General features: G+C 35.3%; 4 protein-coding genes across 4 annotated transcripts in view; 2 read left to right on the plus strand and 2 right to left on the minus strand.

Moving 5' to 3' along the window:
• Nucleotides 1-9,036: 9,036 nt before the first annotated feature.
• LOC127794983 (3-oxoacyl-[acyl-carrier-protein] synthase II, chloroplastic) lies at nucleotides 9,037-24,397 on the plus strand. Its single transcript, XM_052326346.1, has 13 exons — nucleotides 9,037-9,820; nucleotides 10,509-10,714; nucleotides 10,792-10,995; nucleotides 11,449-11,559; nucleotides 11,665-11,760; nucleotides 11,871-11,916; nucleotides 12,001-12,080; nucleotides 12,583-12,651; nucleotides 12,737-12,821; nucleotides 16,835-16,989; nucleotides 17,070-17,150; nucleotides 23,188-23,247; nucleotides 23,763-24,397. The coding sequence occupies exons 1-13, from the start codon at nucleotides 9,442-9,444 to the stop codon at nucleotides 23,877-23,879; spliced, it is 1,689 nt and encodes a 562-aa protein (XP_052182306.1). The 5' UTR covers nucleotides 9,037-9,441; the 3' UTR covers nucleotides 23,880-24,397.
• A 346-nt stretch (nucleotides 24,398-24,743) lies between these two features.
• On the minus strand, nucleotides 24,744-39,410 carry LOC127794500 (uncharacterized). The gene is made up of 18 exons (XM_052325653.1): nucleotides 38,812-39,410; nucleotides 37,713-38,232; nucleotides 37,290-37,550; nucleotides 36,826-36,917; nucleotides 35,633-35,842; nucleotides 35,151-35,555; nucleotides 33,661-33,839; nucleotides 32,579-32,672; nucleotides 32,413-32,469; nucleotides 28,811-28,945; nucleotides 28,608-28,679; nucleotides 28,045-28,158; nucleotides 27,800-27,961; nucleotides 27,566-27,694; nucleotides 26,364-26,465; nucleotides 26,196-26,275; nucleotides 25,866-26,012; nucleotides 24,744-25,565 (listed from the first exon to the last, which is right to left on the minus strand). Exons 1-18 carry the CDS (start codon nucleotides 39,304-39,306, stop codon nucleotides 24,953-24,955), a joined length of 3,867 nt encoding a protein of 1,288 aa, XP_052181613.1. The 5' UTR covers nucleotides 39,307-39,410; the 3' UTR covers nucleotides 24,744-24,952.
• A 9,874-nt stretch (nucleotides 39,411-49,284) lies between these two features.
• On the minus strand, nucleotides 49,285-50,151 carry LOC127795654 (uncharacterized). The gene has a single exon (XM_052327461.1). It carries the CDS (start codon nucleotides 50,041-50,043, stop codon nucleotides 49,486-49,488), a length of 558 nt encoding a protein of 185 aa, XP_052183421.1. The 5' UTR covers nucleotides 50,044-50,151; the 3' UTR covers nucleotides 49,285-49,485.
• A 17,887-nt stretch (nucleotides 50,152-68,038) lies between these two features.
• Nucleotides 68,039-72,089, plus strand: part of LOC127795659 (probable flavin-containing monooxygenase 1) — a 4,546-nt gene continuing 495 nt past the window's right edge. The window contains exons 1-5 of the mRNA XM_052327466.1: nucleotides 68,039-68,518; nucleotides 69,103-69,343; nucleotides 71,244-71,422; nucleotides 71,543-71,892; nucleotides 72,079-72,089. The exon at nucleotides 72,079-72,089 is cut by the window's right edge and continues 495 nt beyond it. Of these exons, the coding sequence (XP_052183426.1) occupies nucleotides 68,081-68,518; nucleotides 69,103-69,343; nucleotides 71,244-71,422; nucleotides 71,543-71,892; nucleotides 72,079-72,089 (1,219 nt within the window). The 5' untranslated portion in view covers nucleotides 68,039-68,080. The remainder of the gene's footprint in view (nucleotides 68,519-69,102; nucleotides 69,344-71,243; nucleotides 71,423-71,542; nucleotides 71,893-72,078) is intronic.

The following is a 72,089-nucleotide window of genomic DNA, read 5'->3' on the forward strand; positions in this document are numbered from 1 at the left end:
GAGTTTTTCTCTGATTGACTTAAAACTTAATTTAAAGGATTTGCTAATTAGATTAAATATTATAAAATACAGTGATACAGGAAATTTTGTTCAAGCCGTATTTCAATATGATAATTTTTTGTTTTTTAGCAAACTTATGTAAGAGGGTATGTGGAAAGTTTTGTAAATGAAATACCAATCTTGTCTTGTCTCTTTTGTTTTTCTTTTCTTTGTTTTTTATTTGATATATCCGGTCTTGTCTTTTTCTTAAATTTATGTTATTTTGTGTTTTAGAAAGGTGATGGAAGAAAGAACCAACCACGCTATCTATGGGCATTGGGGCATAATGCATTATTATTTTTCTCTGTCATTGCAATATAACTGAAGGGTAAAATGCATAAGTTAAAAGAACCAACTTTTTAATTTAAAAAAAAAAATGATATTTTTCAAATGCTAACCTAACGGTAATTGTTTTATTTTTAATTTGATAATAAGAATATATACATATATATAAATAGGAGCGAATAAAAAATAATTAAGGCTGTTGAGATGAGTCGTCTTAAATCATCAAATGATGAAAGTCTCATGATAATCTCTTTCTTATTATATATATATATATATATATAATAGGAAGATAGGTACTTGCATTTCATTTAGACAAGCATGTTGCTACTTACAATAAACCATTTTCCCAAAATATGTCTTTTAATCTACCACTGTTTCTTCTTGTCGATTTAGGACATAATGTTTTGTTCAATTAGGATATGTTATTCTTTAGGTTTTTTTTGATTGATTTGTGTCTGAAATGTGTATGCCATTATGTTTGCATTAAAATGGAATTTAATTACTGGTTAGTTTCGGTTGGGTAGAGAAGGGTTTTCAAAATACCTTACCTAAACTCAATAACTGTCTACATCGACTCTTTTTATCATTATTATCCTATTTATAAAATAAAAATTAGCCCGCGTAACAAATTAACAGGCTACATTCTGCAACGACTTGATTGTCTCGTCATGTGTGTCTTTGCACCAAAGAGGCATGGGATGGCATGGACATGGTGGCCTAACACCTTACCTCCCCCATCTTTATTATTATTCTAAAATAGTTCTTCTACATGGGTTCAGTTCCAACATTCATTTAATACTCCATTCACTATGTCTCTCTACTCTACTTCTTTTGACATGCTTTAATTAATCAATTGCCCATAAAAGTCAACAAACTACAAACAACCACCTTTTAATGCGTGCAGTAACAATTCTATCAGTTTCATTCCATCATTAATTATTAAATACTAAAATCACCTTTTTAAGTAGAAGTATTCAGTGACGTTAACTAGTGATTTGAGAGGAAAAAATTAAATATATATATATATATAACCACTCACCCTAATTAGATTCCAAACTTATACAAAATTTTAATTTATCTCTCGAAAATCAATTAACCCATAACCTGAGTGAAATCCAATTTATTTTTAAACTATAGAAGTAAATTAATTTTTATTTTAACCACCTCACAATGATAAATTGTGTTTTAAATAATTGTAATATTATTTAAAAGTACTCGTCTATTGTTTTCATTATTTTTTTAAATCTTTTCAAAACTTTTTAAAGCGAAAACAAACAATCAAATAATGTTATTTTTTATTTTATTTTTTCAAAATAATAAAATTGAAAGCAAAAAGTTGACCAAACAATCTCTAAGAAATTTTATATGAAAAAATAAACAAAAACAAATTACATCATTTTCATATTTTTACTTTTTTTTTTCTCAAATTATCAATTAGGATCACCTTTCTCCAATAAAAGATAAGCTTAGTATTTTTATTTTTAATTAATTTATAATAATAATAATAAAATTACGACAATTACTTTAAGATTAATTGGGACATTTTGAGTATTTTCTTTTTTTTTTTTTGGAACGTATAAATCTAATTTTTTAACCATAACATAACAATAAAGCAAGTTCTCAATAAAAAAATAAAACGTCTCAAATTATAAATGGGGCTTAGTGAATTTTACCCTTAATTAAACTCATATGCAACTTTCTAAGGGAATGGAAGGTGCAGTCTAGCTACGTTTTCATCAATCTCAATCGGTGTGTGAAAAAATAATAATTTATCGTCGATCCCTATAAAATAATATAATAGTTATAATAATAATTTATAAATAAAAAATTAGTCTCATTTATTACAAAATCTCAAACCATAATAGAAAGACGCACCCACCCACCCTTTCTTGTTGTTCCGTGGAGGAATCATCAAGTCCCAACGCTGTTTGGAGGTTGAGAAATGGGGGTAGAAAATGGAGGAGAGTAGTTGAGTTTCCAAGCCTTTAGGTAAGGCAACTGTGGGGGGGGAGAATTAAATTTGTGACTTGTGAGAGAGGCGGGGGGAGTTTGGTTTTGTTTGTTGTTTGTTTGAACTTTGAACGAAGCAGCAAATCCCGGAGCCCTCACCCCCCCCCCCCCCTTCCTTCCTCCTTGTTAGATAGAGTTTGGCTTACCAATTTTGACTTCTCACTGACCATTACTTATATTCTTGTGAAATTTTTGTTTAAAAAACCAAAATTGCTTTTCAAATAATTACTTTAAGGTTGGCTTGTCATTGATGGATGTACGTACCATTGTCTAAAGCAGCACTTCAACTTAGACCCATAAAATAATAGGATTTGAAATATCTGCAAAATGAATATAATATGAAATACAAGTATTCCAAATTTTATCTTTTGTTTAAAGAGAAATAGTTTAGCGTTTAGTTTAATCGGTCACCTAAGAGACCATTTTAGTATTGTTATATGTATTTAATCAATTATTATAAAAAAATATATATTCTTGAAAGTAAGATGACAAGAAATGATATTGACAAACGTGTGTGTGTGTATCATTAATTAATTAATTAATGCTATTTGAAGGAATATTGTAGTGTCTAAACCAAAATCATTTCATCTTATGTGTTTGCTTTGCTTCCCAATATTGGTGATAGAAGCTTCAAGTTAACCTTTGATTTTGCATCTCAACGTAACAATAGTATTATTTGATTGTGGGTAATCAAATTCTTTTTCTAAGTTTAGTCGATTAACAGAAGCATTTATCTCTTAAGGAAAGCCTTTTTTTTTTTTTTTGGCAGCCTTTTCACTGCAAAGAGAGAAACACAGGTGTATAACAATTTGAATATAATCACAGTACAAGTGTACAATGTTACAATACAATTTAAAAATGATGGGGTGGATTAATTAATAAAATTAAAACTTTATTATTATTATTATTATTATTATTATTTTATTTTGAAAGGCAGAGAGTGTGACATGTTGATGCCCAGAACAGTTTTTATGGCACGCTCCGTATCCCTAGTAAAATATTTGCCCTCTTGTCCGGTCATGGCAGCTCCCAAAAGTGACCACTGGTTTATTTAATGGGGCACCAACTCTTAAATGACTATTATACCCTTTTTTGCTCCTCAAACGGATCCAAGTAAGAATCATTAAGTAAGGCTTTTAAAACTTATATATTTAAGATTTTGAGTTTATTAATATTATTATTATTATTTATAACTAAAGTATAGCTTTACTTCTTAGTAATTTTTTTAGAAAATATTAAAAACAGAAAAATCTTAAAATATTATATTTTACCTCCCCCATGCACTTAATTACTCTTCCATCTATGTTATTTATTAAAACTTTTTTCAAATGTTATTAATCTCGAATCCTATTTGGAGGGTAGGGACCGATCAACCCATCAAGTATTAGTAGGCTAAAACTCACACCCATTAGGGGTGTCAACGGTTCGGATTGGTTTGATTATATAAAAATTCAATAACTGAACCATTTTTAACGGTTCGAAAAAAATAAAAATCATAACTGAACCATTATATATATAAAACCAAACCATGACTAATCTGTCGCATCGGACTGGTTTCGGTTCTATCTAATTAACATTTAGTTTCTAAATATTTTCGCAAAATATGAAATTACAAATAAATTTGTTAATTAAAATAAACCCATAACTTTATTAATGCTTCAAATCTTAAAGTAAAAGTAAAACAAAATAATTCATAAACTACCTCATCAAATGAGATTATATCGACAATTTAGTATAGCAATAGCGCATAAAAGTGTAGAAATAAAAGAGCTCATAAATAACAATAACCAACAACAAAAAAGAAATAAATAAAAGCTAGTAGATTAAAATTATAAGTAATAATATATTTATGCGTATATATATAAAATTTGTAATATATATACAATTATAATATCAGTTCCGATTTGGTTCGAACCATGATTTGAAAAGAAAATTAGTAACCAAATCAAATATATCAGTTCTTAATTTTTTAGAGTCAGAACCTAACCGTTGAACCATAGAACCAATCCAAAAGGCACAGTTTGGTTCGATTCATCAATTTTAGAATATTTTTTAACACCCCTGACACTCACAAAAGGACGTTTATTAGATGCTTGGACCCTTAATTAAGCTACTATATTAGTTTAATGTATCAATTAATTTCATTAGAAAAATGCTCTCATTATAGCAAATGCATTGAGTTACTCTGGTTTACGTGATTTTTGTATCATTAAAATTGTAAGATTAGATATCTAAGGATATTACGAGTTTTATTTCATTATCTAATTAATTATTCTACTCACGAATTTAAAGATGATAAAGTTGACAACTCAATGAGAATCAAACTTGTTTAAAGAAAAAATCTGATAATATCACAAAGTTTAATAAACCCCATTAATTAAACTTTTAAAAAGCAATGTAATAAATATTTCATGATCTAAGTGGGATCATACATACCTAAAGAATACATTTAAACGTATGGAACTGGAATTAAAACTACCATAATTCATTAATATTTAATGTCTGTCAATAGACTATTTTGGGTAATGGTGCCCTTAATTTATTTGCCGCTAGAAGACCCTCATATATATATATATATATTAATTAAATTGAATGTCCACTATGAATGGATGAGTAGGATTTTGTACTTCTAGTCCTGACTCCGGAGCTATTGCAATATCAATAGCGCGACTTTTAAATTTCAACTAGTTTTATTTTCTGGTTCAAAATAATTAAAAAAAATTAAACTATCTCATAAAAAAATTATCCCTTTTATTAAATTAATTAAAAATTGATTGTGAATTCATTCACTCGCGAGTAGGTTCAAAAATTTGCGTGGACATCATATATTTAATTAATTAGTTGTGTACGTGATGATGTTTATTAATTAATCATAAGTTAAATATATTTTTTTATTTATGTATTTTTATATTTTTTCGTATGATCATTCAAACTTTTTATTATTTCAATTATACTTTTAAATTATACATTTTCGAGTCAATTGTACATCTTAGTTAAAGCATGTAACACACGTGCGTTGAGATACCCAAATTACCCTCTTGTGTGTGTGCAAACGACCACTATCTCTGCCACAACTTCTTTCTTATGTGGCCAGCGATGAGATAAGGGAGGTGGTCGACAACAAATACAAATGATGGAGAAGAAAACGTGATAGATATGGTGGTTCGCAATGAGACTAGGTGGACAATATGGCATAATAAGAACCAGTCGGCGACGAGGCAAAAGCGGTGGTCGACAACAAGTTTAGAGGATGGAGGAGAAGTTGCAAGTCGATGGCCATGGCAAAAGGTTTAGAGGTCATCGTTGGTTGGGAAATATGGTAGGTGAAGAGGCGGATGTATAATACCCCAGGAGCCCAGAGGAGAATAGTATATATCGAGGATAGGTAAGGAATGAAACAACACTAGCTGGATACCTTTTGGGCTGAATGCTGGGAAATAACTCCCAAGTTAAATGTGCTTGACCTGGGGTAATCCAAAGATGGGTGACCCTCCTAGGAAGTTCATGTAAGCCCATTAGGGTAAGTTGTTCCGGTCCTTCCTATCGCTCGATACGGGATGTTACAGGTGGTATCAGAGACGACCATTGGCGAAGACGGTCCGATGAGGGCGGGGAGTGGCACCGAGGCTCGAGGGCTTGTACAAGGAGTAGCTTCTGGCAGGCTTCTAGGATGGCAGCCTCCAAGGGGAGAAGATCTGGGACCATTTGTAAGGTCGTACGACGAGGACGTCATGTGCTCAAGGGGGGAGAATATAATACCCCAGGAGCCTAGAGAAAAATAATATATATCGAGGGTAGGTAAGGAAGGAAACAACACTAGCTGGATACCTTTAGGGCTGAATGTTGGCAAAGAACTCTCAAATTAAGCGTGCTTGACCTGGGGTAATCCAAAGATGGGTGACCCCCTTGGGAAGTTCATGTAAGCCCATTAAGGTTAGTTGTTCCGATCTTTCCTATCACTCAATACGGGATGTTACAGAATAAGTCAGTAGGTGGTGAAAAATGCAGAGGCCGTCATCGATAATGGCGAAAGGTGAAGAGTAAAGGAGTCGATAGTGGCATAAGTTGTAGAGGTCGTCGTTAGTGGTTGCAAAAAGTGAATAGGTGAAAATGTATCTGGTGGTAAAAGGTGAAGAGGCTATCATCGACAATGGTGAAAGACGAAAAAGCTATTGTCAATGATGGCAAAAGGTGAAGAGGCAAATGCGTCGATGGTTCATCTTCCCCGATTGATGGCCTCTAGACCTTTCACCATAGTTAAGTCTTTGTTTCTTCAATTTTTGTCATTGTCGACGCCTTTGCTTTTTTGTCTTTTATCTTTCTCAGTTGATGATGGCCCCTACAAGTTTTGTTATAATTGTCGGCTTGCACCTTTTCCTTTATCCTCTATACTTGTCACCAACTGTTTCTTGTCTTCCCACATTCCCCCCCCCCTCCCCAGCCTCTTTGTTATCTACCATCTTTTTCATATTTTCTCTTCTATCATTTGTTTTGTTGTCGACCACATTTCATACTTCATCGACAGCCATTGAAGGAATAGGCTACGGCTAGGATGGTGGTCATTTGCATATGCGAGAAAGGTAATTTATGCATTTTAGCATGCATGTTAAACGTTCTAATTGATATGTGTAATTGATTTTAAAATATATAGTGTAGAGATATAATTAAAATAATAAAATAAATAAATAATTATAAAAAAAAATCATAAAAATAAAAGGGTGAAAATATCTACTTGGTACATGTGAAAAATAATGATGCGTCCTTTCATTTTGACTTTGGGACTATAGAGTTAATGGACCACTCGCCGTTAATTATTAGGGAAGGTGTGTTAAATTTATTAATTAATTAAATAATATTATTTATCTAAATTAGAGATGAACTTCGATTTAAATGATACTTTTTTATTGTTCTTTTTTATTGAATAATAAAAAAGTATAAGTTCAGTATAGGTGGCACTCAATAAAAATGTGCCACCTACACTGGAGATTCAGCTCCATCTCTATCTCCAATTTAGATAAATAATAATATTTTATTAATTATCTATCTTTTATTAAATAATAATTAATTTTATTTGGCTTTTAGTTGCTTTTCTTTTAAAGGTATTTTGAACGTGAAAAAAAATCGATCAGAGTAGTATTAATTTTACAAAAGCCAGCAATTATTTTAAGGTGCAAAAATGTCGTTGCCTTTAAGAGGATTTTGTCTTTCTAAACTTCTATGAAGTTAGTAGATAATCACTAGAATTAGTCCATAATCAAATAGTATAAAAACAATTGTTAAATAATAAAATGTTGTAATAATAAGTAGGGCATATATATATAGGATAAAAGTCGCAGTGTCAGTGATGTATAAAAAATTAATATTTAATATTAATATTAATAAAAATAAAGATTGTAAGTGGAAAACAAACATTTATTTAACAATATAACAGCACACTTGTTATAAGTATTTCTCGCATCATTCTTCCTAGGTCAGGCTCAATTCAATGGGCCGGCCCAATCACCCCAAACCTAGAAGGTCCAGACGGTCTCGTCAAAGAAAGTCCATACACCATCAAAATTCGAAACTCATAAAACAAGCATCTTGCGAACTCCCGATAAAGCCCCTAGCGAGCTCTCAGCAATTGACTAACGAGCTCCCAATAAAATCCTCAGTTCGCTAGATCATCCAGATCACTGGTCTAAAACTTCCAACTCGTATAAGTGGCAAAGCTGCTGAGAAGTCAGAGGTAGAGTCTATTTACTTTATCTGCAATAACCAATACTCCTCGTAATGAGAATCTCACTCTCGATTTTGTGTAGATGATAAGAGTTGTTTGTCCCCTGTTATGTGATCTTTATATTTTTATATGTTATCCGAATTGTAAAGGCCCCTCAATATAAGTAGGAGTCAGAGATATTATGAGGGGTACAAGGAGAATAATCAGACACCGCCATTCTGAGAGAATAATCAGAGTGCGATCGTGGAGTAGGTATCGTTTTGACCGAACCATGTGAAAATTGCTTGTATTGACTCATATCTGGAACCTTTATTTTTTTTTCTCTTGACATTTTTGAACTCACTCACCGCGATCCAAAATAAATCACGATCGACTGAAATTGAAGATCAACACTATATAAGAAATGAAGGATCGCTCTTATTAACTAATGATTATAATTTTAAATTGATTGTTTAAGTTTGAACTAAAACATGTAGGAAGAGATTCAGAAGTAGTTTGTCAGGATATATATATATATATATATATAGAATAAGATAGTAAGTAGCGTTATGTCAATTACATTTATATTTATAGAAATAAAATGTACTATTATATTTATAGAAATAATAATGTACTTAAATGTTTGCACAAAGATAAGCAAGCGAGCAAGCAATACCAATCGCAAAGGGAGGGAGGTGTGCCATAAACCCTAAGGACCTACCATTAAATTGATGGATTACACATCGGCCACCATCAGTCACATCAGTAATAAGTATTATGGACCTTCCGAGTTTAATAAGTCCGTCCTCCTTTCAAATGTGGTTAAGAAAAAGGATATAGGTGAGGGGGCAATAGAGTCATTTTATAAGAGGAGTGCCCCATCCGGTGGGGTGGCGTAAATCTCACCCGCTATTAACACTGACAGACATACACACATATATATATTTGTATAATTTTTCTGGTCGTAGATTCTCGTCATATTCATTCCTTCTCTATATTGCACACATCACACAATATAATAATAGAGAGAGAGAGAGAGAGAGAGAGAGAGAGAGTCTTAAGAGTCCGAAGAGAAGAAGATTGCTTGCGCTTGCGCTTGCGCACCCCAGAAGTAGAAGAAGAAGCCTGGCGTGTGGAGCCAACCATTTTCTTCGAGTTGAAGAAGAAGAAGAAGAAGAGATCCACAGACAAAGATGCGGCAGTATCGTCTCTAGCCTTCACTCTCCTTCACAATCAGATTTACTTCAACCAAAATCAAATGCAATTTCCCCGCACCAATGCCTCCTCCTCTCTGATTCCCTCGTTGCTATTCAATTCTTGATTCTTCTTCCCTCTCTCTCCTCCAAATCCCTATCGCTTTTCTCCTTCTACTAGGTTCCACTTCGCTTCTTCGTGATTTTTCCGTTTCCATGGCGGCTTCTTCCGCGGTGTGTACCTGGTTTTGGGCCGCTTGCATGTCCCTCGCCTGCGACAAGGACTCCTCGCTGCTTCTCCATTCTTCTTCTCCTTCCCGGCGATTCACCGGCAGATTGTCTCGCAAACGGAGGGTTTCGTCCAAATGCGGCGCCCAACACTCGAAAGGCCTAATCTCGTCCTTATGTGGATCAGTGAGCACTCAATTTCAGGGCCTCATGAGTTCTTCCTACCTCGCGGCTTTCGAGCCCTGCGATGAGTATTACAACTCGAAAGGTCTTCTTTATTCCTCCGACCTGAATGGCTTGTTCGGATCGAGAAATGTCCCGGCGATCACTCGGAGGCGCCGCCGCATGAATCCCGCCGCCCATTCGGGTAATCGTCTTCTTCTCATATGTCTATGGAGGCTTGCGTTTTTCACTGTTATGGTTGTTAATTTTGACTTGGAAGGGCGAGTGTATGCAATTACTTGGTCTTCTTTTTGTTATGTTTGGCTGTTACTAACCATGCATTTAGCATGGATTACTCTTTTGCTCTTTATTTGTTTATATGTTTGAGTTTGCACCTGGTTTGCGCTAGTTTGTTTCATTTTCTCTTCTTGCAAAATGGAATTTGCTTCAATTCAAGCACAAGTATTTGGTCATTGGCGATATATCCATGATTTTGGAAGCTTAGCTCTGGTGGAATGGGGATGATACTGGCCTAACTATAATTTGAGAGGGGGAAAGACATTTAAATAATATTTAATTTATTTCTCATTTCAATTTCAAGTAATTGATTTTCTGGCTGATGATAGTTTTCTCATTTGAGTATTGAACTTGCATCCCCATGGACTCTCACGCAGTTGATCCTGATGTCCATTATCTGTTTTCATGCATTGCGAGGTTAAGAGATTATTTGTCACCAACTTGTTTGAAATGCTTCATTGTGTGATATTTGAATACGTATGTGAAATGTCTTAAGAATTACTAAGCTACTCTGACGCTAATGGCATAGCTAGCCATACACATATTATTGTTGATTGAAAAACAAACACAATTCAACTTATGCATTTACATTTTAGGGGAAACAATGGCTGTAGCTGTGCAACCTTCTAAGGAAGTTAGAACAGAAAAAAAGCCTCCTGTTAAGCAAAGGAGAGTAGTTGTGACAGGGATGGGAGTGGAGACTCCAGTTGGTCGTGATCCAGATGCCTTCTATCAGAATCTGCTTGAAGGTGTCAGTGGCATAGGTGAGATAGAAGCTTTTGACTGTGCCCATTATCCAACGGTATGTCTTCTCAATGATTTTTGTTCTATTTGGAATAGGCCTTTGGATAGATTTTGATAGCAAATTTCTGGGTTCAGAGAATTGCTGGGGAGATCAAGTCTTTCTCAACAGATGGATGGGTTGCACCAAAACTTTCAAAAAGGATGGACAAATTCATGCTTTACATGCTAACAGCTGGCAAGAAAGCATTGGAAGATGGTGGAATTACAGAAGATGTAATGAATGAATTAGATAAAGCCAGATGTGGGGTTTTGATTGGCTCAGCCATGGGGGGAATGAAGGTAAAAGTTTACTTTCCTTCCTGTGAGAAAGACATAATGGTATGAAAATAGAGAGTGGAGGAAAAAGTGATTCAAATGAGTCATTACTGACTGTTCTTTGAAGTTGTACAACAAGTTTAGCTTGGAAATTTGTTATCCTCTGTTACATGTGCTGCTCATGTGGTTTGCATGTGTCGTTTACACTTTAAACGGAGGATAGTGTTTTCCTTGTTTTCATTTTTACATGAAAAAGGGTAACGATGGTGTACCTCTGTGCCATTAACTTTTATAGACCACCCATGTATTATATCCTTGAAGCTAGGAGAATCTTCTGCAAAGGATGCATTTCAGGCTCCGGACTCACCTGATTGAGAGCCACATTATCGGCACATGGGCCAGGGAAGCAGATAATGTGGCATTGTTTTGTTGCTATACCATTGATTGCTTCTTCTGGGTTTCTTTTGTGTTGAGCAGGTTTTCAATGATGCTATCGAAGCATTAAGGATCTCTTACAGGAAGATGAATCCTTTTTGTGTACCATTTGCAACTACAAATATGGGGTCTGCCATGCTTGCTATGGATCTGGTATGCTTAAATGCGTTACTGCAAAGTTAAACTCACATGATTGATAATTTTATTATTTATATTTGAGCAAGCCTTTATGGTTGGTCTGGTGTTACCAAATTGCAGGGTTGGATGGGCCCAAACTATTCAATCTCAACTGCATGTGCCACAAGCAATTTCTGCATACTGAATGCGGCAAACCATATCATCAGAGGAGAAGCGGTAACTTTATTATATTCCTTGATCGAGTTGAAGGATCTTAGGATTCTCTAATTCCGTGTTCAGGAAATTGAGTGTTGCTCTAATTTTGGGCCTTTAATGAATCCACACAGGACATGATGCTCTGTGGTGGCTCAGATGCTGCAATAATACCTATTGGTACTCCTCCCCTTCATCTGTTAGTTTCCTTTTTCTGTTGCTAGCCTGACGTTACCATTTTGTCTATCATAACTGTGGATGCAGGATTGGGGGGTTTTGTGGCATGCAGAGCACTTTCTCAGAATAACAGTGATCCAACAAAAGCTTCACGCCCATGGGATATTGTAATGCCCAATCTACCCTTTGGCTTTTATCTGTCTTTGGTTCGATCACTGCTTAGTCTTCAGGAACAATTTCCAAGATCTCCTATTTGAAATATGAATCTGAAAAGTGATTAAAACCATAGAGGTTGCTGAGTCTTTTCATCTATATTTTTTTCTTATTTTGGTTATATATTTTTCTGATTGTTTTTTGCTATTAACATGTAAATATCATAGTTAGCTTGGAAAGAATGATTAATTGTTCTTGTTGTATGGAATGATTTTGTAAATCGTATAAAATTGGTATTCTATTTGCCAAGGTATATGCTGTATTTATTTGTAATAAGAGAGTTGTGAAGTGAGTTTCTATAATCTAAGAATCTTTTCCATCCACCCAAAAGTTGTCTCTTCATTTGTTTGACTTGTCTTTGAAAGTCATTCTTGAAGGTTCGATCCTGGTCTTTTCTTTCATTAAATTGCATTATGAGTAATGGTTAACTTAGCAGTTGCTATTGTCATTGAATAGAATCGTGATGGATTTGTGATGGGAGAAGGAGCTGGAGTCCTGCTTTTGGAAGAACTGGAGCATGCTAAGGTACAGTTATAATTTATATGATATCATCTATTAACGCTATAGAATAATAGCTTTTTTTACAATGCTGATTTCTTTTCTCTTGCAGAAAAGAGGTGCCACTATCCATGCAGAATTTCTAGGTGGAAGCTTCACTTGTGATGCATACCACATGACAGAGCCCCACCCTGAAGGTAATGTGCCAAAATTATGTAGAGTAATGATACCATAAACATCCAATTGGATTTGATCTCAGAATCTTTTAAGTGTGGTATTCACGGATATTAAGATGTCTGTATTCTTTTTGCTGGGCCAATACATCTGTAATTTACTTCCGCTTGTTTTGTTGTTTGTACTTTGTAGCTATTACAATTTTTCCTTTGCCTTGTATCTTTGTTTCCCCTCCCCTTTTTGTGGGAGAAAGAGATATATATAGATACGCTGTAACAACTTGTAAACACACTAGAGGATTTGATTATTGTATGAACATTTTATTGTTCACACGCTGAGGCACGTGCAAGTGAATACATGGATGTAGGTTCTTAAATCATACTGGTGTTTAAAGTCTAGACAACTGCAATTAGCCCCAGGGAGACTGGAGAAACCTTATTATTTTGAAACATAATGGTACAGACGTAAAAGTGGATTATGGGTGTCTGGGAAATGCGACCATGTCTTAGTTTGATTAGGTATTTAACAAGCTTAAAATGCCTGTTAGGATGTCAAATCTTTTCCTAGGTATATTGAAGCGAAAGAACTATTAAAGGCTGAGCTAAGCTGCACCCTTATCCAATATGGGGTTTTGATGCACCATTTAAACTGAGAACCAAGACAAACCTGACCATGATGGTTTGGTTCTTTCAGTTGTCAATTTGCTACTGGTTTTCAACCTTAAAGAACTGACCAAATTGGTTGTGTCCTATACAGTGTTAGTCCAGCAAAATTGGTTCTTTCCTGGTCAGGGTTAATATAACTGGTTGGACAGGTTTGTTTAACCTAGAACCCAAACTTAGCATGAGAGTTTTACAAAACAAATCTACACCAAATTGAACTGGAGAAACTGCCTGGTTTTTTCTTGACCATTGATTGACCCAGAAGGTCCATATCAAATTGACTGATTTTGTGAAATAACTGAATGACCACATTATCATAGAAGATAAATCAGGTTTGGGAGCAGTGGCTTTTTGGTCCTTTTTTGCATAAAATTAGATGCTAGAATAAAATCTGCTTTGAGAAAGGTTATTCCCCGTATTACATGCTCCTCTCAAGGAAGGAAAGGGGTAATTAGTGAAATTTGAGGAGCTCCAATGAGCATGAGTAGACCCCAAAGGGTGGATCTGGGAATATTTGAGAATTCCTGAGAGTTTGAGGAACTTGAAGATGTAAAGTTTGGCGCCTGAATGAGGAAATTAATAAATGCCATGTGGCAAGGGCATTTGTGGCATTTTGGAAAATGAGCTGGAATCCAAGTGAAATATGAAGAACTAAGTGGGGTTTATGTGAGATTTATGGGAACTTTATGAAATAAGTTTGAAGTGGGGTAAATGTGTAATTACTCAAAAAGTTGATGTGTGTGTGTGTGGGGGGGGGGGGGGGGGGGGGACATTCTTGGCCATTATTTTGAGGAGAAGGAAGTGGTTGCTAACTAACTCGATTGGTTAGTCCACAAGTATTGTTGAGTTCAGCAGATCAATCATTAGCATCCACTCACTTGGGGAATGCTATATTGTGTATATAAGTTTAAGTTCGTATGATCTAGCCAGAGGCTAGTTGTTTGTAATTTAAGTTTAAGTTTGTAAATTATTCACAAAGGGCCTGAGGCCTAACGGTATGTTTTAGCTTGTGTGCTTGTCAGTAATGTAATTGGTATGGTTAATCAGCAGGTTCAAATTTTATGATGTGCATGCATAGGGTGGAATCTCAGAAACGTTTACAGGTGTAGAACAAGAAAAAACTCACCTTTGCCTAAGTGATGCAAGTGAAGGGAGTACTCCCCAGGGATGATTTTTATATTTCTGCTACATTCTTTCCTTTGCCTGTTGTGTAGGAGAACCAAATCACCAACTTCACCCGATTACCCCTATTCTTTAGTTCTCAATCGGGTGTTCTTCCCAGGTGAATGAACTATTGCTCCCTGTGGTACCCTGGGACTGCGTGGGGTGCTGCAGTAGTGTAGTGGGAATGCCACCCAGAAAGGATTTATTTTCTTAGGGGACACCACATGGCTATATTTACTATTGATTATTAATTGGGAAGGAGAAGACATTTTATAACTGACTGGTGCTTCTTATGCAAGGATGGAGGCAGCTTGGCCGATCATCTCCTTTGAGAATTCTCATCTCCTTTTACATTACCCGATGGACTGCCAGTTGCACGAACTAATTCTTGCATCTTCTGTAGCATATTTGGGAAAACAAGCCTAAGTTCTGACTTATTTGCTTGCTTGGCCAAGGAGTTTCTCCAGATGAAGGTTGAAATTGCTTCCTAACATTACTCCTTTATGAATAATGCAGTGCCTTTGGATAGAAAAAGAAAAGAGCTTTTGAATGTTTAGAATTCTATACTTCTTTAAGGGAACACTTGCATTTTCCCTATTTTTGTGGTTGACAGAGGATTCCCTTTTAGGTATTCTTTCCTTTTCCGCTTTTGTAGATTAGATCTTTTATACTAGGTTCACCCCTTTTTGGCAGTACTATATCATATATACCCTTATGAAAAAAAGAGCTCAAAGATAAATGTAATCAAATTTTGGGGGCTAGCTTTTCCTTTTTCTTTTCCAGTTAGCTTGTGGGTGCCAATCCACCTATGCTGTCCTTTTGTTCTCTCTTCCTTAAAATTATGATGCGTGCTTGTTAATAGAGATATTACTATATTAGTGAAAGTAAAATAAGATAAATTCTAAAATGAGACTATGAGAGGTGGTAGAGAAAGCTTTAAAATTAAGCGGATTTGTAAAAGCAGGAATAAAATTAAATGAAGGAATGTTAACTTAAATAAAATTTGATGCAGATGGAAAAATGAAAGGAAAAAGAGAAGATATATAGACCAGATATAAAAAATTCAATAACATTGCCACTCCAGGTTTTTGAGTACACGGGGAAGGGAGTGAGTTGTATTGCTTCAAACTTCAAGGAGGTAATAAATTAATTTAAACATGTAAGAGGATTTCATCAAGAGGTGGTGTAATGTTTTGCCATCAACGTTAAATTGTTACTTGTGAAATTAAGGAGAATTCTTTAAGAAGTCTGTCAGACTGGCTATATACCATGACACAGGATGTGGATGTATAAACAACTTTTCATGGCATGAGGATGACTAAAATGTGAGTCTTGTTGTAGATGTGTGGTAAAATAAGAAAGGATTGTATAGGAATGGATAAATGAGTGAGATGATACAAATAGTCAGTAGTAGTAAAGATATATGGAAGAAGATTGTTTGAACTTGTTCAATGGGACCAATTACTGAACTTTAGGGAAGTAACATTATCCCCATTGAGGATATGCAACGAAAAGAGGCTGAGTCCTAGAGATGGTAAAATATTTGTTGCTTATGGTAAAGAGATTTTCCCTTTTCAGATTCTAGGAATGTACACACGCACAGGTATTATTTATTATTTTGAGATGAGTGCTATTCTAATGGCCCTGGTAGGTTGCCATTGACTTGTAGTGGTTCTAGTAGAAGAGACTACTTCCAGGAATAGTAAAACCTATAATGTTGTATATGGTAACTTGCTGTAATGTGGTTTAAATAGTTTTGCCGGTTTTATGAGTTTGAACCTTCTCTTCTTGCTTCTTCTCTCTATGGAATATGTTCCAAATGCATCATAAACGAGCACTTTGAAGCTACTTACATTTGTCTTGCATGATGAAAAATTAAACAGTATTCTATGCGCAGGCCCAAGAAGAACTTGGAAGCAAATATCATAGATATTATATAATGTGCCGAATACAAAAATACCCATAATAAGCTCATTAATTCTAGATGAGGTCATTCTTCTCACTTAAATTTTTCTATAGTCAAATCATAATTTCTCAGTGTACAACAAAATGTCCTGGCACTAAATTCTGATACCTCTATCATTGCTCTGCACATAGTTATCAATGTACATGTTTGTTCCCCACAAATTGGTGTATGATGATTATTTAGACTTTAAGGACGACATATCTCTTGTATATGGTGGATAACCCTTGTTGATATCTATAAGCAGGGACTGGTGTTGTTCTATGCATAGAGAAGGCCTTAGCTCAGTCTGGTGTGTCCAGGGAAGATGTAAACTACATAAATGCACATGCTACATCCACACCCGCTGGAGACCTAAAGGAGTACCAAGCCCTAATTCGTTGTTTTGGCCAGAACCCTGAGGTAGCACATACGCATTTTCTCTATGGCATTTTTCATGTCATTATGCTCGGCTTGATTTATTACTTTTTTTTTTTTTCCAGCTTAGAGTAAACTCTACAAAGTCTATGATTGGTCACTTACTAGGTGCGTCGGGAGCCGTTGAAGCTGTTGCAACTGTGCAGGTAAGCAGTTTTAAATTTTTGTGTGTGAGATAAAGGTTTGGCATGTTGTTGTGGTGTGAATTTAATATCCAATTAAAATTCCTGACTTATTAAATTGCTCATGTAAAAAGATCTAATATAAATTGCATATCATGGCTTTCTTTGGCGAAGCAACATTAATATAATGATGTCTTTGTGGCTTACAATGAATAGCATCTCTCTGTTTGTAAAGATTAACTCCTGCTGTTACAAGAATAATAATAAGAGCTTTAAAAAGGCTCTTAGTTTCTTGCACAAATTCGTATATTTCATGCTATTCATTTTAACCATGAGCTATTTATTCTCAATTTTTGGTGAGGTGGATAAAAGATCACATGTACCTAACATATATCTGTTATAAAGGGTTATATTCATTTTGTAGGTTCACTTAATTTCCCCTTGATTTGCTCGTGTTATTGCTGGGTAAAAAAAAAAAAAGAGCACATGCTCCTTGATAGCAATGGTAAGGTTTCTCCTTTGTGATGGGAAGGTCATGGGTTCAAGTTTTGGAAACAGCCTTTTACAAGGGGGAAACAAAAGCAGGGGGAAGGCTGTATACAAATATACCCATGATCCTTGCAAACTGAGGAACCTCGTGCAATGGGGAGGCCCTTTAAGAGCATATGCTCTTGTCATATTGTTGTTGCATTTTCCTTGTCCAAACCTCTTCTTTGAAGGCACTAGTTGTCTAAGGCAAGAAATGTTGTCTAGAACAATGTAAGTGTTTTGGGTTGCTATATTCAGGACAGCTGATGGTTTGTGTAGAAAAGTTAATTAAAAAGAAAACCAAACACAAACAAAACATAATTAAAGCTTTCTCATGATGCATAATCGTGTATTATATGCCAGACAAATATTTATACAAAAAGTATTTGCTTCATGAAATAAGCTGTTGAAGGACCTAAGATCCGGGCTCCATTTGGTATTGCTGTGAATTTCTACTGTTGTGAGAATCACTTTTTATAAAAAGTAGTTAAGTGTTTGACCAAATTATTTAAAAATGCTTTAATGTTATATCTGTTTGGCCACCAAATGAAAAAAGTGCTTTTAATAATCAAATTACCGGAAAGGATATTGACAAAAATGCTTTTATAGTTAATACTGTTTGTATATTAAAATAATTTCAATATTTTTTTAATTTTTATGATTAAACATTATTTTAATTGTTAAAAAAATTATTACATTTTTTTACACTAAAAAATGTTTTATGTTATATGCATATATATATATATATATTTTAAAAAAGTAAAGTAGTGGCAACCAGCGGATGAGGCCGGCTGCTGCTGACCCCCATGGCTGGGGTTTCTTCAGTCCCCAGCCATTGTGGCAAAAGAACCCCCCAGCCATGGGGAGTGAACTGCAGCGGCAACTGCTGCCACTGTATTTTTTTTAAATCTATATAAATATTATATGTATATATGTATACATATAAAATATATTTTTCAGTATATATTTGTATATATAAATTCAATATATATAGGAAGGACAACAGTTGTAAATTTAAATGTTCATTAGGGTTAATTTTGTCCATTAATAATTTAATTTTCTGCATCTGCTTTTGCTGTACAGCAAAAGCTCCAAATGTCTGCTTCTGCTGTACAGTAGAAAAACTGCATTTGCTGTCATTAAAAGAACTTTAAAATTTTGGCCAAACAATACAAAAAATAGACACAAGTGCTTTTTGCATAAGAAAAGCACTTTTTTCCTTCACCACAGCATGGCCAAACATGTCTTGGTATGACAACCTCATTAACATCATACTAATCCTCCTCCTGGTCAAGAAATGCAGCCATACTGTCTAGCACATCTTGATTTTTGAGAGATTGACATGGTGCATATATACTGGTTTCAGAATGATACAGAGGAAGGGAACAAACATGGAGGCTTGTTTTATTGGTCCTTTGTCAGGTGCATTGATGCCTCAGTTACAGTGCAAAGTGTGAAAACATAGCATTAAGAGATTGACTGTTGAAGCTACATTGAGATGCAATATTCTAGATTCAGGATTTCTGCTGGGAAACTTTATGACAAATTTCTGGCAAAATCATGATAGTGATGCAAATTGTGATGGAAAACAATTGGCGGTTTTTAACACTTCAAAACCACCCCCCGTCATCAACTTCTCATGCTATAAGAGTTCGCCATTCCTGTTCCAATCGCAATTATTTATTAAGAATGCAGTAAAGTATTTTAAGGGACTCTGATACTGTCTTCCTCTTGGGGCTGTTCCATAGACAGCATTTGTTTTCACTTTCTGTACAGTCCCTAGTTCTCTTGCCAGCTTGCACACCCCTTTAAGTGCACCTCACTTGGCAATTAATGATAACTTTTGCCATCAGCCCCTCTGTTTATCAAGAAAATGGAGTCTCCTGGTAAGCTGCAAAACACAAATTTAGCTCTGTTGTCAACATCTTCCTGACATATTAAATGCTGAAAGGTTGACTACAAGTGTTGCACTTAAAGGGAAAGGTTAGGTTCTCTTGAACTTTGTCAATGTAACTTAGGTTGAGGCCTATAGCAGAGTATGCAATCCATAATTTAACTCAGATATTTTCATGGTCTTTTGGCTATTGCTAAGACAGTTTATTTTTGTTATATCAAGTAATTCAAATGTTTCTTTGTGTGTACTGGATGGAATGAGCGAAAGATTAGGCAATCAATTAGGACCGTCTTTATTTCTATTTATACAAACAAAATATGTGTAGTTTACAGCCTTACTGTTAGATTAGGTAATGATTGTATAGACTATTAGCACTCTCCCTCTAGTTGGAGTATATTGGTAATAGGTTTGTTACTTGTTATAAATAAATCTCTCCCCTGTAGCATACAAGCCTTCAAATGCTATTCTGATGATTAATAGTCTTTATTACATTTTACAAAACAATTTCTCAAATAAGGTGACTATCAACTTCAAATGGTGGTGTTCTTTTTATAGTAGGAAAGATTGGAAGTAAATTGAAATGTTGTCTGAATATCATGTTTTACATGGATTGTGAATATTGTGCTCCAACGCTTCTAGAATATGTCTTAACTGTATAAGTCATGTGGTATGTAAAGTAGCTCTCTACTTAATCTTTGCATGATGGAGCCTCAACCCTTTACTCTTACTCATTTAGGATACCAAAACTTACCTTCCATAAATGAATACCCTATTAGTAAATCTTCTATCTGATGGAGAACATAATTTGTATTTGTATGTTCCTAATTTAATATATGACCATGATATTGATATAATGGACCATGCTTAAGTGCAACTTTAAGACACTCAGAATTTGTATTATTACATCTCAATGATCCGTAACTAGTGAGTCTAAGAATTAACTGGGGACACTTGTGGCAAAAGACAGATCTACTGTTGTAACTCCCGCGTAATTCAATTGCCCAATCAGGTTTCTATAATGGATGGGATCATTTAATAGGTTACCTTATTTGACACAAGTTGATATTTGTTTATGTTGCAGTATTAACATGCCTTGTGGTAACATCCCTATTTCAGGCAATATATGAAGAATGTGCCTCCATGAAATAGTAAACCAAGATGGAATGTAGCAATTGCAATACTGAAGAAACACTTTTAAGGGTCCTAGATACTTGGCGTGAAATTGAGTATGTAGAAATGAATAATTCTCATTTATGCCCTTAGCGTAGTCACTAGTAATCATAAGATCAACTAAATACACCAGTAAGTATATTTAACATAATGATCAAGACCACATCTTTGGAGACCAAACTCCATAATAATATCACTGAGATTGTTTTAACCCATACATCGTTCTTCAGTTGAAGTAGCAGTCTATATACCCTCAACTGTGAATCCTGAAGGTTGCTCTGTATAAACTTTTTCATCATGATCTCCAATGGAGAACGTGTAATTTTTGTCACATCCAAGCCATAAATTGAATTAGAGCCCTTGGTTACCAAATTAGCATTTGAGACGTTCACTGTACCTTTTGGATGAATACTTATAGTGTAGACCAATCTATAGCCCACCATAGATTTGTCTAGTGGAAGGGATATAAGATCTTATAGTGAATGCTTATAAGATGTTATCTTTGCCCAAATGGAAGACATCTCTTCTTCCATTGCAGTTCTCCATCTAGGATGAGATGAACATTCAGAAATAGAACTAGCAACAAATATGAAAAAAAAAAAAAAAGAAGTAATGAAGGAGTAAGGCCTTAGAGCAAGAAATGATATAACATAAAAGTAGAAATAGGAGCAGAATTATTTAAATATTTGCCTTTTCAAACAGTGATAGGAAGGTCTAAGTCATGGGTAAATGGATCAGAAGACAAGTCATAAGATGTTGGTGCACAAGGGCAATAGAGAATGTTACTGTTTTCCTTCCAATGGCAATAGGAAGAAGTTGTGCGTACATGGATTAGAAGAAAAGACCTGAGATGCCAGTGTACATCAGGAGCTGAGGGCTGGCTTGTCTACTTGATATCTGGTATATGCCTGCATATAAGAATGATATTGGCAATCAGGTGGACACATTAAACATGATACTAGAGACAATCAAATTGGAATAAATAGATAAGGTCGATGTGGCTGGGGATCTGACAAGGGAACAGGATTCTCAAGGTTACTTGGGAACGAGGCTGAGTAAAAAATATGGTACAAGCTCAAAAATTATAATATCTGCATCCTAGTGAGGATAACATAATATTGAAGTCCCAACTTTACGATCACACGTGCTGTCTCCAAACATCTGAATGAACTATTATAGGACTTGATGTTAGTTATTTGATTCATGAACCAAAAGGAACACAATGTTATTTCCCAATTGACATCCTCACAATCTAAACAACTTAAATGACCCAAACTAGGAACTAACAATCTTGCCTTACCTAACAATGACAACTAAGATGACAATGAACATCTGAGTTGTCACAACGGGACATGCTTTAGATGGTCCATCAGCATTCTCCAGCTTCATACCCTCCTCCAATATTCTTCCTCACTTCAAAAGTTGAAAAATGATAGAATTACGAAAGAGCATTACTGCACAATTAAGTGTTTTTGTGAGTTTACTGATCTATATGATATTAAAATGATAGAATTACTAAAGGTAATACAATGCTGAAGATACTTAGATGGAGTTAGGATGAACAATGCCAATTCCACTAATAATAATAGCTGAACTATTGGCTAATGTGCCTGATATGGTCGGAGGCAGCAAAAAAATAATTCAGGCTTGAAAGTAGAACAACTAGGAGAAAAGGCAAAGGATTGCCTTTTTGACCAAGAGATGTAATGGGAAGAGAAGCTCTGCTCTAAGAATCTTAAATAATCTCTCCTGGACATGGTTCCATTCCATCTTCAATTCTGCACCACCAGAAGAATTAGCAATCAAGTCTGAGGACTGAGTACATGGGGGCTTAACAATCAAATTTTAATACTAATAAATGGTGTGTCAGTCCAGACAATGAATATCCCTCTTGGATTGTCACCTAGTACAGCTGCTGCATTTATGTTAATTACCATGAGCTCCAAACAAACAGTTTCCACCACTAAGTTGCTGAGAATGCTAATCATAATATTATGCTGAATAGACTGTTTGGGCATGGTGCCCACCACTTAACTTCTGAGAAAAGACTAATCAAATCTGTTATAATGAGTAGACTGAGTAATAAATGCTGCTGATAAACTATTAACAGTCTTAGTGGAGAAGGAATTCGTAGGCACTACATTTAGAATCACTACCATGCATTCTTTCTTTTGTCATGACCATTCTAACTCTTTGTTTGGAAAGTTGCTCTAGTTCTTATATTGGCATGTTTTCTATAAAGGAATTGTCGAAGCTCTATACTTTTCTGGGTAATTGAAGTGCACATGTTGGTTATTTTAGGTGTCTCTCATTAATTAACAATTGGATATGTACATTGATTGTCTGTTTTATTGGAAATTGAATGTTTATTGTCTTTGCTGGTTTTCATTGTTTATTGCCCACTTGACAACAAACTTAACTAGGTTATCTGTTTTTGGGTTGATATTAAGACTCGTATTCTCCATGTAGGCAATAAGGACAGGGTGGGTGCATCCAAATATCAATCTCGAGACTCCTGATGATGGCGTGGTACATTCTATGTGCCTTCTTTAATATATATGATGTGATGCTTTACGAGGCTTTTTTGTTGTGTTAAAATGGTTGATTTAGGGATAGACATGGTCATCTGAACTGCATAATCCATTGCTACAGCCTTGTTTCAGTGTTTAGTTAGGAACACTAGATTAGGAGCAACTGGAAGAAAAGAGGGCATTCAGGACTGATTGACTGACTGTCTCAGTAATATATTGGGTGGATGGGAGGTGGTTTGAAGAGTAGGCTGCATGTTCAATCCGTGTCAATCTACCAAGTGACTTTGTAGTTAGGTATAAGTGGGAGACCCAACAGTCAATATGTTGAGTTCAATGCTAACTAGTTTGAGGAGCACTGGTAGGTGTTGAAATTAGATATAGCTTTGATTGACTTTTGTAATCCATTTGCAATGGAGCAGCCTGGCTGATATCACTGGTAGATTCAAGTAAACAATTATGTCCGTGCTTACATATCTATGTGATAATTTAACGGTTACTATATTATTAAATCAGGACATAAAAGTGCTGGTTGGTCAAAAGAAAGAAAGACTGGACGTGAAGGTTGCATTGTCCAATTCATTTGGATTTGGCGGCCACAACTCATCAATCTTGTTTGCTCCATACAAGTAGACAGACATAGTGGGCTTCTTCAACCTGGCTTCATCCGGTGCAGTGGGCACGCAGGCATTTTAACTGTTCAAGTTATCCATTGGGTGTTGGAGCACATGAAAATTGAGCATGGGCATCGTCACTGTAACTAGTGCTCAGCCCTATTTCTTTTTACTTGCTTCATGATACAAGGCTAACTAGTGTTGATAATGAATTTGGATCTCTTGAAAGAAAGAATCAGAAGAGGAAAATGAATGTATGTATGTCAGCTTAGCAAATGTATGACAGTAGTGAAAAAAATTTCCGTGCGTACTTTGGAAAGATTTCACAGGATACGTGCCCTTACTGAATTTTGTATTGGTTGGCCTCCTTACCTTATCACATAATCAGCAGGTAGCAATGGGCCACGCCCAAGCCATGTATTTGCATTCTCTTATAGGGAGGAGATTTAGAAGCTACGTTTGGAGCATCTTCTGTACGTTTGTTTTTCTCTAATCTATCTATATACAAGGACTGCATAGTTGCTGGATTCTGAAGTATTTGCTCTACCCAATCATCTGAATGGGTTTGGTTTGGGTTTGGATATTGAAAGCTAAAATTAACCATTCTACTTGCACGGTTTTGTTTTGTATTTTTTGGCCATTTTGTATTGCTTTGTAATTCCATCATTATATATAATATAATTTTTGTTAGCAATTTTATTTTTACAAACAAAAATTATTACTTTTGTGAAGAATCCGAATTGTCTGTTTGACTGAATGTGCAAATGGTCAGTTTTGCCCTTTGTGAAGATGGGTTAATCTCAGGTAACCTAATATCAGTTGTATCAAATGTCAACTTTTTAACGCTCTGCTATGAAAATCCGAGTACATTGAGGCAAAGTAGTGCAACAAAAGAATCGGACAAATTAATTATATACCTCACATAAACTGAGAATTTCCAACAGCCAATTCCAAATGCTCTACCAAAATTGGCTTTGTAACGCTGTGGCGTTACAAGCGTGATGCATATTGACATTAAATTAAGTTTACGCTCCCCTTCTCCCAAATTCGAAATGAATAGAAATACCCCTCTCCTCATAGAACGCGCTCAGATTAATGCTTGCTTTTTCTTCTTGTTGAGACTTTCCTTTTACCCTCCCTGTTAGACTTATTGAAGCCCTTGAGGGAAAGTGCACTTGAGACACTTTTGCCTTCTAGCTTTTTAGTCATCTTCACCACACCCGCCATTCCTTTCCTTGCAGCAGCCCGCTGCTCCGGTCTCCGGCTCATCATTTTTCGATCGAGTGGCCAATATGCATACGGCTCCAGCTTGCCCTTTCTTTTCACATCCCCACTTGCCTTCTTGCTACCATATTCAGACCCCGTGTAAGCCCACCCACCGCTGTCCAATGATGTTTTCCTGCGCTTCTGACCTCTATGCGAGTTCTTGGACATGCTACTGCCTGCTTGACTTCTTTCGTCATCAGAGTCGGAGTGGTCTGGTGACGTCTCCTTTGGTTTCTTCCCTTCCTCGCAAATTATCAGCCTCCCTTCAGCATCTACCTCTGGCTTGTCATCCAAATCCGCCCTCCGTTTGAGATGATGCTCAGATGATCGGAGAGCTGACCTGGTCTTTTGCCGGTCAAGTAAGTCAAGTGGCTCATCCTCATATTGGTCAAACAAGTCTTCTGGCAAGCTCTTGGCTGCTTTACGAGTTCTCTTGGACCTATAGAGACATTAGGTACAGGTTTAATTAATCAATTAATCCATGAAGCGCGCTCCCAGAGAACACGGTGAGAAGAAAGAAACTCATATCAGGCTTCCCTACAACCTAATGAATGGCCTAGTGAATGGCCTAGTGAACAGGACATCCTCAGCAGGACCTTCCAACACAACAGAAAATATATATATGGTGTCCAAAATGAAGGAATCAGTTATTAGTTAAGAACTTTTTAACCCCCAGTGCCTCAAGCTACGTTGTTTATTTAGTTTTCCCTCTGACCAAATATTGACTGCTCTCGCTCACCTGAGAGAAGATGGTTGAGATGTCAACAATGCGGAACCCTTGCTCCTCCTCCCAGAAGAAGTCTCCATATCCATATATTCTGCATCACTGTCCGTTTCTTCATTGCCAAAATCAGAAAATATTTTTGTATGATTCCACCTGCTTAGCCTGTAAAAGAAATTACAGAATCAACGAGGGGGCCAACATAAAAACAATAAAGCTTCCACGACCAGAAATCATGTGAAGTAGCAGAATAAATAATGTTGATAACGCGCATGGGGATCTGATAAAAAGTGCAGCTGCACCATATTCATCTTTCAGGCAATGTGAAAAAGTTTCCAAAAGACAAACCTTGATGTAGTTGCTTTCGACTGATGACTCTTATTATCCTCAGAGTTGGAAGCAGTTCTCTTTTCTTTCCGCTCCTTAATCTGCATTTGGACACACATCAAATGCATTTAAGTTTGGATGGGGTAAACTATGAATCATTATGGAACACGCTTAAAGCTATAGATGGACCTTTCTTATATTAGTGAGAAGTTTCATGTGTTCTTCAGGCATTACAGCCTTCACAGCATCCAACCCACATTTCTTGACTAGCATTTCAAGGAGAAGCTTAACCTGCAAAAAGCAAATAATCCTTGTGATTCCAAGTTTAACTGATAACTAAAGGGTCAGAACTATTTTGACCCAAAAAAGAAGAATTAATGCCCAAAAAAAAACTACTTTTGACCAAATTCCATTTGCAGTATAAGTAATTAATGCCTGCTGGAGCTATCTTAAGTTGCATGCATGCTAAATAATATATGAGATACTAAGACCCGGAAGTGTTGCATGCCATGATGGGCTATGATTGTAGCTCAGTCTTGCATGAGTATTATGCTGCAATTAAACATTCAGATAAAAGATTAAATCCAGATCAGATCAGAATAGAATAGACCAAAGTCCATTCATGAAAATTTTACTTGTATCAATCAAATCCTAATTGACTTACAAGGTAGAAAAATTCAAATCCAGCTTATCAGAGAACAGTTACCACGAAAGTTTAATTGATATAGCAGTTTGGGATCGAAACATTCAAATTTCAGTCATTAGATCTTGAACAATATTAAAGCCCAATGCACAGGTCATAATGGGACCATTTTGAGTTATGACACAGTCCACCCATATTTAATCAACCCATCAGTTCAATTTATACCCCTATCTTGAAAATCCCATCAATCTGTTTATTTGGAATTAAATAATCACCCAAGAAATTCTGGAGCATGAGGAGTTATGTTCTGGGACAAAAAGAATAGAATAGAAGTGTGTAGCATGAATAACCGGAGAGTTCCAAACACCGACTCCATGTTAGGACAACTCTGTATAATGATTGGATCCACTCTGACCATTGTAATTATATAGGAAAAAGAACAATCCAAATTAAGCCAGCAAACAGTTCTTCAACAGTGTCAAACATAACCAGTTCAATGGACAGAATTCAACTTCAACCTCTTCCAGGTATACCAATTTTCAACTATGCCTATCTTTGATAAACTTCTCAATTTAGGGCTTTACTCTGAAGAAACAAAGTAATTCTGAAGCAAGATGCTTTTGACTTGTGAAAGCAAACTGTAAATAATGCCAAGACTATAATAAAAATCCAGAGTATAGAGAATGCAGAAATGCTGGGAAACAACATTGTTCCAATAATTAAATAGCCCAAGCTACAAAAACAAGACCTTCGCTTTAAAATGATTCTTAGTGCTATCTTGCCACTTCAGCAGACCATCTACCATGCTACTCAAGTGCATTTGTAAACCTTCAGCTTGTGATTTTGCCACCAATACCTTCAAAAGACCTAGATTGGCCTGCATCAAAGTAAAAACCAAGAAAATTAACATCCATAACACAAAAAATAAATATATAAGGCAAAATAACTGTAATCAACTGATTATTGATTAAAAAAAACGAACTTTGACTATTTCTTTGTTCTTTCTCTGCAGGAGGAGAAACGTAGATGGCAGGACATTATAAGCAGCAGAAACTAGATCAGAAAATTCATAAGCCAAGCGGGCCAATCCTTTCACTGCCGCACTAACCATATGAGGAGTCTCGCCAGCCAGGCCTCCAGCCACCTGTGACCATGGAAAGTAAGCAACGCTACACCTTAAATATTAATAAATTTATTTCAATTATCAAAGCAGAACAGATATCATACCATATTAAAAAACTGATGTAAGTTTTCTTTTCTTCCACCTTTCTCTTCATCACCACAGACATGCCCAATTTGGACAAGTATGTCATAAGCTCTGTTTCTTGTTTTTCTATTAGCCTGCAAGAGATTTTTTTCCCTTTTTCAATAAGTATTAGCCTGTAAGAGACATAATCAAAAGAGATTCATTTGTGTTTCTAACTGTACTATTATAAAAAGCAAGAATTGGCATAAATACAGAGAAAGACAGTCAAACTTCTTTCATCCGCTGCCTTTATCCAAGTTATTAAACCATTACTTCAAACCATGAAATGCAATGACCAAATTAGAATACAAAACCACTCCTCTGCTCTTTTTAACTGAGGATTGTGTTGCATGAAATACTTATTCAACCAAGATTAGCATGCCTAAGATATATGTAAGGAAAAAATGAGAACACACCGTGCAATAATTATGATTTACCAAATAAAGAGCATACTAGACAATTACAAAAAATGAAAAAAAAAACAAAAAAATTAATTTCCATCCATGCTTTATCAACCAAAATTTACAGCAAATAAAAATAATACCTCTTTAAGTGCAAGTATAATTTCAGTTAAAAAAGAACTAACGATGTTCTGCCACCTTCGCTCTGATTCATTCTGTGGCAAAAGCATAAATAGCCTGTTAGTTGCAAGCAACTTACCTATCATATGCGGGCAAATTGAGGATCTCTGTTGAATATTATTTTTTCATATGCACTCAACTATTGTACTGAAATATCAATTACAACCTTGGATACATGAACAATTAGGAAGTACAAACAATCCAGCCGATGCCGTTTGGCCGAAAAATGACATGAAGGCAACGCATCAATCATCAGATTAAGCAACTCCTCAAGCTTTCTCGAAAGAAATCCATCAGAATTCTGTTGATTCAATCAGTAGGCATAGCCATCAATTTGGGGATAAAAAAATTACAAAAATGCTGAGAGAATTGATAGCAAAAAGCTTAGATCTTAGAGCTCAGTGAAGAGCTATTAAACACAATCAATGCACTGCCCCAGGAATCAGAAAATATGGTGCAAAACTTGTATGATCAAAAATGTTTCAATTGCCCAGCCAAAAACAAATGTTCCAATGTAATATCCAGAAGTGATGCTTCAAGTTCAACGCAGTTTGATGGCTATTTGGCCCACTCATCTTTACTATTCTCTCAAAGTTCCTTTTTTTTGGCTAATTTTTTTAGATACATTTTACAGGTTTATACTAATTCTCACGCAGGTTATCTGATAGGCCACCGGTGTATTGGACCTACCAAAGACACCACAAACAGTAACATGCATGAAGGTTAGAATAGGGAATTAGCATATGCAGGTTGTTACAACCAGCATGTGCGCATGGGGGGTAGTTTTGTAATCCATATGCTGAGGAATAATCTGAATGTGCAAAGGAATTCGGTTAGAGAGGAGCAGAGGAGAGGTATAAATAGCTGAGAAGAAAAGGGAGAGGGTAACTGGTTTTTGATAGAAGAATTGGGAGAGTTATGGGCCTCTCGAATGCCCTGGTTTATTCTTGTTTTCTTGCTAAAAAGTATTGATAGCTACTAATACTTGATTGTTGTTTGGATTTCTATTGGGGTTCCTATCAATTTGGTATCAGAGCATTTCGATCCTAATGGTGAATTTGACTGATCCAGTCGGTGATTTGGAGATGAGGGTGGAAGGCATTCAACTGAGAGATGATGCCATGAGGAGTGCGCTTCAAACGATGGAGAGACACCTAACGAACCTGCTAGAGCAGTTCACGAGGATGCGAGCGAGATGGGAAGAACAGGAACGGGCGAGCAAGAGAAAGGAGAAGCGAGATGAGGAAGACCAACCTGTGGGTTCGCCCTTGTCAAGGGAGGGAATGCCAGTAGCTGGAGGGAGAAGTGGCGAAGGGGGCGACTAGGTCGATGGTGTCGGAAGGCAGCAGTACCGTGGGAGACGCCGGGAAATACCCATCTTCGAGGGAGATGATCCAGATGGCTGGGTCTTTAGGACTGAGCGCTACTTCATAGTGAACCAACTGTCCGATGCAGAGAAGTTGAAGTCAGCGGCCTCATGCTTTGAAGGAGCGGCTATGTTGTGGTTCCAGTGGGAGCAAAGACGACGACGGGTGAGGAGCTGGAAAGAGCTCAAGGCGATGTTGAGGGATAGGTTCAAGACCGCGCAAGAAGGCAAGGTGGAAGAGAGGTTCCTTGCGCTTCGACAGTGGGGGTCCGTCAAGGGCCACTTTATCAAAGGATTAAAGCCAGTCATCCGAACCGAGATGAGGGTGTCGAGGCCGATCGGGCTAGAGCAGATGATCGAGGATAAAATGGAGGGGATGCAGAAGGGAGTCGACGCCAGAAGAAGGGAGGTGCAATCGATGGAAAAGAAGGTAGCAATCATGTTGGACCAGTTCGCATACTTGAGGACGAAGTGGGAGGATCCAGAACGGGAGAAGAAGAGCAACACGAAGGAGGGAGATAGACCTTCGAAATTTACCAAGAATTCCGAGGGATCACCTGGAATCGAAATGGCAAGGAGTTTTGAGGGTGGAATAGGAGGGAATTGGCGGCCAGAAGTGCGGGGGAGATGATGAATTTTGAAGAGGAAAATCTAGATGAATGGATTTTCCGAGCCGAAAGATATTTCTCTATCAATCAGCTGTCCGAGGAGGAGAAAATCGAGTCAACCATCGAGTCGGCTGCTCTATGTTTCGAAGCAGGGGCTTTGGCGTGGTTTCAATGGGAGACTCGACAGAAGGGAGTTCAAAATTGGGAGGATCTGAAGATCCACCTAAGTAAACGATTTCGATCTTCACAAGAGGGATCAATGGAGGAGAGGCTTTTGGCCCTCAGGCAAGGTGACTCCATGCAGGAATAACGCCTTCTCTTTGAGACTTTGGCGGCCCGAGTGGGAGAAGTTTCAGTGGCCCTACTGGAGAGCACATTTGTTAACAGGTTGAAGCCAAAAATCAGGGCAGAAGTTAGGGTGTTACGACCATTGGGTCTATTGCAAATCATGGAGACAGCCCAGCGAATTGAAGACAAGATTCACATACTCCAAGCCCAAGTAGGTCCTGGACCACCTGGGAGCCCTACGATTCAGCAACAATTTCCTACTTTTCACCTTGAGGACAAGGTGAAAGTGCAGGAGGGGAGTAATGATAGGCCACCAGTGTATTGGACCTACCAAAGACACCACAAACAGCAACATGCATGAAGGTTAGAATAGGGAATTAGCATATGCAGGTTGTTACAACCAGCATGTGCGCATGGGGGGTAGTTTTGTAATCCATATGCTGAGGGAATAATCTGCATGTGCAAGGGAATTCGGTTAGAGAGGGGCAGAGGAGAGGTATAAATAGATGAGAAGAAGAGGAAGAGGGTAGCTGGTTTTTGATAGAAGAATTGGGAGAGTTAAGGGCCTCTCGAATGCCCTGGTTTATTCTTGTTTTTTTGCTAAAAAGTATTGATAGCTACTAATACTTGATTGTTGTTTGGATTTCTATTGGGGTTCCTATCATTATCCAACCCAATCATTAACAACAATAACTTATACATATCATATCAAGCTTAATCCCACTAACATCAATAATTCATATTTCATCATTTATAATGTCATTGACCAACATACAAAAATACACTAGCATGTAAAACAACACATGTAAATCAATCTTTTGAAGAATTATGAACAATAAGGAGTTCAATAATTGTTTCTAACTATTATTTATTTGTATGAATAAGTTTTAAGTCCCTCTTTCCCTCTCAATCTAGCCATATCAATAATCCAATAAAACAATTAATTCACTGAACATACATAACACGATTAGACCAAATGCAAAGGCCATGGGCATAGATCATTGGCACTACATAATAATTTATAATTTCATTTAATTTATGTGCAAAATAATGATTAATATTTGCTAACGAGAGAAGGAGGAGGAGCCGAGAGCTAAGAGACTAAGAAGATAAAGATGCATACTACTATATCTAAGTTATTATTTTATTTATTTATCTGTTTGAAAAGTTTGTAAATTAGCCGTTGTAATCTAGTAAAGTGTAATCTAGTCCTAGTTCTTAGGAATGTAATATAATCCTAAAACTTAGGAGAATTCTTAGGAGTTCGTATAGGCTTAGGAGATTGTATTGTATCTATAAGTACGTGTACATCTGGATATGAATTCCATGGAAGAATTATTCTGATTTTTACTACAATATTAAATAATATAACTATTATATTAAACTTTATTTTATAAAAAGCATTCTTGTATCTTGCAATGAACTAGTCAACTGCTAGTAATCCATGACAACATGATACAAATGGGATAATGTAACACTTCAGAGAATCAAAAACAATAAAGATACCCGGAGAATAACAGAGAGAACTTTATATGCCTTCTTTTGGATCAGACCGTCAGCATCCTGCAGAACATGGATATGTTACAATTAATTACTTCAACCTTTCGAGTGTAGAAAGACCAAGATGATCCCTCCTTTAAAGTGCCATAACCAACCAAAAACAACAGCAAACCTTTAAGGCAGGCTCTATTGCAGCAAACAAAAGATCAGTCTCTTCAGCATCTAACCCAGGCAAAAGTGCCACTGCCAAGTCAAGCAACTGTGCCCTGTACTTGACGCATAAAATACCTTTTATGTACAACACAAGCCTAACAAGTATTAGAACCTTAATATTTGTTAACTACAAATGGTAATCTATCACCAAGTAATGGACGACTCCAATGTGGCCTCTGGAGACAATCAGCTGTATACAACATCATCCCAAAATGCAGGAAGACTATTTTTTAAACTTGTGACCCCAAAACACAACAAAAGAGCCTTCGACTGCTGCCTCAAGGCTGCCTTTTGGAACTGAGTACATAAAACCCCAGGAATTTAGAGATTTGAGGAAGTTCGGGTGTATACAGACTCCCCCTCACCTAATATGCAGGAGGTTTTCTTATAATTGGGTCATAATGGAGCAAGCTTTACTAGATAAAGCACAGAAACTTCCTAGGGGTTGTACCGGTGTCGCTGACACTCCGACCCTTGAAATTTTTAAAAAGGATACAGGAGGTAATATGTGTAGGATATGCATGTCCCCTATGAGGGCATAGGACATGCATGTCCCTATGCGGACACTTCAAAGACAAAAAAAGTAAAGGTTTTCTTTTTTTCTCTTTAATTTTATAACTTGGTAATTGCATGATTCTTTTGTTTTTCCATGTTTTGATTGCATGACTACTCAATTTTCATACCCGTCACACTTCTATTCTCTAGCTCTTTAAATATCGATTGGATTGTGAGAGATAAAAATGATTGGACTATGAGTTGATTGCTAATTACATTACAGTTATTCATTTGGAATTTTGGCTTATCAATTTTAAATGCATATTTGTGAGTATGGAATAGAGTTTTCAATCTTTTGATGCTTTATTCTGCTTCAAAAATATAAAAAAAAATATTTTATTAATTGACGTATCTCAATCACATTTGGTCTTCCTTTTTTGAAAAATTGTGTTCCTGTGTTCTGCGTCCATGTCTGTGCTTCATAATACTAGCTAATGAAGGTAAAAACAAGATCAACTTGCAGTTTAGGGCCAAAACAGAAGTCACCTTGCTACTGACAGTGAACTTTCCTTTGATGCGGTGTCAATCTGCATTGGGTTGGAATTCTGGGGGTTTTCTGCTTTGCCAGCTTCCTGTGTGACCTTTAGAAGCTTCCGCATTGTAGTCTTAAAGAACTTTGTGACAACTTCTTTATCAGCAATGGAGGCGAATTCACTGATTGTTGTCTGCAAATTGCAAAGATTTGTCGCTAAGACCTCAAAAATCAGTAAAAACAACCAAGACTTCAACTAAATTGGTTTTAGCATGGAACACTTTTCAGGTACTTATCAATGAATGTGCTACAGTCAATACTGAACAACATTGCTCATACCACAACTCCAGTTCAAAATAAATTGGGGAAGGACATTAAGGGCAAAATTTGTTATGTAAAGAGAAGGATGTTGGACACAGTTTCAGATATTTTGTGCTTTGGGCAGGCTTGCTCCAGATGGAAATTAAGATGCACTAGGCCAACCATTCCTTCTTGTGTAAAGTAGCATATTTGGCAAGAATATAATGGTAGGGCCTTTGATTGTACAAAAGAAACACATTCAGAGCATTTCAGGGAGTAATTTTAACATCCTTCTTTTGTGGATCAGGGAGGAAATTCCCTTTGCTATAGTTCTCTTTTTACATTTTTCTGGATCATATTTCGTTGTAATTAGTCTTAGTTTTCCTTCCTTTCTTTTTTTCTAAAGGATTCAATCCCTATTGGCAGTGCATTCAATCCCTTTGGAGCAATCAATCTAAGGGTTAAGACTCCCTGCTTTGCAAGGCTTGGGAAATGGTCATATTTGTATGCAACCTTACTCTTTGGAACAATTCAATAGGCAGAAAGAAAATATGGATTGCCTGGCCAACCCCAAGTAATTAAACTGAGGCCTTCGGTTTTTATTTTTCCCTAATTGAAATTCAGAGACCTAATGAGTTGGGTTGCAGCTATTTCTATGATATTTCAGAGATGAATATGCCAATTTAGTTTACAAAATAGCAGCTCCAGATAAGGCCACTCAAATGATACATACTGTAGTTGATCCACCACATTAGAAGGGACATGTGTACTTCAATTGATGGGGCCAAAATGGAGAAAAGCATGGTGAGAATGTGCAGTTAGATATAATTCATTCGAGGCAATCAGAATTACATATTGGCCAAAAAAAAATAGCACAAAAACTAAAAGCCCTTTAGGTGAAAGCATTCAGATTGTATGACTACATGCATTTTTCAATGGCTCCATGAAAATGGTGTAATGCAAACAGCTTTCAAGGCAATGCACTCACATAATAAAAGAATACAAACATGAAGATGTACAAAATTATATCATATTAAAAAAATTTATTTGAGTTCATATTAAGTTGATACAAGTTGTACAGAAGGTCATATGGGAAATGATCATTACTTGCAAGGGCTATATCTATCCTGCAAACAGAAGGCAATTTCTTTTTTTTTTGCCTTTTTGTTGACAAATATTTCAATTGGAAAGGATATAAATGTACCTGTAAACATCCACCTGCATCCTTGGGCAATTTCATGAAGATACCCAATAGGACAGATAAAAACTCACGAGCAGAAGACTTTAGGACATTTAAATTATTAGCAGCAACCGCTGGGGTATAACGAGCCACAGCTTGCTGTTTGAGAATGTTTAATTCAGAGCCACTTTGGTCATCCTTTCTTTCTACAATTCTCTTATTTTGCTGAATAAGGATCTGCAAACTCGAGCATATTATTCCGTGTATGTCCAATTCCTCACGAAGAGCATGGCACAATATTTTCTCCAACTCCTTCAAACTTTCAGCAGCATCCAGAGGGTAGTTGCAAAAAGAAGGCAGCAATGACCACAGCGAGTAAACAAGTCCATTTACACTCCTGGATGAATAGATCTTTCCTTCTTGCTCAAGCTGCCAAGAATCACCATGAATGGGTAACACTTACAACAAACAAAAACATAATCCATATAGAAAAAAAACACCCATACCATTTGAGATCTCTGCCTCACAGTTCCAATCATACCCAAAATTGACTCTGTAAAGAAGCTTAAACGGGCACCAATAATGTATTGTTTCAAAATTGGGAAAAGCCAAACATTAGCCTCAGAGAGATCTGCAGCCTCCAACTTAAGGGGAAGGATGCCCAAGAATGTTTCAGGACCCATGGCACCAAGGGCTGATCCAATGCATTCATGCAGCTGCTTAACAAGTACAGTAGCATGTTATAGGCCAAGGGAACACTGATATGTTGCAAATGAAGCAAGGTAAAATATCATTTGTAATAAATTCAGAACTTAAACCAAAAATGTCAGGCTGATGTAATAAAGGCTACCTTTGCGCACCAAGGAGATCACAATATCATCAGCTTGGGAAAATTGTTTGTGTGCCCAAAGTTTTTTCCACAAGTTAAGGTGACAAAAAAAGGAACTCCTTCAAGACAAGTCTCATGTGTTTTCAATATTGTGAATTTAGAAATCAGAATTTTAATGTCCCAAGTCTTATTTATCAAGAATTTTGTATACATGGCACCTTTTAAGTTGAGAAATATCATAAAATCGTTGAAATTATTAAACTCCAGTTCTCACACAATATGCACTGAAACAAACCCAAAACTGACGTTGCAATAAAAGCTTAAAAAGTGTGTATATATACAAATACATACATATATAAACAAGTTCAGGAACCAATTTCACTCATCTAAGACTATGAATTCTCTATAGCTGTATAATTGGCCACACGGGTCTAGATCTACCAAGAGTCTAAAACATGCATGTACTCGGAAATCTCCTAGAGGAAAACTGCAAGAAAAGCACCAAAAGATATTAAAATGAGAAAGGAAAACCATATTTTGCAATAGCTAATCTTCAGGTTCATCAATCTCTTAAGCTTGGCATTGTTGTCAGCCTGAATACTTGAAAATTTTAAATTATACACTTTAGTTTGACTTCAAGGCTAGGTTAGATCAAGGCCACTTAACTAACCTCATCATGTCAGTAAGTAAACCATATAGCAACTAATAGATTGGGGGGGGGAAGGAGTAGAGAACTGACGAAGAAAGATTATTAATAAGCAATTCTACCAGAATACTAATCCAAAACAGAATGGGAAAATGTTAACAAAGTAAACAACACCATAAACCCAATTATAATAAAGAGGAGGGTTCTTGGAAACAGCATACTACCTGCTTTCTAAATGGGAAGTCTTCATCTGGCAATTTCTCCATATCTGCCAAGTTCTTTAGTGTTCCCCTCAATAAGTAAGAAGAATACATACCTGAAAGATCAATAACTTCAAGTTTTACTGAGAGATTGATAATCCAACATATTGAAATATTTGGTATAATAGACTTATCAAATAAAAAAAAAAAAAAAAAAACTGAAAGGAAGATTTGATACGGCATTACATGGGTACAAAAATCTATCAATAATGAAACAAGAACTAAAGATGAAAAGCAAGAAGAAACCCCCAAAACAAGCACTGAATCCAGAGATCATTCCAGTTCAAGGAATGGATGTGCACACAAAACATCTTAATCCATTAAGACTCATTTTAGCAAAGTAGCATAAAATAGATAGGCTGAAAGGGCAGGTCGGCTACAGATACCCTTTTACTCAGAAAAGCAGCTCAAACAAAGAATAGGAGTACCTAATTTGCTAAACATAGCCGAAGCAACCTGAAATGACACGTCCCAAACTGCAGCATAGTGATAATCAAGTAAATTTTCAACAGTTGAACAAATTTTTTCAATGATGGTTGGTCCAGATTTCCTTGTTTCCTCATTTCTACTTGCCATAATTTGATCAATTCCCTGTTTGATCAAATTTTCGTCAATACATGAGTCTATTAGAGACTTGAAGGATTCCATTGCTGCAAATAAGACCTCCTCGTGTTCAAATGCCAAGACATCTGGTGGAAAACCATTCAAGAAACATAATAAGCTACTCAACAATAACATGCTAGCATTAAAATTTGACCAAGCAAAAAATTGACACATGTTATCCAGTTCACAAGGCACCACATGAAATTGATATTTTATATGGGGAAATAACCAAAAGAGACAGATCAGACCTCTAAGTGCATTGAATACAAGAGGGAGTTTCAGTACGCAAACTTGTCTGTCCAAATGATATATCTTTTTCATTCCAACACCAAGTAGCCTGGCAACGAATGTTGTGTCATCCACAGACATCTTATTTGCAGAGATAGAAAGACCCAACGAGCATAACAGATCTAGCAGCAGTTCAGAAGAAATCTCTAATGTTTGGTGTAGACAAAGTGCGCTCAAACTGTTTGTTATACGCCTGGTAACAAGGGGTTGTCGTATTTCCAACAAAGATTTAAAGTACTTCATGATGGTAGTAGAGAACTTCAAGGACAAAAGAGGAAGACAATCTTTAAGAGCATCCAGCACATAGAGGACCTCTTGAGCTCCTTTAGGCTTTTCAGAAGCACTTGCATTTGATCCACCAGCAAGCAGCAGAAACCTTTCAAAGATGTTTGCCATGGCTTCACTTGCAGGTCCCAGCACCGGTGTTCCTTGAAAACTAACAAGGACATCATGTAGGCACATATGTGACTGTTTTCTAACCTGTTGACCAAGGAAGTGGATTGCTAAAAGCATTAGAAGGTTTATTTTGAGAACAATTTTGTCAAGAGCTTACGCAAAATGCATACTGAAGCTTTCTCCAAACTAAAATCTTTGAAATTCAATATGCAAAAATCAGCCTTTGCCCTGAGCAGTATTCATGTGATCTCACTAGGAATGCCCTAATCCTCAATATAGAAGAAGTAATGACATGGCTATGATTTATGAAAAAATGACTGATTTATCCAAAGATACCATGGGGTTGATCTCGCATGTTAAAGGCAGACACCCAAAAAGAAACAGGAGCTTTATATGACAAAGGTAGCAATAAACTTATGACAACATATAATATCGACAAATTGTTGTGACACTATATCAGCAACATGCACTTACAAATAATTAATGAATTAACTTATAACGCCACAGTGGCAAGGGATATGGAGAAGGAAATTTTCAATTTCCAGACATGGGACTGCATTAGATCCCAACCTAAGATGCATCAAAACAGAAATCGAGAAAAATATAGGGGTTCCCGATTATAAAGCAACAGAATTGTGGAAATTGGAGAAGGAAAACGGTGACCTTGGGACGGTCGTCAGTTACATAGGCTAAAAGAAATCCATAAAGCGAAGATACATCAGACCAGGTGAACTTCTCCCCAATTATCAGCAAATCCGAAAGGCACTTCAGCCCTGAGGCGGCCCCGGTAGGAGTGATCGATTTCGAGCGCAGGACGCGAACCACCAGGTCAGACACGTATTCGGTTTTCTTCTTGAGAATGGGAATGGAGATTCGAGGAACAATCATGGCGAGGATGGCGAGGAGGGCGTCGACGGCGTGGCCCGGGGGCTGGGGCTCGGCGGAGAGGCGGTCGAGGGAGGAGCAGGTAGCGCCGAAGTAGGCGACGGCGGTTCTAGGGAGGTTCTGGTCCTTGAGCTCCTGAGACATTGCGCCGAAAACGGCGCAGATGTGTTGGTGGCGCTCCTGATCGGAGTTACTGAAACGAGAAAGGATGGAGTCGCAGAAGTCATCGGAATGGAGGAATTGGAGTGGTTCTTCAATTTCGACGCCCTCCATGGAGGTTTCCAAGTTCGCAGAAACCCTAGACGACGAAGTCAGTAGTTACTTACTACTACTAGGGTTTTAGGCAGAAAGAGGGGCAAGAATGATAGGGATGATATGAATGAACGAATGAATGAATTAATTATTTACTTATTGATTTATTTTGGGTTTAGTTTTTAGTTTAAAGGCCAATTGGATGTACTATTTTTCAACTGCCCCAGCTAATTAGGTCAGGGGAGTTGAAAATGGCAGTTAATTTGAGGGTTATCTTTGCAACTGTGATGAGGGACTGACTGGTGACTCCTCCCTTAAAAAACCGAATTGGACCAACTGATTTAAGTAATTTACTACTACCCATACCATTCCCTCTCCTCTGATTATTTCTTCTTCACAAATTGATCTCCCCCATTGATTGGCAGCCCATTCGTTTTTTTAATTCTTCACCCCTTACATTTTTTAGGTTTATATTTCACAGTTTAGCAGTCTTCTTTAATATTAATTAATTATTGCTATTTTGTATTTTTATAGTGTTTGTAGAGGCCCATTAAATTTTCCCACCATATATATATATATATATTTATGTTATATAGGTAATATTTTTACAATGTTTAATCATCCATTATACATGTTATATGAATAATATTTTTAAGCTTCATGTACAAATGATTGATTTTTAAAGTACAAAATATCAAAATTTTGTATCTCAACTATTAATAATTATTACTTTAAGTTCTTATCATGATTTACAAAATTATTGCATATACTACATAGGATGTCATGTATAAAAAAATTATGTTACAAAGACACATCAATTAGCTTTCATTTATATAAATATGGCATTTAATCTTTTAATAATTAAAAAAATAACATTTAAACCTCAATTTAAAAAAATCGAATTTGATAAAAAAAAACCTAAATTTCATAAAAAAACCCTAAAAATTTCATAAAAAGACAAAAATATTTAAAAAAGACATAAATTTCATTAAAAATATATTAAAAATTCATAAAAATACCTAAAAACATTTTAAAAATTTATGAAATTTATATATTTTTTTGAATATTTTTAGGTATTTTTATGAAATTTTTAGTTCTTTTTATGAAATTTTAGGTATTTTTATGAAATTTAGGCCATTTATTATTTTTATGTCTTTTTATTAAATTTTATATCTTTTTATAAAATGTAGGTTTTCTTTTGAATATTTGTATGTCCTTTTTAATAAAAATTTTAGGTTTTTTTGGAAATTTATGACTGTTTTGGATTATTTTTAAGTATTTTTTTAAAAAATTTAGGTCTTTTATAAAATTTTGATTTTTTCTCAAATTTAATCTTTTTTTACATCAGGATTAAATATTAATTTTTTTAAAAATTAAGAAATCAAATGTCATATTTATATATTAAACCTAATTTGATATGTTTTGTTATGATTTTTTTTATATGACTTTGCATCTTCCATAGTGTAAGTAATGACTATTTACTCTTAGTCATAATAAAAATTAAAAATAATAATTTTTAATAATTAAAATATTTAATATTGATGTTTTATATTTTAAAAATTAAATATTATATTTTTTAATTATTTAGGAGTGATTGTATGCATGACATATTTTTATAATGTTTAAACATGGATGCCCATTAATGTGTGTGACAATCGGTGGAGTGAAATTTTTTATTATATATATTGTAAGCACCCTTGTCTAGATATTCTCAAAACACTTAGACTACCCGAACAGGAGCGCCTACGAGAGGAGAAAAATAATGAACCACAAAACAAAGAATACCCTAGCATGCATACACAAAAATAAGAACAGCGAAAGCGAAGCTAAACACATGCATGCACTACGGGTACCCCGTTAACACAATGATCATATGATAAATAAATGAACACAAACTCCTATGCCGACATACACGAGACTCGAGAAAAAACCTGGTATAGTAAAAATAATAGAGTAAATCCTACTCAAATATTAGAGTTGACAGGGATTGACGGGACTGCATGTACACCATACCGACTCTGTCGCTAAAAGTTGATTCCCTTGCCATAACTCACGCTGCCACTACTTGGAATGATGGAAAGCAAAGTGAGTTGAGAGACTCAGCAAGTATAAGAAAATAAGGGCCGAAGGTTGAACATATCCAGCAAGCTCTCCCCAGAACACCAACCCCCAAGTATACACAAATCATGTGACACTACAACACAATAGTATAACATAATAAAAACACACACCGGTCATTGGGGCCCATACAAGACACACGGCACCCAAGTCCTATACCAACATGCCGATGCCCTAAAAGGCAACATGAATCTCCAACAAACCTGCGCGCACTGTCCCGGGTCGGTACTCCCATCACTCATGTGTCCGTGTCAATACTCCCGACACCCGAGCCATAGACTCCCTCGGAACGGTCCTCCCGTCCGAGAACTAATAACTACCAGTAACCATGCAATGCACATAAAAATACAATGGCGTAGTGAGCATCAACGTGATACACCGACGCCCATACATCCAGGCATCAGGCCATGCTCATCCCACATAGGAAACCACACGCGATGCATATGCCCGTGCTGGATGCAACTTAACCAAGCTAGAATGTCCGTGTACAAGCATACTCAATGAATGAATATTCCAACATGCAACCCGTACCCATGTGCATATCAAATCATGAACAGTAATATAATAAATCTAATCGTACAGTAAATCACATACTGGCAAAGCTAGTCAGCAGTGCCTGGTACCGGTCAACGACCAATGACTATGAGTGTCCACCCGACAGTCCACTTTAGGGCCGTACAATACTCTATCCCAACGTCACCAAATAGCTGACCCTTCCCCCACTGCTCGATAGCTTTAACCGAACCATAAACAAACTAGAGAAAATCGTAAATTAACTCGCACGTTTAGAAACCTAGTCCCCAAGCTGGGTTCAGCATCATTCCCAAAAGAGTGGGGGCTGTACAAACCTCTATAGGCACACAACGAATAAAATCATAAAAGTTCTGGATTTAATTTAAATTAAAATAAATAAATATTAATTTAATAAATAATGCTAGGAGCCGAATTAATCTAAGGGAGGGAATAAAATATGAGAAACCACGGAGTTTCTAACGGGAATTAAAGAACAAGAGAAGAGGGTTAAGAGCTTGCCTTTATACGGCCGTTTCTTGCTTTTCTTGCACTCCCGCTGCGAAGTAAAACGTTTAATAGCGATTAATAAAATCGTGGCTCACCTTAATTAAATCTAACAGTGTAATATAAATAATTTAACCTCCTAAAATCTCACATAGGCACACCAAAAATAAAATCCCAATGAGTCTCATATTTAATTTAAATTAAATCACGTTAATAAAATTATCGATTCGTATAATTAATACACGAAACCAAAACGAATTAAGGAAAGATGTAAAATTCACAAAATGGAAAGAGATCGCAAGGGTAGAGGAGAGCTTGCCTGAATTTAGCTATTTACAGCGTTTCCACGCTTAATCACCACCAAATTAATATACGCTGTAAAATATATTAAACTCCCAAAATTAATAAAATTGGATCCAAAATAAAATTCTAACCTTATAGAATGTTTAATACATAATTCTTTACTTACCTGGTTAATTAAACTGCGATTAAACCAAGTTTAATCTTGATTTTTTGCTCAAATTCTTCCATTTTCTCCACTGCACGCGCCTCATTCTTTCTCCATTTTTTATTGTTGTTCTTGTTGTTCGGAGACGCCCAATTTCGGCTTTAAAAAGCTAAAAAATGAGTGGCTAGGAGAGAGCCACGTGGCAGCAGCGAAGGCAGCCGCTGGAGACACCAACGCCTCAGACGAAACGACGCCGTTTTGGGCATTCTTGTTGATTAAAAATCAGCATTTTCCTCATTTGCGAGCGGCGAAATCGAACCCGCATCCAGCCGCTGGTCACCCTCGCGCCTTAATATGCCTTCAGTTATATTTAAAGTGACTTCTAGTCACTTTCCAACTTTTGCACCAGCACTCCTAAACTTTCGAAAATTATCACATGCACAAGAGCTTCCATTTTTTTCTTATTTCACTTATACCCTGACATTTTCAAAAATTCACCAATTGAATTTATTTTCCTATATCATAAATACCCTCAATTAAATTAATTAAACCTAAATTTCCTATTTCCTCAAAATTACATAAATAAACATTTTACTTTAAATTAACCCAATAAATAATTAGTTTCCTTAAACAATAATCACCGAAATAAAAATTAAATCGGTATTTCCTTTAAACCCACAAATATTCAATAATCTCTACAAACATAATAATTAATAATTAATATTTCTCTTAAACCCAAAAATATTTAACAATTATCAATTGTTCCCAATCAATTTAATAATCATTTATTTAATTCCCCAATTTGGGGATGTTACATATATGCAAAAACAAACATATATATGCCAAATTAGGATTTATGATAAACTCAATAGTAATATCTTATTTTACTGTGAATAAAAAATACATTAGTGAAAGTAAAAAAGAAAAAATTAAATGATATAAAGAAAATAAAAATTTGGGTGTAGCGGTAAAATTAATTAAATTTAAAATTTTGAGTTTTAAATTTTATTTTTAATAAAAATATAAAAAATATTTTAAAAATATAGTTTATTAATAGAATTTTATAATATCAAAGCAAAAGATAGAATAGAATTAAAATATAAAACACACGTGTTAGTTGTCTTCTTCTAGCAAACACAGCCGTCGAATTTTAATTGTTTTCTTGTAGTAGCACGCAACGCATCATTTGATTTGCTAGGATTTCTCGCCCAACCCAACCACTGCTAGGATTTCTCACCCAACCCAACCACCCCCTCTCTTGCACCCTCACCTTAGGGCCCCCAACTTCCCCACGCTAAGGGGAAAGTTAATTAGGAACATGCAGGCAGAGGCTCAACGTTGGCTGCCCACAAGGACCCCACCCAACAGAAGGCAGAAATCCTACATTGCGACTGGTTAGTCTCGAACCCAGGCTCTTGGCACCATGCTGTCGCCCCACAACCACAAGTGCTACGCCCTGGGGGCCCAACCACCCCTCTCTCTCTCCTACCTTACTAATAAGGGAATATTTATAGGGGGCGATTTTACTGTACTACTCCTAGGAGGTTATCATTAACTTGGAGTCATGTGTGCCAGTAAAGGCCAATATGCAATCGCCACGTGTCAAATCTTAGGAGCTCTACTTATCCTTATAATTTTTATTATGATTTTGAACTGAAAGAGATAAAGAATAAGATTAAGTCAACCAATGATATCTTTAAATATCTCAAGAATTATCTCTATTAGGGAAGATTATCTTTTTTCCCCATGAAAAGGGGATCAACCTCTCTTTTTGAAATATATCTTATCTCCTAAGGGAAAGGCTAACGGACATCTATAAATAGAGGACAGCCTCTACAGGTATGGGGATCTGATTCCTAAGGGACTCTTTTATTATCTTCCATTACTATTATACTCCTCAAAAATTCGTGAACTGACTTAAGCGTTAGAGGGATCACGGGGAGCGAGTCCCCCCCTCTTTTTTTTACAGGTACTTGGTCCGAGACATAAGAAGGTGATTGGCTCTGCATCATCAATTGGCGCCCACCGTGGGGCCCTCGTTTTTCTTTTTGTCTGCCAAGTATAATCTAAAGCCACTCGAAGCACAATCAGATTGAGTGGGAAAGAAAAGGTTTCACGTATGTGGCCTCATTAACGGTATGCTCCCTGGTTTAATATTTATACATCGATCACTGTTACATAAAAGGAAAAAAATAGCTGGAGGCACTATGCGTATCGACTATTAATTTATGTGTGTAAAGATCAATTTTTGTATGTGTCAATTTTCGATGTTTTCCCATAAGCTTGGCTCTTATGTGACCTCATTAACGGCTTCCGAAAAAATGGGAGAAGAAATTGGGAGCGGTAATCCAGGAGAAAGAAGATGTTCATCTTATTTTATAGATCCTATGAGGCTTGATTTTGCCATCTTATGCGGCTTTATGTTAAAATAAAATCTTTTAGAGACTGGGAAAAAAAGACAAGCAGAATCAATGGATGAAGTTTCACTGCAGCAAGGTACCGCTAATTTTTTCTAATCCATTGAGTCTATGTGTTTGTTTATCATCGTTGCTTATTGATTGCACTTGTTGAGGTCAAAAACCTCAAGATGATAAAGCTTGATTTTGTCCATGCTGTATACATTATATTTTTCTGGCCTATCTTTTGGGCTACAACGTCAATAAAGGGCTTTTTCCAATAAGCATAGCATCTTTCTCTACCCATGGGGGTTTTATTCCATGACTGCTAGGGCCAAATTGGGTTAGCTCCGAACCCTCAAAGAGATGGCCAATGGTTAGTAGGATGCATCTTGGCATGACAAGACGGTAGAGATGGCTATTGCGGACGTAGGCATCAAGACCGAACCGCGAAAATAAAATATGAATATTATTTCGGATTGCGGACGTAGGCATTTCGCCGAACCGCGAAGACAAAATACGAGCATTATTTCGGAATACAGACGTAGGCATCAAGACCGAACCGCGAAGACAAAATATGAACATTATCTCTGATTGCGGACGTAGGCATCAAGCCGAACCGTGAAGACAAAATATGGATCTTATTTCGGATTGTGGAAGTAGGCATTTCGCCGAAAATAAAATATGGATATTCTTTAAAATCCCGTCATCAACTACAATCCAAGCCAGCATGTGCACACGAAGACCGAGGGTCTGAAATGCCTCGACAACGCAAAAACAAAGGATCAGATATGATCATCGGGGGCCTCGAACCCCCGAACACTCAAAAACAAAGGACCAGATATGATCCTCGGGGGGCCTCGAACCCCCGAACACTCAAAAACAAAGGATCAGATATGATCCTTGGGGGGCCCCGAACCCCCAAACACTCAAAAACAAATGATCACTTATGATCCTCGAACTCTTGACAACTCAAAACCGAAGGTTCAAAGGGGACCACCCCTACTAATTAAGGCACCAGTTCGAAGGCTACGAACCTTCGCCAAATGAAGACCAAAGGGGACCACCCCTACTAATTAAGGTACCAGTTCGGAGGCTACGAACCTCCGCCAAATGAAGACCAAAGGGGACCACCCCTACTAATTAAGGCACCAGTTCGGAGGCAACGAACCTCCGCCAAATGAAGACCAAAAGGCATCAGTTCGGAGGCTACGAACCTTCGCCAAATGAAGACCAAAGGGGACCATAGCCTCAGCCAACGGCCCCGAAGGCAAGGCGCGCAGCCTCAACCAACACAATTTCGGCCAACGGCTTCGAAGGCAAGGCACGCAGCCTCGGCCACCATAGCCTCGGCCAATGGCCCCCGAAGACAAGGCACACAGCCTCGGCCAGCGGCCTCGTAGATAAGGCAAGCGGCCTCGGCCCCCACAGCCTCAGCCAGCGGCCCCCGAAGACGAGGCACGCAACCTCGGCCAGCAACCCCGAAGATCAAGCACGCAGCCTCGGCCAGCGGCCCCCAAAGATCAGGCACGCGGCCTCGGCCACCACAGCCTCGGCCAGTGGCCCCTGAAGACAAGGCACACAGCCTCGGCCAGCGGCCTCGAAGATAAGGCAAGCGGCCTCGGCCACCACAACCTCGGCCAGCAGCCCCCGAAGATGAGGAATGCGGCCTCGACTAGCATAGCCTCGGCCCTAGGCTAAAAATAACAATAAAAATATATATATTTAAGAGCTGGCCCCTTTTCTACTATAGGAAAATTCTCGAACGTCACTATCACCTCGAGCGACCTAATCACCCTTTGCATGGGAAGACTAAAAAGGCACCGGGAGACTTAAGAAGCGAATTCAGCATCCAAGACTGTTAACCCAAATTTTTAGGAAAACTTTTTTACAGAGGCTCAGAAAAACAGTGACAACTACTCCTTCAGCTGCCCAACTTCCTCACTTGATCAGCTTAAGGAGTGGGGGGCAAGTGATGAGGGAATATTTATAGGGGGCGATTTTACTGTACTACCCCTAGGAGGTTATCATTAACTTGGAGCCATGTGTGCCAGTAAAGGCCAATATGCAATCGCCACGTGTCAAATCTTAGGAGCTCCACTTATCCTTATAATCTTTATTATGATTTTGAACTGGAAAGAGATAAAGAGGAAGATTAAGTCAACCAATGATATCTTTAAATATCTCAAGAATTATCTCTATTAGAGAAGATTATCTTTTCTCCCCATGGAAAGGGGATCAACCTCTCTTTTTGAAATATATCTTATCTCCTAAAGGAAAGGCTAATGGACATCTATAAATAGAGGACAGCCTTTACAGGTATGGGGATCTGATTCCTAAGGGACTCTTTTATTACCTTCCATTACTATTATACTCCTCAAAAATTCGTGAACTGACTTAAGCGTCGGAGGGATCATGGGGAGCGAGTCCCCCCCCCCTTTTTTTTGCAGGTACTTGGTTCGAGACTGAAGAAGGTGATCGGCTCTGCATCATCACTTACCTTGGTTCATAGTTTAAGGTTTCTCCAAATTAATCAATTCTGGGTCATAACCATCGTTATAAAATGTTAATATTAGCAAGAAATTAATAAGAAGAGGGATGACGCATAAGAAAAATATACCGTATATTCTATGCATGTACACAAATTCTACCGTTTATATACTTTTAGTATTTCAAATCCTTATAAACAACTCCTTAATAAGTCGAAAAAAACATTCATTCAATCTCTACAGTTTTACTCAGTCATGGCCAAAATTGAACCGGACCGGCGGTTCGAACCGGAACCGGACCGGCCGGAACCGGACCCGGAACCGGCCGAACCGGAACCGGACTGAACCGGCGAAATTCGGTCCGGTTCCGGTTCAAGGTTCCGGGGAACCGGAACCGTCGGTTCCACGGAACCGGAACCGGAACAACCCCCCCTTCCCCCGTGCAGCACCCCTCCCCCCCCCCAACGGTCCAAAATTGGACCGTTGGCAGCCAACGGTCCAATTCCAATCTTATTAATTTTTTTTTTTAATTTTATAATTCCTATCTATATATACCCCTCCCTCCCCCACTCATTTTTCACACTTTCTCTCTCTCTCTCTCTCGCTTTCTCTCTCAAGTCTCAAGCTATTATTCTCTCAATTTTGTCTCTCATTTAATATTTCAATTTCAATTTCTTCAATCTTCTCATTTTGTTATTTATCAATTTATTCAATTATATTGTTAATTATTTATTACTTGTTACTATATTATTTTATCATTATTATATTTTTTTATTATCATACTTTTTTCAAAAAAATGGCAAGTGAAGGTAGAAATTTTGAAAATGTTGAAAATGTTGAGTTTGAAACTCAAAATTTTCAAACACAAGAGAGTGAAACTCAACAAAAGGGAAGTGGAAAAATTTCTACTTCTGATATTTTTAATATTCATTTCAAGAAAACACCAAAAGGAGATGGTAAATTTGATGTATCTTGTAATTATTGTAATCAGGTATACAAATTCAAGCAAGGAGGTGGATATGGTACTTTCGCCCGACATTTGCAAACAAAGCACCCGCTTAAGGTTGGATTGAATACAACAATATTTAAAAAAAATTAAAAAAATTCGGTTTGAACCGGAACCGGAACCGTTGACCGAACCGGCTCAAACCGTTGACCGAACCGGTCCAAACCGTTGACCGAACCGGCACGAACCGGAACCGGAACCGAACCGTCCCAAACCGTCCTTGGGCAGTTCGGTTCAGGTTCAAAGATTTCTTGAACCGGAACCGGCGGTTCATGAACCGTGGCCATGTTTAGTTTTACATTTGATATTTAAATCCTTTAAAATTTGCCTTTTTCATTTTTCATAATTTTAATCCTATATATTAAAAACAACCCATTTTTGTTGCTGATCTAATGGAAGAACGTATATAGTTGTGCGAAAGTTAGAGGGAAAGAAAACAAATATCATTTGAACCTACAACTCATGATCAAAAATTTAATCTCAATAAGATTTCCCCAAAAATATATAAACAGCATCACCATGGAGAGAGAGAGAGAGAGCGATGGTAAAATTGCAAGTTTGCTTTAGCTAACGACCGCTGGTTGTACAAACACTACAAACTACAAAGCCAAACATGTATTACGTATATACAATTCAAAAGGTTTCATATTGTCCCCTCCCCTCCCCTCCAACTCTCAATTTATTATCACACTTTGTGCTACCAAACCAAGCTACCAATACCATCATCTACCACCCAACTACGCCGGGAAAATCCGAGACGGCCTTAGTTTTCCGACGACAACCGTCCCACAACCTGACCACGTTGCCGTCGAGCACCGCCAAGTCCTGGTAACCGTACCACCCCATCTCCTCCATCCTCATCCTCACCGTCCATTTCCAATCTCCAGCGTCGCACCACTCATCTCCGCCACCAATATCCACCTCCTCAAAGCCCTTAACGCCATCGTCCTCCGCCGCGTCTTCCAGGCCCCAATCCTCGTAGTACACCATGAACTTCCCGGTCGTGGTTGCCACCGTAGTCTCCAAGGGACCAACCCAAGAAGTGGCCGTGGCCGAAGGCGGGGGTGACTGATCATCGTTCACAGACTCCTCCTCTGGCGGCGGCGGAGGCGCTTTGGTGGCACCATCGGCAGCGGCTGTTCTGATCCTCCGGAAGCTGACGGCAGCCGTTATAACTGCTGCCCACGTCCACGCCCACATTTTATTGAATAGCAGTGTAAAGACATCGAAATTAAGGGAACTGAACGGCGTCAAGGCTTCGAGCGGAGAATCCAAGGCGCTCATCTTCGCCAGATTCCACGGACTCTGTAATTTGGTGGCTTAAGTTAAGTGGAGAGTATTTATGGAGAAAGGAGGAGAAACGTGGGCCGCCGGACCCGAAGAGTGTGTGTGAGAGCATCTACCTTACAAGATGCCGAGAATCGAGTGGGAGATGCTAAGCTAGATCCGAATTATATCCTACGCATCATAACTGGCTGGCGATCTCTGTTATTACACGTGGAATGTCCTTATTGGCTGTCGCCTTCGTTCCGTGCCAACTTGTCCGTGAGATTATGGAAAAAAATAATATAAAAAATTTAACCAACGTAACCACGAGGTGACGTTAATACACGTGCGAGCACTATCCCTAGCGAGACCAGTAAAATAAATAAAATCAATTAAATTAGGAAATAAAAAAGCCAAATTTACAAACCCCATGCCAAATTCAAGTGTTAAATTTATCAAAATAAAAAATATATTTTCTTCCACTAATATATAATATATTTATCAAAACTTGTCGTGGTTAAAATAATTAGACTCATAATTAGAAAGAATAATGAAACATATTACAAGCAAAACGCAACACATGATGCATAATAATAATGTTATGGCATTGAATATAGTCTAATACAAGGAATGTAATTTGCAATAAATGCTTTTGATATTGTCATATGTATCAGTATTTGGCAACATAAAATAATTAAAAATATAAAATAAAATAATTAAAAATATAAATAACTAAATAATACAATAAAAATGTTTATCTATATCATATATGTTGAGAAGTATTGTGTTAGTATTATTTGGAGTAACTATATATCTGAAAACAATTATATTTTGTTTCTAATTAAGATTTTTAGTAGCAAAATATCCAAATTTTTCTTTGAAAAATAGCATTTTGTTGTAAGTAAAAATATATTATTTTAATTTGAAAGTGCTTCTATTACAAATAATTGTTATATATATATATACTAGGGATAAGCCGTGCCTAAAGGCACGATGCAACTAAAAAAAATTGAACATCAAATTTGAACGCGAAATAATCCGGTACTGAACTCAAATACGTATTAAATTGAAAGTCTAAACTCGCCCTATATCACGTGTTTGAAGACAATGTATATAGTTCTTAAACACGAAATAATCAAACAATGAATATAAACATACATTAAGCTGAAAATCATTTGATCATTTTTAATATCATGACTTTAGTGAAATAAAAAGAATCAATGTTGATACTTAGTCAAAAATTTGCAAAAAGAATCATATGCAAAATTGTACGGAGTAGCATATGGCCCTAACATAAATATGCATCTCTAAGCATACACATATGTATACATATGCATAAGTAAATAAAGAAAGTGAAAACTGATACCTTCTTTGGGAAAGGACCTATACGTGTTGCCCTCCTCTTCTTTCCCTGTTGCTTTCCCCATTATATGTCTCTTCCCAGTCTCACCTACAACTCTAATCATAGGAAAAAACCCATCGCCTTTTTTTTCTAACCCTTCTTCCTTCTTCTTTTTCTTATCGTCTGAAAATACCATTGATTTCATATAATTTTCATATTCATGTGAGAATCATTTCAACAACTGAACCCATAAAATACTTTTTTATGATTTTCTACAATTGCTTTATTTTGAAAGTTTTTTTTTTTAAAATAGTCCTCAAAACATATAAATGGAACTATAATGTATTCTATAATGTTGAAGAGACTTAGAAAGATTATTGTAATTGTTAAGCTTGTAAAACAGACAATAAAGTTAATCATTGGTTGCATAAGATAGAAATTAACAAAAGAAAAGAAATACATTAACTTGCACAAAGAAGAAAATACAAAAGCATACATGCACTTCCCATAATGCTCCATGTTCTGGATAATTAGTACTAATTTGTACATGTCAACATTACAATTCTAAGAGGGAAGCATCACGACAAACATCAGGTAGTCAACCCTTGATCCTTAAAATGATGTAGTAAAAAAATCAACTATTGAACAATGGATCCAATAAAAAAAGAAAGGTAATTTTAGGCAAACGAGGCTTTATACTACTCAATGGTCTAATTGGACTCGACTCAATGTCAATTGAGTCCAAATGAAAAAAATAAAAAAGAGCAAAATAAAATTAATCCAAATTAGAAAAAAAACTTGAACCAAACTAATCCAATCACATTGGTTTTGTTTGGCTCTCAAACTAACCTTGATTTATGATCACCCCTAATCTTAACGAGTGAACAGACACAAATGTAAGTCCAATCATTCATAATAAACTTCATTTAAAGATTAATTATAACATAAATTTACAATCCACATACCATTCTCTTGATCCTTACACTTGGCCTTTAAGCACATCAAATGTATATATAAACATAAACACACCTATTGGAACACATCACACAACATGTTTACAAATATTATACATGAATAGAATAAAACATGCTTTAGCGGTTATACCTTCTATTATACATAAATAGAATGAAACATGCTTTAGTGGTTACACCCTCTTTGGGATTGCCTCCGGTCCACATCTCAATTTACCCTCAATTTCTCTAATAATAATCTCAACACGGCAAGTATTAGATAGTAGCATGAAGTCACGTTTCAGACCCTCAATTTATACATATATATACTAAATTACTATTTTTTTTCTTAGGAATCAAACAAGGGAAAAAAAAAACAAAAAGTTTGACCAAAAAGAGACAAAAAATTAGATTCATCACCTGAGCAACTTGATCAGAAAACCTCCAAAGTCCAAACAACACAACGGTGAAAGCACCTCTCTCTTTAGCAAACTTATCTGATAGATAGACAGTGTATTTGGCCAGCAATATCGCTAGATCCTCTTCTGAATCGTCCTCATAAAGAGACTGTTTTATTTATTTTTATATTTAATTTTATTTTTATTTGATAAAAAGACTGCTTTTAGTTATTTAGAATTAAGAGTATTAGCATATAAATTTCATTAACTAATTAAACTAAAGTTATATTACATGGAATAAAGGTGAAAAGCAAAATTTAACATTAAAATTGTAAATTAAAACTAATTAGCACATAATAAATTTTATTTAAAGATTAATTAAAACTAATTAACACATTGTATATCAGTAAATCATAGCTCATTGTATATTAGTGTCATACTCATTCCATTTACATATTCTATCATAAAATTTGAACTATAGTGTATTTAAAAATATGATATCTCAAATTTGATTAACAACTTACGTGCTACATTTAATTAATATAATTTCTCAAATTTTAGGGACTACAAAAATATAAACAAACATTGATTTATTAATATTAAAATAATAACTTACATACACATACGCTAGTGATTACACACACATAGTGATATATACATACACACACAGTGAGCAATCAATATGTACACACACACAATGATATATACATACACACACAGTGAGCAATCAATATATACACACACACAGTGATATATACATACACACAGTGAGACAAAAACCCATAAACAATTACCTCACAGGGATAACCCGTAAATTTATATTACACACACAGTGCTTCAGGCATAATTATTATGTGTGCATGCGCTGGGCGTGAGATGCAGCCCCCTATTCCTGTGCGCCTTCTTCTTCTTCTCTTCTTTCGTTCTTCCAGGTGCGCCGAACAGCACAGCGTGTATACATACACTACACAATAGTTACAACATTTTATACGCATTACACACCCACACACAAAATACACACGCACACATAGCAGAATGTACAGAAATTTACTACAGCGCACACAGAATGTACACAAAATACACACGCACACATATACATACACGGCTGCACCTAACGCGATTGCCTGCGCGCAGCCGCTGCTGCCATGGCGGACCCTCAACCGGCCTTTCGACGCCATCGCCTGCTCCCCGCGACCACCACTGGCGGCCTCCACCAACCGCTACTGCTCCGCCGGCCATTGGTCGATCACTGCTGCCGCCCTACTCGCTGCACCGCCACCGCCTTCGGTCGCCTCCACCGCTGCAATCGGCTGTCGCGACTACTACCTTAGCCGCCATCGCCGGTCACCGACGCCTCCTCCACGACTCGCCGCTGCCACCAATCGGCCTTATCTTTCTCGCGATTGCTCTCGGCCACCTGCTCTTTCCCCTCTCTCTCTCTCTTCATTTGCTCTCTCTTCTTCCCTCGGCCACAATCCCAATGCCCAAGATTTAAATTTTGAAGGCCACTGTAAAAGACTTGGTCGTGTGAGTGTGTGTTGGCCAGAGAGGAAAGAGTGTGTTGAGTGTGGAGGATGGGATGGTTTTGGGGGAGAAATGTGTTGATCTCAGCCATTGAAGTTCTTGAAAATTAATCTCAACCATTCAAAAAATGTCTTCTTCACATTTGTCTTTCAATTTTAAAAACCATCCTTCCTTATTATATAGATATGAGCACGTAGAGGTGGGGAGGGGTATTTGTGTTCAAGACTTAAGTAACAGTTGTATTAATTTGTATTTTTTCAGTTAGAATAATAAGAGTTACGTATTATTATTATAGAATTAAAATAAGAGTTGCTCCTGCCATTAATTTTAGTGAATAATGTTTTGTTTTTTAGGAGAATAGCTATTTCTATGAATTAAATTAACATTCTCATGCAATGATAAGGGAGGACTTTTAAGTGGTGGGTGGAAGAAAGGCATGCAATGATTGGGCTGAGCGGGGCTGCCCGTGGGAATTGTAGCATTAATTACCTAATTAATTAATTCAGCTTCCTGTGGTTGGGCTTAATTATTAATTCGATAAATCTATGCGGATATAATCTATCATAATAGAAAGACATTTAATACTTATTTTATATTATTTTATAATAATTTAATTATATTAAATAAAAAAAAATAATTTTAACCTTATAAAAATTTTAACTCTTCACTCATCTAAAACTCCTGCCTAAAACTACTACCTAACATATTAAAGTTACAAGCAAAAAAAATTAGTTATGAAAATGAATAATGACAATCATGACACTTAGGTGACAGCACACTATTGACTGTAATTAATGTATTCTCTTTACATTCTCCTTCTATTTTATTTCATTAATGGATTATTTTACTTTGTCTGAACTGGTTGACGCATGAGATGACTAAAAACATCAAATGATAAAAATATCTTTATCTTGAAATTACCCTCTTGTCTTGAATTAAACGGACAGGACTTCATCTATGTTGGAAGTCCGCCCATACTGGGCGGACTGTATCTAAGATGCGCAGCGGATTGCATGTTAGATGCAGTCTGCTGCGTATCATGCAGCCCGTATCTTAGATGCAGTGCTTGGCGGGCTGCATCTAAGATGTAGTCTGCCAGCACTGTATCTGGTGGACTGCATTTAGATGCAGTCCTGCCAGAAATTAGGGGATTGCCTGAATTATTGAGCGGGTTTCATTATTGATATTTTTGTTATTTGATATTTTTAATGATTTCGTGCGTCAATCAATTCAAACAAAGTAGAATATTTTGTATTTAAAGTCATTATGACTCTTGAAATTCTAAAAATTTATTAAATCATAGACTAAAATTTAAATTTAACAAGGAAGAGAGAGAATGAAATTTTGAATTGTGAATGAGGAGGGTATTGTTGGTAAATAAAATGTTAAACGACATAATTATCGTAACGTCAATAATTGAAATGACAAAAAAAGACAATTCTATCTAGATAGATTATATTCAACTAGCTAGGTCCTTATTAATTATATGAATTTATTTAGCTAGCCTAGCAGTTCCAGTTAGATTTAAACAAGTTAGTGTTAAACAAGGGGTTAACTCGAACTTAATTCACAATTAACGATATCTTAAGTTTAACAGGTTGCGTACCACCATTCATTGTGATACAATTTATTGATAAAATTAATGGATTATATAAGTAGATAAGTTATATAAATCATTTAAGTCGTAATTTTTTATCTTTATTTATTTAATTTAGGTACATCATTTATTCATATGACAATTTTTTGACACGTGTTACCATGATCATAATCATGATCTATCATGTTTTTTAACAAAAAAAAACATATCACTTGAATAAATTTTCTCAAAATTAATATAAACACTTAACTAACATATTATAAATTTAACGTACCCTTTAACGAAATTGAATAACTCTTCGAGAAATTCTATTTACAACCATAGAATTTGCTCTCTGTAACCATTCTAACTAAAATATTAAATTTTACTATTTATAACCACACTTATTACTTTTTATAACCATTTACATACTAAATATACCCTCCACACACTTAACCCTAAAAAACTACACTCACGTACATCAAACCATATTCTTCTTCTCATTTTTCTTTTGTGACAACGTCGCCGACTTTGCTTGCCTCATCCAGCCTGTTGGAATCCCCCAAATCGCATAACTAGGTAAAATTTTTACCTTATAGTTTAATTAATTTCATGGTAGATGTAATAGTGTTGGGACTCGTCGGAGTTCCCAGCCAACGCTTGGTTAGTGCCGGAACCTGGGCGTTCAGGAGAACTGGCACCCCCCGAACCCAGCTGTTCGGGGGAAGCCTCGCCTCCTGAACAACGAGTTTTGGGGGGCTGGGGCTCCCATGAACCACGTTGTTCGGGGGAAGTCCCGCCCCCTGAACAGCAAGTTTTGGGGGGCTGGGGCTCCCTCGAACCATGTTGTTCGGGGGCAACTTGCAATTTTATATTTTATACATATTTTATATTTTATAATAGTTATAGTTATAGTATGTATTATACATATTTTAAATTTTATAATAATTATATTTTATATGTATTATACATATTTTATATTTTATAATAGTTATAGTTATAATTAATTTTATGTATAGTATAATATTTATGTATATAAATATGTATGTATATAATAGTTATGTATATAATTATATATAATTATAACTATATATTATAATATATAAAATATATATATATCTCCTGAACCTTGAGGTTCAGGATAAATCAATTCTCCCGAACCTAATAGTTATATTTATAATAATTTATGTAATATAATTATGTATAACTATATATATAATTATAATTATAATTATATATTATAATATATAAAATATATATGTTTCCTGAACCTTAAGGTTCAGGAGAAATCAATTCTCTCGAATCTCAAGATTCGGGAGAATTGATTTTCTCGGAATCTATAGATTTGAAATTCCTTCAATCTCTCGAATTTTGAGATTTGGGGGCTAGGAGATGCCCCGAATCCCGAAGTTCGGGGAAATCTAAATTGCCCGAATCCTAAGTTTTGGGGTATCTCTCAGGCCCCGAACCCCGGGGTTCGAGGCTTCAGGGAAGAGTATTTTTTATTTTTTAATTAATTTTATTTTTTTAATTCATCACTCATCTATATAAATTATGTGATTTAATTTATTCGTAATATATATAAATTATGTGATTTAACTAGTGATCGATGTTTATGATGTTATAAATTATGTTATTTTTAAATATAAATTATATAAATGCATGTTATTTGATAATATTAAGAAATTATTTTAATTTTAAAAAATATTAATAATTTTCTACTGTTTTATATTAATTTACTATAGTTGCTGCTATTTGAAAAAGTGATTGTGGCGATGGTGGGTGAGAAAGTGGGTGCACGCGCTTGAGGAGTAATAGTGGATGATTGATTTTCAACGATTTAAATGAGGGCAAATATGAGTTTTTATTTAAGGATATTTTAAAAATATTAAAAGTAGATTATAGAGAGTAAAATATGTGGTTGCAAATAGAATTTCCCTAACTCTTCACCTAAACGACCCAATTATCGTTTAGAACCTAATTGTAAAAGCAGCTTCACTTGTCTTTGGACAATCTTTTGGAAACTCTCATTTATGTCCTTAATTTCAATTGATTATTCCTTTAATTTCTTGCCAAGGATCATGCAGGCCTTTCTATTTCATATATACAGTCAAATTACAATTAATTAATTACATCTTTATAATCAACTAGCTAGTTTCATGATGACTATTAAAGGCTTAAAGCTTAAGTCCATCTCTAGTTGAGAAAAGTAATTTTTTTTTTTCATTTTCAGCAGAAAAAAATAAATTTTCTTTTTTATTTTAAAAAGAAGGATAAAAATTAAAAAAACAGAAAATTTTTGACACCTGGCCTTCTAATTAAAACATGTCTTTAAATGCTTCATTTCCTGCTTGGGAATAAGTTGAGAAATAATATATATTAGCAAAATTTTATTCTGAAAAATACAATTATATATGGTGCCAAAACAAGAAACTAATTATAAGTTGAAAACCATTATTTTTTTTTATTTCAAATTTCACTATTTTTTGGAAGGTAATTAACGGGTCGGGTGAATAGGAAGGAGGTTTGTTTCGAATCAGGATCCGAAATATAGTGCAGGCCAGGCCTCTCTACCCAATTATCGTGGCCATATCTTCATTTCAATGAAAAAGAAAATTCATCAAGCTCACTTGAAAGTTTAAGCTTTTAAAAGAAAGATTATTATGCAATATGATTAAGAAATTAACGCAGAGAGAATTTTTCTAAAAATTAAAGGACTTGGATCTATTTATAAGGATTTTTATATGTCAAGTTAGCATATATTATAATTTAATTTTGTTTATAATCGATGAGCTAAAAAGATGGTGTGAATATTAACCCTTCTCTAATCGATTTTGATTATATTATTTCTTTATAATAATGCATTCCCTATTCAGTTGTCTCCATGCCAATTCATCCCATCTTCGGTTCCACTTAATTCTGTAGTTTTTTTGCCTTAAATGAAACCATAACTTTATCATATATAGAACACAAAAGTATTAAGATTCACAGAATTTTGCCTTCAAGCACTCAACCTCATATATATATATATACATGATTCAAATTTATTAGTAATGTCGTTAGTCTTTGCGTTTATCTAAACTTATAAATTTTATGACGCGCGTGAACAATCAAATTGAACGTTACCTATAAGAATAGCAATTAATAGTAATATATTGCAGTCAAAGGGGTTGGAAGATGGGAAAAGAAGAATAAAAAACAATAATTAATGTTAGTGATAAATATAATATATAGTCAAAGGATGCTGGGTTCAAGAGACTGGGGAGTAATTAGAAGACCACTGCCAGTGCCAGCTTTGTGGTCAAAGTCTCTGATGGTCACTTCAACAAACATATACATATATACCCCAACTAATTAAATACGCGCATAATTAACATATTTAGTCTATTCAAGAAATTAAAGTGAATTTTTTTTCAATGGCATGGTTAATGCTATTAGTCAGGTCTCCGTCACCAAGGTTCTTAATTAGTTGTGTGTGAAAACTGGAAAACATGAATCTTTTAAGGGCATGTTGTACGTAGGATGGCAATTGCAATTGAAATTGAGGAAATTGAATCGAAATTAAATCAATCAATGTGGTTAAAAATTGTTTGATTGGATAATAGTTTGGTTTAAGAAAAAATCGAATATTGTTTCAATAAATATGATTTGGTTATAGTTTTTATTAAATTTAAATTAAAATTCGAAGCGAAATTAAACAAAATGTGTGAGTAACCGAAAGAAATCGAACCAAATATATATATATAATAGATATTTATTTATTTAATATATTATATATATTAACTAATGTATTTTTTTACAAGTATTTTAACTAATACATTATAAATATATAAAATATTTAACATTTATAAAGTAATTAACAAGTAAAAATAAAACTTAATCTTAAATTATTTTATTTTTATCAATCAAATAATTATATTCAAGAAGTTTGAAGTTAATTTGTAACTTTATGCAAGAAGAATGTAATTTTATTAGAGCAACTCCAACGTTGGACACAAAATCTAGCGTTAATTTGGTATTCAACATTGTTTTACACCAAAATTTTTAACACCAAATTGGTGTAAAAGAGAATTTTTAAAAAATATTTTATAAATAAATATTAATTAATTTATTTAACTTAGCATAATATAAGAATAAAAAGTATTTTATTTTTAAGCCATGTTGTTATTGTTATTGTTTTTATTTTAAACTTTTTTTTCTATTTTGATCATGTATTTTTAATTTAAGTTAATGGAAATGTTATTATTTTTTATTATATTATTGAGTTTGTGCATTAAGAATATTTTTTTTCTATTAAGTAATTATTAAAATAAAAAACTTTCATATACATGAACAAAAATAGCTCATTTTATATTAACATGATATTTATAAAATATATTAAATATTTTAAAATATTATACTCATTTTATAGATCTTAATAAAATATTTACATCGGTATATATTTGTTATAATAATTTAATTTATATTTTTAATTATTAATAAAAATATACAAATATAATAAAAGTGATAAACGATATAAAAGGAATAAATTGTTTCGAGATTATACAAAGAGGGGTAAAATTGAAAATAAAATAAATAATAAATAATAAATAAATTTGGTGTTGAGTGAATAGTATAACACCCGGTGTTAAAGCATCTCCGACGAATGCGGCAATTGCAGCGCCAATTGCAATTTGACACAGAAACCTCTCCAACGAATACAATAAAATGGTATTTGGCACAATTTTCAATCACCAAATTTGGTGTTGAGTGAATAGTATAACACTAAATTTGGTGTTATACTATTCACCAACACCAAATTTTCTTTTTCATTTTATTTTCAATTTTACCCCTCTTTGTATAACTTCAAAACAATTTATTTGTTTTAAATCATTTATCACTTTTATTATATTTGTATATTTTGATTAATAATTATAAATATAAATTAAATTATTATAAAAAATATGTACCAATGGAAATATTCTATTAAGATCTATAAAATGAGTATAATATTGAATATATTTTAAAATATTTAATATATTTTATAAATACCATTTTAATATAAAATGAACTATTTTTATTTATGTATATGAATTTTTTTATTTTAATAATTACTTAATGGAAAAATAAAGTAATTAATATTTATTAAATATTTATTTATAGAATATTATTTAAAGATTCTCTTTTACACTAATTTGATATTACACATTGGAGACAATACAAATTTGGTGTTAAAAATTTTCGTGTAAATCACTTTTGGACACTAAATTGGTGCTGGATTTGGTGTCCAATATTGGAGTTGCTCTTATATTATTCACTCAATACCAAATTTGGTGATTGAAAATTGTGCCCAACACCAAAAATGGTGTATTCGTTGGAGAGCTCTTTAGCACCAAATTGAACTTGGCGCTGAAAATTGTGTATTTCTTGGAGTTGCTTTTAGAGTTTGCTTTTGTTTGTTGTGGAGTTATCAAAAAAATTTATAAATGCTATTTATAAGAGTTTGTCTTTGTTTGTTGGTATGGATCAAACTAAAAAAATCATGATTAAAATCAAAACTGAATCGTTTGGTTATAATTTTTAATTTTTAAAACCAATAGATAATGGTTTGGTTTTGGTTTTATTAGTTTAAGTTTGGTTTGATTATGGTTTTGGTAAAAATCGAAACCAAATCGAACAATTGCCAACCTTATTTGTATGCATACATATCAAAAATTTTTATGAATGATATTTACAAGAGTTTGTCTTTGTTTGTTGATATGGATCAAATTAAAAAAATCATGGTTAAAATCGAAACTGAATGGTTTGTTTATAGTTTTTAATTTTTAAAACTAATAAGTAATGATTTAATTTTGTTTTTAATAATTTAAGTTTAGCTTGATTATGATTTTGGCAAAAATCAAAACCAAATCCAAATCAAACTATTCCCAACCCTACTTGCATGCATGCATGGCTGGCTTCCCGTGAGCGACATATAGAGAATAACGCTCATACTAATCATGCTTTGATCTTGCTTGCATTGTCTTCATCAGCTAGCTGATATATAATATTAGACTACCCGTACATCTACCAAATATATCCAAGAAGATCTCCACTAGGGATGAATGAATTGTATCTCGATCGATCCTTGCTTCATGCTTCACATTAATTTGAAGGTTCTCCTCCAATCGACGGAACCCGATATCACTCTAACAATAAATTAATTTTGTGAGATATTGTTTTAAATGACTTATTTATATATAATAAAAAAAAATTATGACCAAAATTCTATAGAGTGATAAACTTAATTTAAATTTTGATTTGATTCTAGCTAGCATTTGACAAACTTTTTTTTTCCCCCTTATATCTTTAAAGCGCACCAAATATAAATATATGGAACACATATAATGACAAAAATTAAGTACATTCTCATTAATAATTTTTGGTTTCTCTAGGAATATTATTATTAGTACAGAAACATGTTGAATTTGCTTAAACTGAAAGGGTTGAATGATTTACACGTGAAATTAATGTTTCATTTCCCATTGTTTGTTGACTCCCCATTGCCCAAAAGTCTTCATTTGGGTCGTGTGTTCCCTGGGTTTGAATTTATTTGCTTCGACCACCATTTTATTTGTGGTGGTTTTGAGCCCCCCATCTCCACGCTCACACACTGATCATTCATAGACATAAAAAGCCGTGAACAACGTGCATGCTGCCTGTACCTTACCGTATATGCATGCAGAGGTCAATTGACCTAATTAATTAAATGGGATCGAATCTAGCTTAATTAGCTGCTATACAGCTAGGTAGGTAGGTAAGTAGCCAAGCCACCGTGGATGCCTATAATTAATTTAATGCATCCATCACTCACATATCCTTCCATCAAATCAAATGCACAGAAAACAAAAACAGTTTAATTTAATTCCGCATATTTTTAAGAATTTTTTATTTGATTTATTATTAATTTGAATAAATTTGTATATGTTGTAATTTAATGATTGTATTCAAATTAGTAATGTGATTATTCATGAGGTAGTTGAGATTTGGCATGCATTTATACTCATAAAAAAAATATACCTCTTATAATTAAGAATGATTATTCAAATTAGGTCAAACTAATTAAATTATTTGAAATAATTCCTTTTCATGAATTCTAATACTTGTTATTTAAATGGTTGGCTCATGACCACGAATTAAGACACTAGTAAATGAAAAAAATTTAAATTATTTGTTGTTATTAGAACAATAATTTTGCCCACCTCTGAAATATTTAAGGGTTTCGTGGTAACAAAATATATATAAGTTAAATAATATTTCTTTTAAGGGTTTTGTAGTAACAAAATATATATATATATCGATCGTTATGTTTATAGGGTAATCGAATATTATGATTTTCAACCTCATAAATATCTCTTTTGTAATGCAAATGACTGGTTGCAACTGTCTCTTCTAATAATTTTAATTGGGAAATTAAAAAAATACCAAATCATATATATATATATATATATACAAGGCGGCAGTCTAATCAATGTGATGTGTGAGTGAATTAATCAGGGTGTGGTTCTGGTATTCAAATTTCATGAGCCTTAAGCGATATGGTGATTGAAGTTTGTAGTTTAGGACTCTCGACGAATAAATTGAACGCTAAAAATGTTAATTCTAGCATGCACCTCAAGGAAAGAGTCAGCTCCTTGGACAGAAAGGCTTGATTTTTGATGAAGGTGTCAAATCAATGTAAAATGAAAGATATTGGACTGGAACGCGCGAGTACTACGTACGTAACGTACTGAACCATATATAATGCAAGAATACATAATAAAGAATTAATTAATATTGCGATCAAAAGAGTACGTAGTTCAATTGCATTGAATTGAATTGTCTAATAATATAATAATGCCACTGTGACCATGATGAAATTCAAAAGTTCAAATTAATGTGGATACACTGAAGTATCGCAGCAGTTGTTGTAGTATGAACTGAAACCAAGAATCTTGACCTGTGGAACTTAGATTTCCAAAAGTGGTTTAAATATTAGCATTTATGACAGCTTCCTCGCCAATGATTTTCTCCTGTTAGAGCAGGTTTAGCAAACCACCCCATCTGCTGATCTCTGCAGAGCCTGCTCTTTCAAATTATTGTAGACAATACCATTGTTAAATATATTTATATGATCAGGAGCAGGGCAGCCGCAATATTAACGGGCGGGGCTGATATGACCAGGTCTTAATTACTCATCTCTGTTCTTAATTCCTTGTCTCCTCGATCGGGGTCAAAAGTAACACCAAATTACATCCCGCCCACAACAAGAAATCGAGATCTCTAAACCGCTAAAACCATTCGTAGAATTCTCAATCTCTGCCGTGAATCCGATCAATAAGTTTGGCATAGGCCACGTACTCAGGCCTTTGCCTAGGCCCCCCTCCCCCGCAAAACATTGCAGCGGTCAGGATCGGAGCTTCACTGGGTGAAAGAAAATGAGAGAGAGAGAGAGAGAGAGAGAGGGGGCGGGGATTAATTTAAAACTCACGAATAAGTGAAAAACTGTTAGATAAACAGAGGCACCTACACGAGATATGCAATCGTTGTGGATTTCCACTAATTATTCATTACACTTAAACCAACAGCTTTTTTCAAAAGGTAGACTAGGTCAATGCATTTTGACTTTTATTATCTTATTTGTCTATCATTATTTAAGCCAAGGCTTAGCTTCTCTCTCTCTCTCTCTCTCTCTCTCAACACATATTATTACTATTGTAAAAAAATAAAATAAAAAATAATTTGACATTTCATGGTATACAAAAGCTGATAAAAATTCATAGCCATTATCATGGTCATAATATACAAAATAAGTTGATAAAAATTTTAGTATTAGAAATAAGAAATATCATTAATTAAAAAAATCAAAACATTTTTCAATGATACTTAATTGTAACTTAGATGCAAGTCATATATGGATAACAAATAATGTCTTTTATATTAATATGTGTAGATATTTTAACAAATTCAATAAAAATAGAAGAGTATTTTATATATTTTTTAAAAGTGGATAATATCTTTGGTCAAGGTATTTTTAATGTACTTACAGGTAAAATAAAAAATCTTGAATTTGATATAAATAATGTGAGAGGGCAAATGATGATAACAGATTTAATATGAAAGGCAAACAACAAGGTGTGCAAAAAAATTATATATATGATGATAATAATTTTTAAAGATACAAAAAAATATATATGATGATAATAATCTGTTAAAGATACAAAAAAATAATGATTTTATGTAAAATATGTTATCAATCAAATCCATATCTATAGTTTATATATATATTGAGGAGATTTTAAATATATTTAGTCTTGTAAACCCAATATTAGTCACATTCTTGCATAAATTTGGAGAGAGAATAACACACACACACACACACACACACACGATGTTACAATAGGTATTAGAGTTAATTACTTTAGGACTGCTATCATGTTATAACAGTCCTACACACACACACACACACACACATATATATATATATATATTCCAAACAAAATTTAGGTGTGTATGTATGTGTATATATATATATATATAATTTGGTTACGGTAATTCCAAGAATAGTGTCAATATATATGTCAATTTACATATATAATAATTAAAAAAAATTAGGTAGCATAGAAGTCTTGTAAAAATAAGTTTGTCCAGACCCTAAATTAAAAAGAAGGGGTATATATATATGGATGGATCACATCAATCTTTGTTGCAAAATTGCATGAGGGTTTTGTTTTGAGTTGTGGAATAAACATAGAGAGATATTGCATAATAAGATGGCGCTTAATTGGCCACACCCACAAAGTCACTGCAGATTGATCAGCGCGCAGCCGCCAGCTGCATGCCGTGGTGGAAGGGCTATACCTCAACTACCTGTATATATAAATATCATCACATATATAAATTTTAGATTAGTTCTGTAATCCTTAATTATATATATTCTAATTGATTAGATTCGGTGGGTCACATCTCCGTCAAACTTAAACTTGAATAATTATTTATATAATATATATAGCGTCAAATTATTAAATTAAACCAATATCTTTAATTTGATTTGAATGTAGCTAGCTAGCTAGCTAGGATCAAGGATCATGCTACAACATTTCCGGGAAAATGAGAGAGACTAATTAATTAACCTTGAGGCAGTCACTGCGACCAGCTGACTCTTTACCAGGAAAAAGAGAATCTTGAATCAAAGATGGAATTTGCATATATACATTCATATATTTGTGGGTGTAGATCAAGACGAGAGACTTTGATTTGAAGAATTAATTAAAGGTACGTGGTGTAAGTAATTTGTACGTAGAGGGTTAATTTGATTTATATATAAAATGGTTATTTAAATTGAATTGGACTTGGAAGGGGGGTACGTAGCTTCTGGTTTCGTCCATGCTTCTTGCTGTTTTCTGGGATGCTTCCTTCCGTTCCATGGTGGTGGCTGCTGATCTGATTCTAAAAACCAATTGTCCCGTAGCATGCGAATGATCAATGATAGATACATGCATGCATCTCCACTACTCCCATCGCATTCTCCATGTTTCTACAAATTGAGTGTTTCCTTTTTATTTTTTTAAGGAAAAAAAAACGAAAAAAAAAAAACACGACAAGATATCAAATTGAGTCTTTCTTTTGTAGGGTTTTACTTCATTATATTTTTTTAATACAGTTTATTTTTAAGATTCAAACTCTTTTATTAGTTAGTAAAAAATATTTTAAAATAAGATATAATTTTGTTACCAATCAATATGAGCGTTTGATTTTGAAAATAAAGTGCAAAAAATATATTTTAACCAATACGTACATTATAGTTAGTAAAATCTCTATATATATTAAAATAGAGATATAAATCTTAAAAAAGACTTTTATAAGTAATATCACATTTGATATTATGGTCTTGAGTCATAATTAATATGATACCTGCTCTTGAGCTATATATGGAATGGAGCTACTACTTTTATTTATGGTCTTATCTTAAAAATGAAATTATAAGATTAGAATCAAATTTTTAGAAGAATAATAATCTTAATGTTGAAAATTTAGGCAAAAAGTAAATAGCTGTGGATTGAAGAAAATGTACCAGATTTAGTGTCGTATCGAATTTCAAATAACTGTGATTAGGAAATCCAATCCAATCCAATCCAACACAACACTGGCGTAATCCGGACAATATTTGTCACAAATTAAAATCACAGGTCTTTTAAAAATGAAACCAGTTGTGTTAATAAGATAATAATGGACTAACAGAAAGAGCGTAATAATTAAGGGATATTGGGAGATAGATCGATATATATATAGAGAGAGAGAGACTACAACATTTGACCAAGCAATTAGTGAGGGATTGTTACGGGCACAGTTGACAGTTGACTTGATTAATATAATGAACCAAGAACAAGTATATATGAAGCCCCCCGCATGTTCATGATCATGATCATGATCATCAACATGGCGCTTTTATTTTTTAATGAAAGCATTGATCAACAAAAGAGTTGAACGTACGTAGAAAATCAGCAACCACCTCTTAATTACGAGCCATGAGAGACATATATAGAGACCGCAGTAACGTTGGACGAAATTTCCACCTCATGCCCACCAAATTTCACATAATATAAACAAATACGTACCTATGAATTAAGAACCCATCAAGAAAAGAAAATCTGTGGTGCATTATTTTATATCATAAATTTTTATAACTACACTGACAATAATCTTAATCTCACTACGTACGTACATCAAATTTACTTCTCCAGTTTTTCTATTTCTAAAGCAGAATTATTGAAGCGAATTAATTAAATACGTATTTATATATTTGACAAGAAAACAATTAGGTAGTAATGTAATTCCTGCAATAATTTTTTTCTAGATAAATTAAGGCAAGAGTATATATAATGGTGCTGTTGATAGACCCAATTGGCGGATTGCGTCCGCACATAAATGGCGGTCTATTAATTTTCCATGTAAGAATAAGTGATGTTTCCAAAGGAAATGGTCATACATACAAATTAATCTCTCTCTCTCTCTCTCTCTCTCTCTCTCTCTCACACACACACACACACACAGAGTTAAATGAACTTTATCAATCGTTTCTCTCTCTCTCTCTCTCTCTCTCTCTCTCGCTCGCGCGCGGGCCTGAAAGTCAAGCTCACGTGCTCCGAACTTGACAAACTCATGCACGTCGCCTATAAATACTCGACGTAATTGAGCCTTCTGCCATATCGATCAATCAAGCAAAACCCATCAATTCTCTCCACATATACCTACAAACACTCACTCCATGGCTGTTTTCTCCAAGATTGGCATTATTGGAGGCGGCATTAGCGGCCTAGCCGCCGCCAAGCAGCTCGCCGCCCACCACCCGGTGGTCTTCGAGGCCACAGCCTCTCTCGGCGGCGTCTGGAAGCACTGCTCCTTCCGCTCGACCAAGCTTCAGACCCCGAGATGCGACTACGAGTTTTCCGACTATCCGTGGCCCGACCGGGATGACAAGAGTTTCCCGTCTCACGAAGAGATTGTGGAATACTTGTTTTCCTATGCTCGCCACTTTGATTTGTTGAAGTTGGTGAGGTTCAACTCCAAGGTGGTGGAAATCCGGTTTGTGGGTGACCGGGAAACAGCCAATCTTGGCGGTAAACCGGCAGAAGCCTGCGGCTTGTTGACGGGGCATCCGGTTTGGGAGGTTGCCGTCCAGATCAACCAGTCGGATACTGTTGAGGTGGTTTCTCCATCGTTTCCCCGGAGACCCAAAAAAAAAGAAAAAGAAAAAAAGGGTCCTACGTCTTTTTCGCATCCTTTTCTCTGGAAACTAATTAATATATATATACACACACATACACACAAATAACTATGAAATATTATTAAAATAAAATTATTATATAATGTGGGTTATTGCATATCTGTTAGTGCGTTTTTGCAGTGTGCACTAAAAAAAATAATAGGTGTGAATTTTCATTCAACATGAAAAAGGAAAAAATATTTTGACACGACTTTCTTTCTTAATTAATTATTTGCTAACCATTAATTATATTTCTCTCTCCTAATATTACATAAATTTTATCAAAAAGATGTTTGTTTGATTAGATAAGTTTTACCATGCATGTTTATCAACAATCTAACACAACCCTTCTCTAATATTATTATGACTTAAAACTGGCAATGAGTTGAATCGATCGATATATATATATATAGACCGACTTATTTATGGGATAATAATGAAAAGATGTCGTTCCATAATCTGTAAACCATTACTCACATATATATATATATATAATTATTGTATTTTGTGTGTTATAATTGCAGTGGTTCTCCTTTGAGTTTCTTGTGATTTGCATTGGAAAGTACGGAGACGTTCCAAGAAGACCAGATTTTCCGCACAACAAAGGCCCAGAAATTTTCCAGGGAAAGGTATTGCATACTCTTGATTACAGCAAGCTCGACCACAATGCTTCCACACAGCTTCTTCAAGGCAAGAAGGTTGTCGTCGTCGGCTACAAGAAATCCGCCATTGATTTAGCTGTTGAATGCGCCGAAGCTAACCAAGGTAATATATCTAATATATAGACTACAAAAAGTTTTAATTTTCCAGTCATATTTATCCCTGATAATATCGTACTTAACGTTGGCACACCAAGTTTTTTGGTCAACTTTGAAAATTCATTCATCAGACGAATATTTTTACATTAAGTATTTGACCTCATCTACCGAACTAAGCGAGGGAACTGATTTGGGTTTGACTAAATTGATAATTACTATTCAGAACTCATGACTTTGATCTTCTTCTTCATCTTCATCTCCCCTAGATGGTTGGGTTGGTAAGAAGAAGTCCACAGTGATCACGGGTTTTTGGTTTGTGATTAAGACTATATATTATATTATATAATATATATATATATATATAATGGTGCGGTCTCGGCAGAAAGTCCTCATCACTTTGTCAGTATTTCCCTTTTGACAAGTTGGAAGGGAACGAATCTCACCTTCTTTTCGTTCTTTCTAAACATTCCCTATATATATATATATGTATATATATAAATGTATGCTACATATCAATGTCGTCGTCAAGTAATATTACTGCTTCTTCTTCGGTTGATGTGATTGATAAGAAGAAAAGGAATAAAATAAAATAGAGCGCACCGGCTGTTGGGGGGGGGGGGATGGTCTTAAATTGTTGTACCATGATTGAATAACATTTTCTAAGGTACGAGTGTAAAACTTGCACGTTTGGTCTCCTTTAATTAATGAAACGAGAGTGAGTCACATCATCATCCTTTCTATGAACTGCCACTCCATATATGCTTCTTTAACGCCTTTTGTATATATATATATATATATTTTTGACTTCCACTGTTATTGCTTTTAATAATTTTTTTTATCCAAATAAACTCAATGATCTATCGTTGCGCCTAAGTAATAAGATACTTGTCAATATGCACGATATTTCAGTGACAAGATCATATGTGTCTCAACAATAAAACCAATGATTTAAGAACCCTACTAAGTTGGCAGCCAATACAGTTAGTTCAAGGTCAAAAACTAGCTGGCAACAATTAAATTAGCTGACATGTTTTTGTTTATATTCTTTTTGCTTTTCCATTTTATAAATATTTAAAAAATATAATAATTTGATATACTTAAAAAAAAAAAAGTTGTGGTACTCGCTTTTCAAATAACTAATTATGTACACGGGTTTAAATTTTTTTTTTTGTAATTTAAATATTTAATCTTGAGTTTATTCTATTTCATCATATATTTATGTTGATATCGTTGCTTAAAATTTTTAATTATAAGACAATAATATCTATTACATTATTAAACATTAAGCGATAAATTTTGTTTCTTAAGTTTTATACTATAATTTAATTAATATTTATTTATATATATATATATACGTTTTTAATTATTCCATTCATGGAAGGAAGGAGTGTGAAAAAGGGGCCAGGTGGAGGGGGCAGTGGCCATGTGTAAAACGGAGGTGTAAGGTGTTGACGAAAATCAAAAATCAGAATCACATGAACCTAACGAGAAGCACTGTTCCCCATTCTTCAATGCCTCCTTTTCCTTTGGGTTGCCCTGCAACGACAAAACTAGTACACTTTCAATATAATAAACTCTCTGTCTCTCTCTCTCTCTCTCTCGATAAAAGACAACATGTTTCAGTTATATTGTGAATTTTCAAGACAAACAAAGCATATATATATATATATATATGCTAATATTACTAGCTAGCTAGTTGTGTTTGATTTTGGAGAAAGTGAAATAATAATTCGAAATTGTTTTCTAATAATATTTTTGAATGAAAATGAAAAGCGAAAAGGGGTTCTGGGGTTGGGATGAATTTAGTAGCTAGGTTGGAATTTTTGAGAGAATTGTGTAATATTAATATTGGGAGGAAGTGTAGACTACTGGGTGGGTGTTTAATTATTATATATATGTGATTTCAGGAGCGGAAGGGCAGTCATGCACCATGGTGATAAGGACCCTGCACTGGACTGTTCCTCATTACAGCGTTTGGGGTCTGCCTTTTTACATGTTCTACTCAACCAGGGCAGCTCAGTTCCTCCATCAAAGGCCCAACCTGGGTTTTCTCAGAAGCCTCCTCTGCCATCTGTTATCTCCAGCAGTATGTATATATCCATTAGTACAAAACCTGAATCTGAATTACCATATGCATGAGTTGTAGTCCTGTACTGTAGTCTAGTGGTAGCCAGGGAGGTTAATTTAAAGTTAATTTGGTTGGCAGAGGCGAGGCGTGTCGAAGATCATAGAGTCGTACTTGACCTGGAAGCTTCCACTGAACAAGTATGGACTGAAGCCGGAGCACCCCTTTGAAGAAGACTACGCATCCTGCCAGATGGCTATTCTGCCAGAAAATTTCTTCAGGGAGGCGGACAAGGGAAAGATCAGGTTCAAGAGAGCCTCCAAGTGGTGGTTCTGGGAGGGAGGAGTTGAATTCGATGACAACACCAGGCTCGAGGCCGATGTTGTGGTTCTTGCCACTGGGTTTGACGGCAAGAAGAAGCTCAAGGACATTGTTCCAGAGCCCTTTCGCAGTTTGGTTGAGTTCCCGTCCGGCATGATGCCCTTATACAGGTATATATATATATATATATATATGATGTTGTCCAAAATGCCTCCGTTTTAATTAGTTTTACAAGTTTCAACATCCAACAAGGCAACAGTACTCGTGTATATGCTGAGAGAGAGATATGTAGATATTTATATTATGTATGTATGTATGTATGTAGTGCTTAATTATATATTAATTAATTATTTCAGGGGCACCATCA

The sequence above is a fragment of the Diospyros lotus genome, chromosome 2 (genome assembly GCF_014633365.1).
Source record: "Diospyros lotus cultivar Yz01 chromosome 2, ASM1463336v1, whole genome shotgun sequence".
NCBI classification, from domain to species: domain Eukaryota; kingdom Viridiplantae; phylum Streptophyta; class Magnoliopsida; order Ericales; family Ebenaceae; genus Diospyros; species Diospyros lotus.

Excerpts from the sequence above, each read along its gene's own strand:
- LOC127794983 (XM_052326346.1), top strand. The coding sequence starts at position 9,442 with ATGGCGGCTTCTTCCGCGGTGTGTACCTGGTTTTGGGCCGCTTGCATG. Across the intron at positions 10,715-10,791 it reads ACTGTGCCCATTATCCAACG|AGAATTGCTGGGGAGATCAA; the intron begins GTATGTCTTCTC and ends TTCTGGGTTCAG. Across the intron at positions 12,822-16,834 it reads GACAGAGCCCCACCCTGAAG|GGACTGGTGTTGTTCTATGC; the intron begins GTAATGTGCCAA and ends ATCTATAAGCAG.
- LOC127794500 (XM_052325653.1), bottom strand. The coding sequence starts at position 39,306 with ATGGAGGGCGTCGAAATTGAAGAACCACTCCAATTCCTCCATTCCGAT. Across the intron at positions 28,946-32,412 it reads TTCTCTCTGTTATTCTCCGG|AATTCTGATGGATTTCTTTC; the intron begins GTATCTTTATTG and ends TTGAATCAACAG. Across the intron at positions 26,466-27,565 it reads AGAATCATTTTAAAGCGAAG|GTTAAGCTTCTCCTTGAAAT; the intron begins GTCTTGTTTTTG and ends TGCTTTTTGCAG.
- LOC127795654 (XM_052327461.1), bottom strand. The coding sequence starts at position 50,043 with ATGAGCGCCTTGGATTCTCCGCTCGAAGCCTTGACGCCGTTCAGTTCC.